This window comes from Tenrec ecaudatus, chromosome 4 (assembly GCF_050624435.1).
Source record: "Tenrec ecaudatus isolate mTenEca1 chromosome 4, mTenEca1.hap1, whole genome shotgun sequence".
NCBI lineage: Eukaryota > Metazoa > Chordata > Mammalia > Afrosoricida > Tenrecidae > Tenrec > Tenrec ecaudatus.
Window position 1 is genome coordinate 174043292 of NC_134533.1, and position 72089 is coordinate 174115380.

At 38.3% G+C, this 72089-nt stretch overlaps 1 pseudogene; it reads left to right on the top strand.

The window, feature by feature from the left end:
• The first annotated feature begins 1788 nt into the window (after positions 1-1788).
• Positions 1789-48647, top strand: LOC142446125 (mitogen-activated protein kinase 6-like; annotated as a pseudogene).
• Positions 48648-72089: the final 23442 nt, after the last annotated feature.

A 72089-nucleotide genomic window follows, 5' to 3' on the forward strand; every position in this document is an offset into this window, starting at 1 on the left:
GAATTAGGTGTGATTTCCAAATTCATTCATGTATCTATGGTTTCTATGTGTCTCTGGTTCACTTTAGAGACATCATTATTTTATGATAGAAAACATTATAAATCACCCCCCTGGGGCTTAAGGTAATTCTACTGATAGTGTCATTAATTTAGCTGATGGTATAGAATTTTAAACACTGTTGAGAAAAGGAAATTTTACAAGTAAAGCCTTGCCTTTCAGACTGAAATACTTGAATTATTGAATTGTACTGATTAAACTCTTAAGTGATTGGATTCTATTAACATGAAAATATGGAGTCTGATGATCAGACAAAATGTTCAATAACACTCATTTACAAAGGCAGAACTATGCCTACCAAACTAATCCGTGCCACAAGAAAGTAAGGAGAGGCTTAAAATAGAAAATGTATGGTCATTACAAGACACCATTCAGCGGCACCCTCAAAGCAAGAGAGCAGAATCAAAGTCCAATGGTGTGCTGTATAGGGTTGCTATGAGTCAGAATTAACTTGAGCTTTTGTTTGCTTCTTAGCTATGTCTTCTGATTAGTTATAAAATTGAGTTCTGATTTATTTGGTAGTTAAGTGTATGGGTGAAAGAAAGGGAAAGAGAGAAGGAGCGAAAAGAAGACAGTGGGAGAGAGACTGCCATTTGGGCCTGTGCACTTTGACCTGATCAGATGAAGATTGCCTCTCAATGCCTAGGTCTACATTCTACTAGGGTTATATTCGTTTTAAGAAGCGCAATCTTGGAAAATTTGGTAGTTCTGGACTAGCACTGTATTTTAAAGAAGCAGAAATGTTGTCTGACATAGATTGTCTCCTATTTGTTTACAAACACATTTTTACCATCTTATCATTATACAATGTCACAGTGCATAATTTTCAGACAACTTCATTCTATTATGTATTTCCAATGCTTAGAGACAAATAAAGGTGGGGTTATAACAATACTGATAATAGAGGCAATAACTATATATGTTATATATATAGATAATAGATATGTAGACAGATATAGAGTGAAGCTACTTTGGTGAGAAGCACCTTACGTCAGAAGAGTCATTGGCATGGAATCCTGCTACAGATGTGTTACTGCCTATACAGCGTTGACTGTTTAAGGTCCTTTCCTTTTTAGGTAAGAACAGTTTCAAATGTTCCATGCATTTAAATATATGACAGGAGAATTTATACCATCAGACATTTCTTAACTATATTCATTTGATTCGTTCTCATGCAATTCTCCCTCAATGAAGAGTGATCTTTGGTTGGTGGCTGGAGGATGGAAGAGGTAGCATCATCAACTAGGAACTATTGACCCCTTGCCTGCTTTCAGAGCTCTGTAGCCTCATTTGAACTATCCCTTTCACAAAATTGGAAGAGGCGGTTGAAACAAGTTCAAAAGTAGAAGCTGAGAGTTTTGTCTTTGACCCCCACACCCACCCCACTAGCAGTGGTATCTTCAACCAAATGCATTTCTTCTTCAAGTCTGGTTCTCCATTTATGAAATAAGGGTACTCAAGCATCTTCCAGTCTCAATGAGTCTCTATGTTGAATAACTGACTGCAATTGAGTTGACTATGACTCATAGCAGCGCTGCAGGACAGAGTAGAACTGCCCGGGAGTTCCTGAGATGATGTCTTTATAGGAAGCGAAGCCTCATCTTTCTCCTTGGAGCAGCTGGTGGTTTTGAACTGCTGTGATCAGTTCAACATGTAACCCACTATGCCACCAATTAAACCCAAACCAAACTCACTGCCTCCAAATAGATAGACCGTTACTTTTATGGGCAAATGAAAACCCCCATCTTTCACCTCGGAGGTGCTGTTGGTTTCAAACTACTGACCTTGCAGCTGATGAATAACTGCAGAGACACCAGTGCTCCTTACATCACCAATAGTAGTGAGCAATTCAAGATTGGGGGTGTGATATCTGGGTAAGTTAAGGTGATTCTGGAAGGTTAGTTAAAAAATTCTATACCTCTAATGGGAGACATTGTCAATGATTAAGGATAATGTACATACATACTATATCAGGGATGAAGAGCAATAGAAGGGATTGCAGATTTATAGCTAATTGGCTACATGAATAATTTAAAGACAGAATAACAGCTAATATTTCTGCTACACTGTCTATAGTATTTAATGCTCATTCCATAATTCTCAAAAGGCACTGTCAGTTATCAGTAGGTTTGCTGTGCACACTGGAAATTAGAGAGGAGGGAGGTATATTGCCTCAGTTCCGACAGGGACCTACGATGACTACGGGGACTCAAAAAGGAGTGTACTTTAGACTAAACTCTGCAGACACGCATTGAAACTATTATGTCAAGTATTTATAGTTTTAAGTATGAATATGTGAATTCATATGATTAGAATTTTTTTCCAATAGCATCATAAGTGCAGTTTGGTTGAGAAGCCTTCTGAAAACTCTAGGAAGAATATTGAAGAACATCTCTTCAGGAAGTTACGCACATCCATGCAAAACACAGACTGAGGAAGATTGACAAGGATGGTTGTGCATCTAATCATCATCAATCTTATTCTGCCTTGGAAAAGATAATACAAACAATCTTTAGTTGACATTCTTGCATGTAACTTCAAGAATTCGGTCTTAATAAACAGCTTTCTTATTTTACTGTTTCCATGACTACACATGACATTTCATATATATTTTTCAAGGAAGGAAAGGTGAAAATTACTCTCAGTGTTAAGTTGAAATTTTCTTCATCTCCTCACCTATCTTATTCACAGGCACTTAGTGCAGCAATTTCACATTTCTTCAAGAATTTCAGGGCCGCTCTCTACGATATGGGATGCAGAGGCTAAATGGATGCAACTTCAATTCTAAATTCAGTGTTTTCATAAAAAAACAAACACCTTTTGAAGTCACCTTATTCAACCAGCACCCTTCATGATAACAAGGCTGATTGTTGCTGTTTGTGTTGGGTGCTCTTGAGTCAAGTGCAGCTCACTCAGCTCCAGGTAACACTGCAACTCCAGGTAACACAGCAGAACGGCCCCACAGGGTTTCCTGGTGGCAGTCCTGAAGGGAGCCCACTGCCCTGACCCTCTCCCAGGAAAACGATATACAATATCGTATACCTTCTCTAACTTTAAAATTTTAATCTGTCAATATTGTCAGACTCATCTCTCATTTGACATTTCAGAACCCCAACAAGTATGACAGAGTCTACAGGCCTCCGCTCCCACACAGCTACTCAGACATGTTTATTATCTGCAAATACCTAGGATGTGTCAGACCTGATTTCTACCTATGAACATTAGATGGATTGTTGTTGGGAAAAGATTATATTCCAGAGAACCACTGAGAATTCTTTGTATATCTTACAGTGCTTGCAACTCTCGTTTTTCATCAAATTGTCTCATTAACAGTGGAAATAACAATGCTTAGAAAGCAATGCATGAATTTAATAGTACCCTGGACACTTTTATAATTATTATTTATTCAAGTATCAAAAAACCCTTTTAATATAAGCAGACATCATTTGTTCTGACGACTCTAAAGACTCCTTCCATGTCATGAAGGTGGAAAAATTCCTAATCTCTCACTTTTAACTCCAGAAGGAAGTTCTTAGAGTAAAAGCTCTATCGACAGAGCCACACAATTATGCGTGGAGAGGCCAAGATTCAGTTTTATATTATACTCTCGAGTTTGTATTCTTTCAGGTTTTAAATTTTCTGTCATTTTACTGTGTGTCTGACTATATTTAGGGGTGTCTGGATGAGGATGGAGGCATGTGAGAAGAGACATTCCCCAATTCTTACTTTCAAAGACAGAACCAGCGATGTTGGCCCTGGCATCCTCTCTAGCTCATTGTCTGCCAGCCGCCCTAATAGCTGCTTCAGCAATGTTATTTCCCCATTGGGAGCTTCCAATGTACATTTACTAAAAACAAAGATTTTCATCTTGCTTCTCAGACTCATAGCAATATTGCAAAGCATGAGAACAAAAGAAACGATTAATAAATTCAAAATAGAAAGAAAAACTGAACTAGTCAATTGAACAGAAATATAATGGATGATTTATTTGTACTTGATTCCTTCCAGTGACCACTTCTGGTGCTTCTCTTGCCAATATGCCCCCTGCCAATACCTTCTCATGAAGTTGCCCTACCTCTAAGTTCCCAAAAAAGAGATGCTACTGAGGCTGACTTAACCCAACTCAAAAATGAGAGGCACTAATTCAATTCACTCTCCATACCCAGCACAACTTTATGCAGAGGCAGGCAAGGGGCGGGGAAGAAAAGGCACTCTTGGGTCACATTACTTTTAGGCGTGATTACTATAATATCACAGGATCCTTTAGTGCTCTGGTTTTTTTATCTGCAATATAAGAGAATAATAATTTCCCCTGTTATTATTTTTTATTTTAAATGTTATTGTTGCTGAGATTATATATGGCAAAACACATGCAAATTCAACCATTTCTTCGTGTCCAATTCATTGACACTGAATGCATTGTTGGAGTTGAGTAACCACATTTCCCTCATTTCCTGAGTTGTTCCTCCAAAATGATGCATACATTTCCTGCCTCCGCAGGCTCCTACCTAACGTTTCCAGTTGTAGTTGTCACTGAGATACATCAGACATTCCTTAAAAGAGCAGAACCCTCAAGGCAAGCAATTTTTACTAATTCAGCTTGGTTTTAAGAAGACTTCAGGGGCCTATTTTGGTTTAAAGATTATGATCTTAGGACAATATGGATACCTACCTTCAGTGGCTCCAGAAACTCGAGTCCATGCGAATTGAAATTCATTACCCTCTTTTAATTTGGCTTCTTCTTTAGCATTTTTTCCAGAGATGAAGAAGTTTATAACTCACAGTAATAGCATCAGTTGGAGTGTCAGCCTCTTACTTTAACATGCAGTGGCTTACAGGAAAAAAATACAACTGTGTTGTTCCCTGTAGGGCTATGGGTCAGTGAGGGATGTCGTGTCTCATAGAAAAAAATACAACAGAGTTTGTGTATGGTTTAATAGGCTTGAATCTTTTATAATGGTCTGTAAGCCTATACCGACCTTTACCCTATAGGGAGCATTGTGTTTATTTCTTTCTTGCTGTTAGGTGCCATCAAATGGGTGCAGAGTACCAGGGACCCCACGCCTAACAGAATGAAACACTGCCTGGTCCTGCGCAGTCCTCACAATTGTCCCTTTGCTTGAACACATTGTTACAGTCACTGTGTCAATCATTTTGTTGAGAACCTTCTTCTTTTTCACTGCTGCTCTATTTCACTAAGTTTTATGTCCTTCTCCAGGGACTGGTTTTTCCTGGAACTACATCCAAATAAGTAAGCCAAAATCTGACCATCCTTGCCTCTAAGCCAGCGGTTCTCAACCTGTGGGTCGAGACCCCTTTTGGGGGTCGAATGGCCCTTGCACAAGGGTCACCTGATTCATAACAGTAGCAAAATGACAGTGATGAGTAAGCAACGAAAATGATTTTGTGTTTGGGGGGTGGGTCACCACACCATGAGGAGCTGTATGAAAGGGTCGCGGCATTCGGAAGGTTGAGGACCCCTGCTTGTAAGCTCTCTGGCTGTACTTCTTTCAAAACAGAGTTGTTTGGTCTTTTGGCAGTCAGTGGTACTTCCATTACTCATCAGCGACATGTCAAACACATCACTCCTTCTTCTGTCTTCTTTCTTCAGTGTCCAACTCGTTTTTCATTGTAAATAAATCGTTTTATTGGGGCTCTAACAGATCTTATAACAATCCATACTTCAATGGTATCAAGCCCCTTTGTACATATGTTGCCTTCAATATTTTCAACATATTTTCTTTCTGTTTGAGCCGTTGGCATCAGCTCCTCCTTGTTCAGTCATTTTATCCAGGTGCCGTTCAGTTGTCTGGTCTTGTGGTGAAGGAGACCTTTGTTCGCTGCCACAACCAGCTACAAATCCCGTCTCTTCCTCCTATTCCTGATTCTCTTCCTTCCTTTGAAGCGTCCTGTACAGAGGTGGATGGTTGGGCTTTGGATCGCCATTTACAAGCATCTAAGAGCCCAAATACTTCAGAAGAAGTGGTAAGCAGAACGGACGCAGCTGACATATGATCAGGCCATTAATCACTATGTCCCGTGCAACCCTGACACTGAGCATCCGAGCCAAGGAAACAAATTGCATGAAGTGTCTGGTTAAACATAAGCAGTCTCAGAAACTACTTTTGCTGTTGTTGTAGTAAATATGTCAGTCATACAACTTCTAATTCAGGTGTACATGATTATTGGTAACAGTGTCTTACTGTACAGCTCTCCCTTTAATCAATGAGATTTTTCCATTACTGTTAACCCATCCCCACTCCCTCCCAACTAAATAACAGCTAATAAACTTGGATTTCTTTATATTTGCCCTTTATGTTTTTAAAGAATTTAGCTTATACAATATTTGTCCTTTTGTGATTGACTTACTGTATAGACTCATGTATAAGCTGAGTTTTTCAGCACATTTTTAATGCAGTTTTTGTGGTACAATTAGGTGCCTCGACTGATGTTTGGGTTGGCTTATACTCAAGTATATACAGTATTTCCCTTAGTATAATATCTCAATGCTCCATTCATATTGTTGCAGGTATCAAGACCTTGTTTATTCTGTTACCCGAATGGTGTTCTCTTATATGCATTACTGCATTTTGTTTATTGAGTCATCTATTGACAGACAGGTATCTAGGTTATTTCCTTCTTTGGTCCATCGTGAAAAGGGCTGCAATGAATACCACTAGATAAGTCTCTGCATTCAACTTTGTGAGAACATAGCTAGGTGTTGATTTTCTAGATCATATACTAGCTTTTTCTTTTGGGGGGATGTCAGTCATTTATCCTTTAATCATTTTATTGGGGGCTCATACAGCTATATAACATTAATTGTCTCAAGTATATTTGAACATATGTTGCCATCACCTCGTGACCCCTTGATAAATTATAAATTATTATTACTTTTATATCTTACACTGTCCAGTCTCTCCCTTCACTCATGTTTTTATTGTTCATCCCCCTGGGGGTATAGATTATGCATCAATCATTGCGATCAGTGCCCCCTTTCTTTTCCTCCTTCCCCCACCTACTTCCTAACCTCCTGGTATCATGAGCTCTTATCTGTCCCAGTATACATGCTCCAGTCTAACCAGAACTGAAAGGCAGGACTGGGATCATGGTAGTGGGGGTGAGGAAGCCTCAAGGAAGTAGAAGGATATTATGTGTTTCATCAGTGCTATATTGTGCCCTGGAGACTCATCCCTTCCATGTGACCCTTCTGTGAGGGGATGTCCTATTGTCTATAGATAGGTTTGGGGGCTCTGCTCTGATCCACCTCATTCTCAACAATATATTTTTGTTTGTTGGTTTGTTTTAGGTCTCCTGGTACCTGTAACCCGATTCCATTGACACCTCATGATCGCACAGGTTGGTGTGCTTCTTCCATGTGGGCTTGTTGCTTCTTTGCTAGATGGGCACTTGTTTAATGTCAATCCTTTAAGACCCCAGACACTATATTTTTTGATAGCTGAGCACCATCAGTTTTTTTCACCACATTTGCTTATGCACCCATGTAAGTCCACACCTTTGTTTATACCTTTATACATAGTTTTCCTTCCTAGATCTTGCCTCTGTTTCCTTTTACCTTCCTCCTGCCTCACCATCTCACTTGCCCTTTTTCTGCTTCTTCCTAATTCCTCTCAGCTAGATTACTATTGCTCCAACACCACCAGGATCTCTATATCCTCCTCATTGCTGCTTTTAATACCTTCCCCTATCTATGGCATTGTTGCTTACTGCTCTTTTCCCCACCTCCTCCTCCCCCCAGGTCCCTCCAGAACCAGTTGCTTTCTCCTTAGCTTGCTTCCTATGCCTATCTCTTAATTTTCTGATCTAACAGCAGGAGCACAGCATGGTGATTCTACTTGGACGCTATCTTTGTAACTGTCACTAGTTATATTTTTAAATTTTTGAGGAACTGCCTCACTGCATTCCATAATAGCTGCACCGTTTTCATTCATAACAACAGCGGATAAGCCCTCCAGTTTCCTACATCCTTATCAACAATTTTTATTTCATGTTTGCTTTTTATATCTTAGCCATTGTAATGGTAACAAGATGGTATGATAGTTAATGGTGTTGAGCATCTTCTCCTGAGCTTGGGCATCATCTGAATTCCTCTTTGGTGAAATCTCTGCTCAAGTCCTACCTATTTTATGATTCTGTTGCTTTTGTTTTTATGGTTAAGTTGTTAAAATTTTAGGTAAACTTTAGTTCATAGGTCCTTAGTGGATATATGGTTTCTGAAGATACTCTCCTAGTGAGTAGCTTGTCTATTTGCGTATTTTAATAAAATATGTAGATAAAAAATAAATTTTACATTTTTACAAGGTCAATTTATCTATTTTGTCTCTGGTTTTTGTGCTTTTATTATTACATTAGTTAATCAATTGCTTAAAGCTAAGCCTAATAGCATAGCCCCTGGGATTTCTTCTAAGAATATTGTCATTTTAATTTTCACATTTAAGTACTTAATCAATTTCGAGTTTTTTTTTATGGTATAAGGCATTAGACCTTTCTTCATTTTTTTAAATATATAAATCTAATTTTCCCAACACCATTTATTAAAGAGAAATTTTCCCCTTCAAGTGGACATCACACCCTTATTTAAAATATAAGTTGATTAGAGTTGTCAGTGTTTACTTATGGATTTTCAGTTTTATTCTGTTAATATGTGTGTTTATTGTTATACCCATCTAGGGTGCTTTTATTTTTAGTGCTGTAGTTGCAATATCTTTAAAAAATCAGGAAGTATGAATAGTCTATCTTTGTTGTTCTCTTTCTTTCACCATTATATTAATATTCAAGGTGTCCTACCATCCCATATATGTCGAGAAGGCTGTTGGGATTTTTATCAGCATTGCATTGAAACTATAGCTCATTTTGGATAGTATTGACATTTTAACACTGTTAAATCTTCCGATCTACGAATATGGAACATCCTTGCATTTAATTGAGTCTTCGTTAATCTATTACTGCAGGCTTTATAATTTTCATTGTTAATTTTTTATGCCTTTTGTTAGAACGACTCCTACATATTGTATATTTTATCATTGCTTCTCTCATTTCCTTTTTAAGTGTTTTCAGTGCTGGTATATAGAAACACAGCTGTTATTTTTTTGTATTTGGGGTTCTGTGAGTATGTGCATATTTTAAGTTGACATAATACCCTGAAAATTTACAAAATTCCTTTATTAGCCCCAAAAGTTTCAGGTTCAAAATTATTTTGAGATTTTGATGAAGCAGTGTGTGTGTGTGTGTGTGTGTGTGTGTGTGTGTGTGTGTTTATTGCTAGGAAGCACTGCTCCCTAAATTTAGTGTTATTTCAGTCTAAAAGAAAAGTGAATTATTATAAAATTGCCAAGGCTTGAAGAAATAAGGAGAAGAACAATAACATCAAAGCATTTATCCTTCCTAGCACATTTATTTGCTAAGAGCTACCACCAGGACTGGTCCTAGACCTCCTGCAAGGTCCAAGTGAATTCACCCATGAACACAGCGGCAGATAAGACTATCCCAAGTAATATTGCTACAAATAATTTTGGCTTTATCTAGTGCTTATCTAAATGTAAGTGCTGAGCAATAGGAATATCCACAAGCCTTAGAATAACTTTTGCTTTGAAAGGACTTCCAAAGTTCCTGTAATGTTACAAAATTTTAGGGTTAAATTTGGAAGTTCAAGATTCCCTTCTTAGCTTCAATAGTGTTTTGAAGATTTTTCTTTTGGTCATAGCAACACTGCAAAAGTTCTGATATATTTGTAATAATTGAATTCTGGTTTTTAATTTGTCTGCTTCTGTGATATCAAATTACTTACATTTTAAAGCTTTCTTTTGTCCTTTTCTCACAGGGAATTTTCTTCCTTCCAGAAATTAAGTGTTTTTACTTTTCTTTTTGTTTATGACTTCCAAGTTTATGTAATTTCAAAGGTATAGAAACATTACAAGAATAGTATAAGGAAATCTTGAACAGGTTGTATGTAGCTTTAGAAATTATTTACATTTATCCCCATCATTTAATCCATTTCATTAGCTGATGATTTATTTTAAAAAGGGTCATATCTCCTACTCTATTTACTTACTTATTTGCTTCCTGATATCAGCATGGATTCGTGAATTCTCATTCTATTTTACGGGTTATAATTGGTTTCTCTTTTTATTTGTTTAGATGCTCAAATTATTTAAGACTTAGCTTATGGAAACTTCTCAAGTTAGCACTTGTGCCTCTTTGGTACTTTCCCAATATCTTCAACAAATCCAATTGTAACACGATGCTCTAGACAGATCTTTTGCTTTCCCTGATCCAGCCCTAGATTCAGCTTTTTACCCAAGCAGAACTAATCATAGGTTTAAAAATACCAAACCCAAACCCATTCCGTTCAAGGCAACATGAATCACAGGCAACCATAGAGGTCAGAGTGGAGCTGCCCCATAGCGCTTTGAGGGCGGTCTCTGTAGGGAAGCTACCACATCTTTTTTGAGCACCAGGTGAGTTCAAACCAACCACCTTCCAGTTAACAGCTAAGTTAACAGACACATGAAGACTCCTCAGTCTATGTTTATTCATTGTTAATAGCGTGTCACTATTTCTAGACAATCTCAGAAATTGATTAAGGAAATACCTATATCAATTACTAACCTTGTGTTCATGCTGATGCGTCCAACATCACAGAGCATTTTCCAGACTTTCTTTGTATTAGTCCGGATTGACTAGAGAAACAAATGACACTCAGACATGTAGACGAGACAGCAAAATACCAACAAGTAATTATATGTTAGGAAAGCATCCCACACAAGTCCAACTGAAGTTCATAAGTCCAAAACTAGTCCATAAATCTCTCTTCAGACTCGCAAAGCCGTTTGCAATGACATGGACTGCAGAAAGATCCCCGACTCTTGGGTGCAGAGTAGCAGGTCCAAGGTCAGTGGAAACATTTCAGGGCTCCAGCAGCTTCAGGGTCATCAAACAAGAAGAGAAAGAGGAGAGAGGGCCCCACTCATGAGAAGGTCTTGCCCCCAAGGGTAGTATCTAGTTGACATAAAATCATCAAACACCACAATCCTCCTCTTGTCAACTTGAGCCCAATATAATTTTTAAACAAATCAATAATAAAACCATGTTTGTACATAACAGGATAAAACTAACACACATGTTTAAACTAACACAAATCAAAATTACCAGCCCCATTGAAACCTTATATTCCTTAAGTTAACAAAACAAAAATGTTCTATACCTAACAATTGCCATTATGTGAACACCCACACCTTAATCCTATCAACATTTTCCCGTATTTATGAAAGATTATAAATCAGCCAACTTCATGCTTTTATCTCCTCCTTTTCTGGGTTTTCAATTTCTGCACTGCCCATTTCTATGAGCCCAGTTCTCTGATGAGACAGGCATGTTCTTTGATACGAAGAAATTACATTCCAGTTGGAACCTTGTAAGTCTGCATCCATGAGCAAAGTTAAACCAAGGAAGGACACCCACAAAGTCAGCAGCAATATGTACCAATTCACAGTCTCAAAAATCTTTTCTTCATTTCGTTGGGTTCTGGTCAACTCTGGATGGGCCACCTTGTTTAGCCTCACCAGGTGGTCATTGGCTGCCCTGCTTCTCAACCACAGGCTCCTTCACAAATTTTCAACAACACCAGGTCAAGGGTGTAGGCTCAGGTCCCTCACAACTCTGTAAATTTCAGATCATCCAGCCAACCCTCATCTCTCCTCCAGTCCTTGTAAACCAGGTCCCTTGGTGGTGGTGGCCCAACTCAACCCATCTCTTTTGCTGCATTTTCCCCACTTTCATTCAACATGTCAATCTAGGTGGTCACCTAGTGAGCATTTCACACTGCCAACAGACTCCATTTAACATTCATTACTAGATAGGAGAATTCCATCACGGCTCCAGATTTTTCCAGATTTTGTCACAAACCACTAGTTCAAAAATTTAAAAACCAGGTAGTCTCTTTTTCTTCAATCTACCAATATGTCTATTGGCAAATCTTTTCAAATTCAAGTGTACTGTGCATTCAAGGCACTGGGTGAGGATTCCCTTTTCTAAGCCTTATTATAGGCAATTCCAATTACACATTTAACAGATTCAATTAACTGACTGAAGGCAGTGGGTTTACAAATTCCATCTATTCATATTTCCTAATGATGATTTCTATCATGCATTATATCAATAACAATAGGTAGAAGAAATCAATATAATCCTAGTGTAGCCAGATCCTAAACACAATTCTTAAAACAAATTCAATCCTTTTTGATCTAAGTTACCCTTTCATATTCAACATGACCTTGGGCCTTTGGCACCATCAAACTGGGGCCAGGCTTGCTATCAGCTATTTTGACCAAGCAGTATGGCTTTGTGCTGCAGAGCAGTTCAAGAGGTGTTTTCACTCCCTGAGCCACAAGTTCACGTCCATCACATTCACTTCTGGTATTTGAGGCAGGAATAACCAACGATAACTTCTAGGAGCCAAAAGTTTCACTCCCCATGCCATTTCCAGATAGCAACCACAGAAACCACTTGGCCATATCTGACCTGGTCCAGCTATCCAAAGAAGAAAAATCAAATTCCATCCAACTGCCATCAGGAAGAGGTCAGGCAAGCCTCCACTCTCCAGCTGCATGACGCTTTTCTAGCACCGCACTCCCCCGATACCATGACATGACAGGCCAGCTTGACTACGTAAACAAATCTAGAGACACTCATCTATGTATGAGAGAGTCAAGTTCATATGGCTGATACTCGTCCACAAGTTCCTCCTCCAACTCGCATAGGCCCACGCCATAACAAAGCCTGTGAGAAAGCCCTGGCTGGTGGATGCAGAGTGGGAACATGGTAGGTCTCCAGCAGCTTTGGGACCAACCAGCAGGAAGATGAAGGGAGAGAGAGGGTCCTTTTCATGAAGAGGTTATGTTCCCAAGGGGGAAGCATCAGGCTGTGACTTGATTGACTGAACCACTTGCCAGGAGTGTCTAGTTGACATAAGTTCATCATTCACCCCTTTTATCTGTAACCTCTAACACTGAGATACTTTATTTTTATTATTGTTAATATGTTTATTTATTTGCTTAAATCTGAAATACACAGAAGGAAGACTGAATGGTGAGAAAATGAGATGTCAGCATTTGCTGGTCACGGTTCCCTAGTAAACTGCTTTGAAGGCTGACAAGAAAATAGAATTTTAATTCTTCCCATAGTCTGTTCCTCTTCTCAAAGGGAGATCAAGTGTCACATAGCATATTGTGACTATCCATTAGATAGTGCATGCTTCAATGTATTTTGGTTGTCACTGATGCTCAATTCCCTTTAGAGCCACAAATAAAGATGGTGCTTATCACATTTCGGGCTAGTGCTGCGTACTTAAATGATCCTTGTTGAGTTTAAGAATAAAAATGAGAAACCCAGTGCTTAGATGTGCTGGTAAGAAATTTCAAGAACATCCTTTGGTTGGTACACAGAAAATAATGCAGTGAAATTCATTGGAAGTTTTTAGGTCCCAGACCATTTCCCAAGAGGAATTGAGTGATATCAGAATCCATCTTCTCCATCCTATTCAAATTCTTTGTAAAGAGCCATCACAGTAAGACACGGCTTTCTTTTCAGCAAGGAGCTAAGCTAAGATTAATGGTCTTAAAACCTTTTTCAGTCACTGGGGTATAGCCCAACATAATGTACTAAAGTCAAAAGGAAAAAATAAGCATTAATTTAAAACATTAAAAATAAAAGGAACATTAGAAAATTATGCTGCGATTCTGGTTTATAACATAAGGCAATTCCAAACCTAGGAGACAAAAAATGAAATCAGCCATATAGATATCAGAGGACAATCGGGATTTGAGGTGAAGTCTGGCATGGGCAAACTGAAAAGTGCAACACACAGGTTTAAAGATGTTTGGTGAATCAAGATATACTACAATCATATGACTTCCCTTGATGTTGTAGACCCTACAGGTCACCCACTTTTACTGCAGTATTAAATAAAATGTATTGCCGTACCTTGCATGGAGAGACACTCAGTAGCTGTGGATCCCTCTGAAGCAGGGCATCTCCCTGGTGCTTACTTTATGTTATGTGAATCATTTATCAGATTTAATACTCTCTCCTAAGCAAACCTATATGTTAAGAAAAATAAAGACAAACGTTGCCAGAAAAAGCATTTTGCTGTGGAGGCTGAGAGCTTTATTCCAAGATGGGATGGCCACCTACAAAGTATGTGTGTGTTTGAATATCTTACATAACCCTTACTCTGCTTCTGGGTCTCATCTGTAAAATGGGATGAGAGGAACTACTCACAGTCTCAGGATTATAAAACATTTATCAGCAATTGGTACATAATAAATGCTTACCAGTAATTATTTTATTTTGGTTGCTACTGCTTTGTATTTTTATAAATATCACATGTTTTCAGTCTCCCAAAGTGTTTGTAAGACAGATAATCATTGTGATTTATAAAGGCAATCTGAGAATCATCGGGAAAAACAACTTTCTCAAGTGACTTCCAAGATGAATTTTGAAAACCACCGGATTTAGAGTCCATGTACATTCGCTGAGACCCTTTGCTTCTTCCCCACTCTAGAAAGCTTATGTAGGTGGCATCCTATTGTGCTGAAATTCTTTTGGTGGGTGAGAATGTTAAGGTTTATTGTGCCAACCTGGCTGATTAACACATGTGGGATGAATTGAAGGACAGAGAGATAAATGGCTCAGTGAGCCTTGCCCTTCTGTTTCTCTGGCTTCTCCCTCACTCTCTGATGGTCCACTGGGGTGCGGCTGCCTTAGCTGGCAAGGCTCACTTCCTGTGAGGCATCCCTGAGGAGAAACCAAATGGACTTATCTGATGCAGCCCTGGGTTCTGGAGAAGCTGCGTGGAGATCCCTGCCAGTGCTGAGATGCTTACACTGTCATTGGATGCAAAGACTTTCTACCCGCTGGCCTGTGATCTTCCTGAATTCAGCATCATTGTGTGTGTTTTGTGAGTTTGATGAGGACTTTGTACCTCAGTGTCGGACATATGGGCGAAGTTGGGCTTATGGGCTTCGACTGGACTTGGTTGGGATGCTTTCTGGAATGTACACTTACCCTATAAATAAAATTTTTACATATATGAGTTCCTGTGGATTTGTTTCTCTAGTTTACCCAGACTAATTCCTGGTTTCCTCTCAGGAATTAGAAAAAGGGATTGGTTTCTTCATTTTGTGAAAGTTCTGGTTAGGAATGCTATGTGTTCAAACATATCTTGTGTTCCTCCTTTTATTCTAGCCATTGCTTGCAGTAACCAGGTCCACTTAGGGTTGTTTGGAGCTGGTGCCTTGATTGATGACATCAGCATTTCTCTCCCACGTTGTGCTGAGTCATTGCAGGAACCTATGGATCCCGGCTGAAAGTTGAGCATACCAGAGAGATCTTTGTGTGTGTCTCATGGACTATGCAAAGGAATTTGACTGTGTGGATCATAACAAACTATGGATGGTCCTGAGAGGAATGGGACGTCCAGAACACTTCATTGTCCTCCTGTGGAGCCAGTACATGGATGAAAAGGCAGTTTTGTGGACAGAATGAGAGCATGCTATATGGTTTAGAATCATCAATGTGTGGTTTGCATTCTCTGACCATACTTCATTAGTCTCCAGGCTGAGCAAAAAATTAGAAAAGCTCAACTATATGATGAAAAAAATTGGTATCAACTTATAATATTCAGATGACACAACCTTGATTGCTGAAAGTGATGAGGAATTGAAACATTTACTAATGAAGATCAAGGATTGCCACCTGCAGCATGTACCGTAACTTAAGGTAAAAAAAAAAATGAAAAATGAGCACAACTGGAGTACTAGGCAACATCATGCACGATAAATGGAGAGAAGATTGAACTTGTCAAGGTTGCCATGTTGCTTGCTCAGATGCATAAAACCCCTTTAAAGTGTTGAAAAGTAAAGGTGTTACTCTGAGGACTAAGGTGTGCCTAACCCAAGCCATGGTATTTTCCATTGCTTTATATGCATGTGAAAGTTGGACATTGAATAAGTAAGACTGAAAAAAAGTTAATGTATTTGACCTATGATGTTGGGGAAGAATGTTGAAGGTCCCATGGACTGCCAAAGAACAACAACAAAAAATCTGCCTTGGAAGAAGTACAATCAGAATGCTCCTTAGAGGCAAGAATGGGGACTTTATCTCAAGTACTTTAGACATGTGTTTTGGAGAGACTACTCCCCAGGGAAGGGCATCATGCTTGGTCAAGTGGAGGGGCAGCAGAAAAGAGGAAGGCCCTCCATGAGATGATTGACCCAGTGGCTGCAAGAACATAAAAACAAACACAAGAACAATATTGAGGGTGGCATTGGATCAGTCAGGGGTTCATTCTGTGTTACACAGCATAGCTCTGAGTCAGAACTGACTGGACTGTCAACAACAATAATTTTTTTTTACAACAACAATTAAACTTCATTACATACAAGTTGGAAGTTTAAGGGTAAGAATGATAAGGAAGCCATTGACCAATAGAATGAGAGAATAAATATGTTCAGTGTTCTATGGCTGACCCATAGGTACTGGCAAAATTGAATTCCATCATCACATTGTGATCAGTTCAAGAATTTATCCTCTTTAACTCTCCTCCCTCTGTCCCAACTCCATGAACCTGAGATAATTTTAAAATACCAGTTACTGAGTTCATATTTAAATAATTCATTTTGTCATGGGATTAACAATGTGATAACTAAATTCATCACAGGGTTGCAGTGTGGTTCCCATGAAATAACTAGATGTCAAATTGCATCTGCATCTGTAAAGTTCTACACAAGTTTAAGGTCCTAGTATTAAAAACACAATTTAAAAATCAGACACAATAATAATAAGTTAAATAGAGATTGGTATATTGATGGGAACTTGTGAATCTGAAAGAATGCAATAAAGCAGTTATAGAAGTTACATTTTATACCCCTGAAAGAGAAAAATAACATAACTGAATTAGATTGACTACTTAAAATTGGCTTAGCAATTTCTGCTTTTATTATGGTTGGCTCTATCTTCTCTTGAAGAAAATTCTATTATTTTGTTATTAGGAGTAAGGTGTCAAAGTGAGAGCAGAATTTATCGGAGTGCCGTTAAATGTTTAGAAATTATTCTACTTTACTTTTCCTTGTAAAGATCACATCTATCCTGAAGACCTGAAATTCAGTGTTTTAAATAATCTGTATATGCTAATAGTTTCCTAGTTAATAATCTAAACTGAATGGCTAAAGAAAGGTAAAATATATTTATCTGTTAATACTCACCATAATACCACATTTCTCCCTCAAATAAACTCTGAAATTTGGTTTTCTGAAGATTGAACTCTAGTGTGATTGACTAAGACTTCAAAAAAGATGATAACAAAGAGAAAAAGACACAAACTTTTAGAAAGTAAAACAGTCAGTAGAATATCAACCAGGAAATATTTTCTATATTTGTTTTTGCTTATTAAGTTACTAAAATCAATGAAACTAGATTTATCAAGAGTTCATATTGATGACATACAGGTAACACAACTAAAGCCTTCTCTTTCTTGCTGAAATTCAATCAAAACATAAAGCAACCTTATTGCCAGAAAATATGCTCAAGGGATGAAAGGAGGAGGGCTGACTTGTAAGTAATAAGACTTTACTGCTGAGAGAGAGAAAGAGAGAGAGAGGGATAGAGAGAGAGAGAGATATTTTATCTGCAGTAAGATAATAATTGGAAAATTTCCATTTAATGTGAATGGAAAAATCAACATAAATTTACATGCTTCATGTAATCAGCAAAAATAGAGAACTGAAAGTGTAAACAGGAATATTAAAAGCCAAGAAACAACTAGCCATGTCTAGATTAGACCTACCCTTATTAAAAATGAATATTATTCTCATCAAGATACGGTTCATTTTTATTCTTTTTGGGGAGGAGGCAAGAATGAAAGTTCAAATTAAGGTTCAAAAATAAACATGTCTATAATTCTAGAACTTTAATTACAGTGGTATGGATAAAACTCTATTTTATTGCAACTTTTTCTTAATGGCACCATGAAGATTAATTTAGGCTGAGTTACTGTTATTACATTTTATAGAATGAGAGATTGAGGCAATAAAAAAGAAATATTTTGCATTTACCAAGCATGCATTTATAAATGCTTAATTAAGATTTTCAAACTGGTGGCAATGTAGGTGAGCCATTGGGCTGCTCATTAAAAGGTTGGAGGTTCAAACCCACCAGCAGTTCCACAGGACAAGGATGAGGCTGTCAGTTTCAAAAAGAATTATATACTTGGAAACCCTACATGAGTTGATTATGAATGCAAATCAACTCTATGATAGTGGGGTTGTAACTTTTACATGATTTATAGATGCCAATACCTGTCTACTCCAAGGTTTGCAGGTATTGCTTGTTGACATAATTAAAAGTGTGTATGATACTAGATAAAATCCAATCACTGAAACATAGGGGGACTTCAAAAAGTACGTTGAAAATAAAATGAAAAGATAATGTATTTTTTTCCAAAAAAAATTGAAGCCCCTCATAATACGAAATACACAGTAAATTTTATTTTTAATGTTCTAAATTATTGTTCCCTGCCTGATTAAAGTTTGCCAAGAATATGAGAAATTTAGATTATTTGCTATCTTATTTTTCTTCTGTTAAATAGAAAACAGCATGCAAAAGCTTTATAAATATGTATTTATTTTTACATTACAGCTCATTTACCTTTTTGGAGTCTATCTTTTATAGTGTAAATACATAAAATAAGCAAGAGGAGATATTACAAAGAGGACATTTTATTGTTATATATGCATTTTAAAAAGGCTCTTTTAAACCCCCATTGAAACGAGCTACAAAACCCTGAAATGAATAAAGAAGCTAACGGTGATCTACAGTGCCCTTCTCAATTTCAGCGTTCTCACTGGATTTTTAGTTATCAAGGGGATTTGCATGGCAATAATTTCTAGCATTCTTAGAATAACTTCTTGCAGTTACAGAAAATAGTTTCTTAGGGATGTAGAGTTTCTGAAAGTGATCATCTTCATTGGACCTCAAAACATGAATGATGCTTTCAGGTCAGTAAGCAGCCTCCAAAGAGTTCCCTCGGGATGGAAAGGAGAAATCAATACACAAAACAACAACAGCAAAACTGTGCTTTCTGATCATATTTGTCATGTATTCATTCAAATATATAAAATGTAAAATGCACTTAGGTGATAGCAGCGACTTTGTTTACCTTTGCTGCTTTTAGGGAAGGGAGAGGACATTGTGTCTTTAGACAATGGCACTTAGTACCATGGGAGAGTCTACAATCTGGGGCCTTGATAGTATATGTTACAAGAGCAGCCTGAAACCATGGCCTTTCCTCCCTTTTAACTCTGGACATGAGTCCGGAATCCACGTTGAATTTTAAAGTTGTTTTCTTTCTTTTAATTCTATGGTAGTTTAGGTGAAGACTCACAGATCAGATCATCAGGTTTATGCTGAACAACCCAGACACACTTGGTTTCCCCGCATCCCCTGCAATCCAGTCAAGGTTCTACCCCCATTCCCTTTGCTCCCCGTGCTCCTGTTTGCATTCCTCCGCCTCTCTCAACTCTCTAATGTTGTCTTTGGGTCGATGCTGCACTTCAGTGATTCGCTGTTCTATTACAGAGGTGCATTCAGTCCTCGATCAGATGGGTGACCAAATCTCAGTCTCATCTGTCTTTCCCATCACTAAACCTGGTCTTTTAGCTCTTGTGTGAGTTTGGGTTTTGTTCCACATTTTTTAGAGTTTTGTTCCACATTTTTTACAGCAGTTTTTCACCCCTGTGCTTCCCCCTATACCCAAATGGAAATATGTTTTCTCTGTAATGCAAGATGTCAGCAGCTCATTCCCGGAATGTCTTTCCTCTGTGGTCATGCAAATGCACGATGTCATAGTTTTTCCAAGAGGGTGTTGAGACACAAATAACTATCTGAAACCCAGTTATGTGGGAGGTTCTCAGAAAATATGTTGCTGTGAGGAAATTATCTTACCATGTTAAATAGGGCAGTTTGATTTGCTTGTAATATTCTACTTTTAAAACGTGTGTGTGTGTGTGTGTGTGTGTGTGTGTGTGTGTGAGAGAGAGAGAGAGAGAGAGAGAGAGAGAGAGAGAGAGAGAGAAAGAGAAATTTGAGGGAAAATTCACAGAACAAGAATGATTTTCCATTCAATACTTCTTACATGTTTTGCTTAGTGATATTGATTAAAGCCCCATAATGAAATAGCACTCTTACTTTCTGTCACTGGCCTTTTTCTTCCCTGTGGTAGATTGATCCAAAGAGTGCATGCCTTCCTGGTATTATTATTAATTTTGTAGAACTGTCATTGTGGGGCTGAAGGTTGAAACACAGAAACGAGTTGAATTCCAGGCTTTGAGTTTGACTAAAGGTCATAGTTTTAGGGGGACCACTGTCCTGGAGCACACCAGGATGCCTGTTTTATTATTTTTAATAAAATTTCTCACATTCTCTCCAGAACTTTCTATTGTGATCCCTTTCATAGCAGTTACCCAGGGCAGCTGGGCACCAACTAGTTAAGTGATTTTCAACTTGTGGGTTGTGACCCCTTTGGGGGTTGAATGACCCTTTCACAGGGGCCACCTAAGACCATCAAAAAATACATCTTTCTAATGGTCTTAGGAACCATCAACCCCATCACATACACACTGTACAAATACAGGTGTATTGGATAGGTTGGCACCACAATGTTCTTAAGTGGACCAGTCACACAGGTGTAGAAAGCAGCTTCTGTGTTGAAAGCAGCTACTTTGATGAATGCAGCAGTATTGGAGGTAAAACAGCACTTCATGAATTATAAATACCGGGTAAATATAAAATTATGTACTGTAAAATCATCAACTACTGAAAAAGAAAAATATATCTGTACCATGGGAACTTAATCTGGGTGCTGATTGGTCTCTTTGTATTTAGCTGTGGTTGATGTAAATACTGCTCCCCTGTGATAGTAACAGGTATGTAAAAAATCAACACAGAGAATGGTAAATCATAAGAAACTTTAATGAACTGTATTGAATGAACTACATCATGTATCATCTTTTGTATTATTAAAGCTATGGTTATATATTATTTTCATTAGCAAACCATCCCATGAGAATGGATCATGTAGAGAAAAACATTAAGAAAATAAAATAAAATGAGGGTCTTTTACAGTATTATTTTACCTCAATAATTACAACAGGAATTGACACCGCAATGTGCTATTTGTTGTGAAGTCTGATACACCAAATCTATGAAGTCGAACAAACTAAAATGCCATTTTGATTGCAAGCATCCAAGATTTGCTGGCAAGGATACCAACTATTTTAGAAGTAAAGCTGATGGATTCAAGAAAGCCAGACTTGACACTGGTGGGAAGTACCACAAACAAAATGTAGCTGATGTTGAAGCTTCATATTTGGTGGCACTCAGAATCTCCAGAGCTATGAAACCTCACACCATCGCTGAGGATTTACTCATGTCAGCGGCCAAAGACATTGTTCGAGTTATGATCAGAGACGAATTTGTTACTAAATTGAGTTTAATTTCCTTATCTAATGACACTGTCCACAGAAGAATAGATGACATATCTGCTGATATTCTTGATCAGGTAATCCAGGAAATTAAATCTGTTCCACTTCCAATGTTTAGCATCTAGCTTGATGAATTTACAGATGTCGCAAACTGTTCACAGTTATTGGTTTATGTGAGGTATATTAACGATGGCGACTTTAAAGGTAAGTTTCTTTTTAAAACACCTCCTGAAACGACAACTACTGCACATAATGTATTTGACACAGTTGGCTCATTTCTGAAAGAGCATAATATCTCTTGGAAAAGGTTTGTGGCGTTTGCAGTGAAGGTTCTCCAGCTATGCTAGGATGTTGATCTGGATTTCAACATTTGGTACTGAAGGAGTCACCAAAAGTCATCGGAACTCACCGTATGATTCATTGGCAAATATTAGCAATGAGGATGTGCCACAAGAGTTACAAGAAGTAATGAAAAGTGTCATAAATTCTGTCAATTTTATAAAGACAAGCACTTTAAACAGTTGACTGTTTTCGCAACTATGCAATGAGTTGAATGCACTGAATAATGCTCTGCTATTTCACACTGAAGTGAGATGGTTGTTGAGAGGAAAAGTTTTAAAATGTGTTTTTGAGCTTCGTGATGAACTCAAAACAGTTTTTTTTTTATCAGAAAGCAAGACTGAAGTTCAAGGCACTTTTCATAAATGTGAACTGCAGAAAATCGCTTACTTGGTTGACATCTTTGCCATTTTGAATGAGTTAAATGTATCACTGCAAGGACCAAATGCAACATGCTTTCATTTGTCTGAAAAGATCTGATAATTCCAAATGAAACTCCAGCTTTGACAAAGGAAATTGGCTGAAAATAAAATTTATATGTTGCTACCTTATCTGCTTTCTTTGAGGAACATGACATTGAACCAGATGAAAGGATTATGATGATAATTTCTGTGAAAGAACATTTACAATGCTTGCAGATGAAATTTCATCATACTTGCCAAATCTACCTGACACCGCATTTGCACTTGTCAGAAGCCCATTCACAGTCAAAGTTGAAAATGTTCCTGAGATAGTACTAGAGGAGTTCATTGAACTTATTAACAGTGATGCAGCGAGAACTGATTTCTCTACAATGCCAGTTACAAAATTCTGGATCAAGTGATTGCAGTCATACCCTGTTCTGTCTGAGACTGTACTGCACCTTCTTTCATTTCCAACAACATATTTTTGTGAAACAGAGTTTTCCAACTTGTTGGTTACGAAGTCTAAATACAGAAGTAGGCTTGTTGTGGAAGATGATCATTGTGCTCTTGCAAAGACTGTCCTGAGAAATTCTGATCTGGTGAGAAAGAAGTTATCTCAACCTTCTTGCTGACAGCTTTTTAAACATACTGTCGCAAAATGTAGCAATGTAGCTTACTATTGTTATATTAAATTAAGTTTGTTACTCATGCTACACCATGCTTCAAGACAAAATTTCATTTATTTGTCATTAGAAATAAATATTTCACAATATATAATTACATATTGCTCTTGTCATTAATCACTATGCTTTCATTATGTTCAATTTGGAACGAGAAAAATATATCCTGAATATCAGATATTTACTTTATGATTCATAACAGTAGCAAAATTACAGTTATGAAATAGCAATGAAAATAATTTTATGGTTGGGGATCACCACAACATGAGGAACGGTATTAAGGGGTTGCAGCCTTAGGAAGGTTAAGAACCACTGAACTAGTTCTTCTGATCTCCAGGTTGTAGAGGCTGAGTTTCTGTGGTCCATTGTTTCTTTTATTTCTATGGTTCACATTTTTTTACACAATTCCTTGTTCTAGACTAAAAGTTACACTTTACCTGGTCGTTCAAGAACTTTCAAGACAACAGGGATTATTCAACAAAGAAGGAGGTAGGACATTTTCTTTGTGTTCTATGTTACATCAATTAGCTTTAATGTCTCCAGTAACTTTGTTTCTGAAAAGCAAGAGGTTTGGTTATGGATAAGAAGTTTTGATACCTTTGCCCCATTTGCTCTGCTATATACATGACTGACTATATTTCCAGAACATACAAATATGTACAAGGAAATATAATTTCCAAAATCAACATATGACCATGTGTATACTCCTACTTGACTACCCTAGCCTGTTCATTATGATTTCTGTTATTATAATCTCAGTAAATAACAGTAGTGACTTTTATTATTGGGATTATATATGTCACTATGTATTTCATGTTATTAAACTGGGATTGAGCCTAGAGCAGTATTTACCTTTGTTGTTTACTTGTTTGCTTTGGTGTTGTGGCCATTAGTGTTGTTTCAACTTTTTATTATGAATTGGGTGAAAGTGTACAGAGCAGATCATTTTCCACTCAATAATTTATATCCATTTTGGTTTGTACCATTGATTACAATCTTCACAAGGTAACAGCAATTATCCTGATTTCTCTTGACGTTTCTTTCTACCATTCCTTCTTGCCTAACCTTGCAGAGCTTTGTCCTTGGGCTAAAACTGCCCTTTGATCGAAAATGACTGCTTAGTCTACGGTGTGCTTTTGTCCTGAGTGTTTATCTCCCCAGATCTGTCTGTTATTTGGCTGAGAAGTGAGCCATGGGGGAGATTTCGTTTCCAGTCCTGAAGGATGCCAAAAGGCCAGAAGTGTCTTTTTATTTTTTTTTAAACCAGTGTCTTTTTTTAAAACAGTCTCTATTCAACCATGAATAGTGATATTTTTAATTTAATATTTTATGATATGAGTTTCATATTTCTCTCCAAGTCAGTTAAGGACTTTCAAATATGATCTCTTTCTCTTGGTATCAGGGTTTTTGTATTGATGTTAGTATAATGCATTAGTCTACCAGAATAATTGCTTCTTTGAATCTGAGATTTTTTTCTCCACTCCTTTTTCCTCGAGATAGAGACAGACTAATTGTTCCACCTTAGATAGCTGTTTGTGAGTTTTTAAGACCTCAGTCACTACTCAGCCATGTATAATGTAGAACATTGTCTTTGGAAACTATGTTAAGTCAATTGACTTTGGTGAACACCAAGACCATGGGCCTGAGACTTAGGCCTAGCAACCCATTTTCTTAAGGTCTTTGGTTATGTCTTAGATGTTTTAGATGTTTTTATAACTGTTTCCCCTGTATGTTCAACCACACTCATGGATATATTTATAGCAAAGGTATATGCATATATAAATTTATTCTGTCACATATATGTGATTTATAAATATAATGTTTGTATATTCTTACTCCCTTTCTCACCCCTTTCACGTTGCATGTCTATCCTGGCATCTCTTCATCAGTTAGCATCATTGTAGTATTGTGTATATAACAACATTTTTCTAGGTTGGATTCATTCTTGCACTACTCCAGGTATCTTCCTCTGCCTCCTTCACTTACTGCTGACTCCTTTTTGTTGTGTATTTCTTCCCCCTCATTCAAGTTAACACAAGCCTATTCCTTAGCCTGGGCCTGTTTTGACAGATAATATTGAGCTTTTCTATCATATCTTTCCATGTTGTTATTGTTATCAGGTGATGTTGAATCAGTTACAACTCATAGTGACCTTATGCACAGCAGAACGAAACTTCCCTGGTTCTGCACGGCCCTCACAATTGTTGCTATGTTTGAAAATGTTTAGGTAGCCATTGTATTGATCTATTACATACTGGATCTTGCTCTTTTTCACAGTACAAGCGTGATTTCATCCTCTAGGGACTGGTCTCTCCCAACAATATGCTTGAAGGAACAGTTTGTGTCAAATGTGGTAAAGGAGGATAGAGGGCCAAGGCATATTTCTTCGTGGTATCTATCTTAAGATCCCTGGTGCCATCGTGGTGGTGAGTTGGGGACTGGGTCAGCATCGACTTGGTGGCGATGAGCTGGTTTGGTTTTTGTCAGCCTTGGGTGGGGCTGGAGTTGGAATCTCCTTTCGCTTGTACAGCCAGAGGAAATCAGCTGTGGCTGCCATGCCACAACCTCAGGCATACAGATCTTTTCCTAAAGCATGTATCCTAGATTGTACTTCCAGAAAAACCTTGAAATGTTTTGCTGATTAATATGTAGTCATTTCTTGGAATTTGTCCTTCTTGCTGTATTAAAACACATGATTGTCTGATTTGAAATAGCCAATACCAGTCCATTTCAGCTCAGGGTATCATATCAATCTTTATGTGTTCCATTGCATTTTTGATAACTTCTACTTCTTCTCTAGTCATGCTTCGTACATTTCACATTCCATTTACTAATGGTTGCTTGCAGCTGTTTCTTCTCATGTTGAGTCATTCCCCATCAACAAATGAAAGGCCCTAGATCTCCAACCATGATCTTAGAGCCTCCTCTATTTTAAGAAGCAGCTCTTCCCCAATCAATTTGTGAGTGCCTTCCACTCTGGGGTTCAATGTCAGGCACTGTATCAGAAAATGTTTCACTGCTATTTATAAAGTTTTCTATCACTAATCCCTTAGCATTGGACCACCTATTTTTTTCCTCCCGTTTGTTCTTAGTCTTGAAGTCTTAAAACCCACTCATCACTGCTGGTGGAAATGCTGCTGGTATATCTTTCAGCATTACAGCATCATGCAAACTCCCACAGTAACACAAATGGACAGATGAGTAGTGAGAATCCTTCAATCAGTTACAGAAGTTCTTGTTGCAACCACTTGTCTGTTTGTCATACTTTGGTGACTTTTCCATTGTTCTGCTGCTGGAAGCTCCATCGCTGGTAGATCACATACCAGCAGGGTCAGTGAATGTAAACAGGCTTCAGCAGAGCTTCCAAACTAAGAACAGACTACAAAGAAGAAAGCTAGGTTGAAGAATTAGCCATGGAAAGCCTTATGGGTCGCAATAAAATATTGCCAGATAAAGAAAATCTCAGGAAGAAGCAGAATACTGTCAGAGAAAGTGCCAGAAGATGAGCCCCTTGGGTTGGAGAATTCTCACAATATGACTGGGCAAGAGCTGGGTTCTCCATGGATGCTGCATGGCCTTTAAAGTAAAACCTTTAAGACTGTCAATTGTTAATGAGGCATGGCTCAAAATAAGATATAGCTGCAAACATCTATTAGTAAATGGAAGTTGGAGTGGACAATGTATGAATCAAGGGAAATTGGAAATCACTAAAAACTAAATTTAACACATAAAGATTGATATTTTAGATATTATTGAGCTGAAGTGGGTGGGTATTAGTCATTTTGGTCAAAAAGACCGGTTCAAGATCTATCTTGAAATAAAATACTATCTGTATCCACTTACAAGGAATCTAGTCAGTACAACGCATGCAAATTTACACCACTATCATGAAATCTAGTGACACAGAAATGGAAATATTTTACCAATATCTTTTATCTGAAATGCTTTGCTTCCCTTGTTTAGGGTTCTCAGTATTTGATAATGCTGTGAGCTATGCATAAAAATTTCAGCAGCTTCCTCATTTGAAATGGGGAGCCAAATCCTTCTTCATTGTCTCTTCTTAGTCTGGAAGTCCTGCTGAAACCTATTCTCTGTGTGCGACCTTACTGGCTTTTGAAATACCAGTGACATAGCTTCTAGAATCACAGCAACACACAAAAAAACATAGTATAACAAACTGAAAGATAAGTGGTGGAATTTACAAAGAAGAATCTGGCATTAGGATTGGCAGAAGGATTATTAACAATATGCAATATGCAAATTGCACAAACTTGGTTGCTGAAAGTGCGGAGGAATTGATGCAATTGCTTCGGGTTGTAGGTGTCAGTGGATTACTGCTCACTATAAGGAAGATCACAATACTCACAGTTGAACCCACAGGTAACATCATGACACATGGAGAAAAAGTTGAAGTCGTCAAGAATTTGGTCTTGCTTGGATCCGCAATCAATGCTCTTGACATCAGAATTCAAGAGATCGAAAGACAAGTTGCATTAAGCGAATCTGCTGCACAAGACCTTTTAGAGTGTTAGACAGAAAGGATGTTACCTTGAGGATAAAGGTTCCCCTTCATGGTGCTCTTTAAGGCCTGGTGTTCTTATTGCCTCCTATGCAAGTGAAAGCTGGCCATTAAATAAGGCAGGGTAAAAAAGAATCAGTGCATTTGGATTGTGGGGCTGGAAAAGAATATTGGAAGTACCCTGGACTACTAAAAGGACAAACAAATCTATGCTGGAGGCACTAAGGACAGAGTGTTCGTTAGAGGCTAGGATGGCAAGCCTTCATCTTATATATGTGGCCATATTGTCAGGAGAGATTAGTCCCTGAAGAAGGGCATCGTGTTCGGTAAAGTGAGGACGTCACTGGACCAGGTAGAGTTTTGTTTTGTTTCGCGTAGGGTCTCCATGAATTGGAGCCAATATGCTGGCACCTAACAACAATCACGACCGTCTGAACATGACTTCACACATGCAGTCAAGATGCACTCATATGGAGGTGAGGTGGGAATACAAAATTTGAGAAACACAAGAAAAAGAACAGTAGCTGGAAAGTATGGCTTTGTTTATAGAAATGAAGCTGAGACCACACGATAGAATTTGGCAAGACCAATTATTTCTTTGTCACAAATGCTTTTCTCACCTTAACAAATAGTGGATATATATATGTGGACTTCTCCAGCTGGAATACACAGAAATCAAACTGACTAAATCTGTGGGAAGAGACAGTGTAGAAGCTCAATGAGGACAAAGGTCAACCGTGGAACAGTTCCGCCTCAATTGCTCCATTTTAAGTTCAGGTTGAGAAAAATTAAAACAAGCCCATGAGACTCAAAATACAACCCTGAGTACACCCACACTCGATCATTTCCAGAACAGATTTTATGTGTTGAACTCCAATGATCGAAGACCCAACGAGTTGTGGGATGACTTTGACAACCTTGTACAAAAAGAAAGGAACGAAAGGATGGATCAAAGTGGTGTCTAAAGAGATCCTGAAACTTTTTTAAGGATCGAGTAGCTCAGAAAAATGGAAGAAATTATGAAATCAAAGAACTTACCAGAAAATTTCAAAGTGCAGCTTGAGCAAAAAAAAGGCCAATAGTCGAATGCAATGTGCATATTATGGGAGTTGCAACACCAAAAAGGAAGACCATGGCCAACATATCGGAAAATGGAAAGAAATCAAGAAAACGTTCAATATTGCAATATTGAAAGATTCTATAGACAAAATATTGAATGATGCAGGAAACATTTAAAAAGAAGATGAGCAAAATGCATAGTTACTGTACCAGAAGAACCTAGTAAATATTCAACTATTTTAAAATTCAGATAATTTTAATACCGGGAATCAAAGTCCCTCATTTCCCACGCACAAAAGCCATTTCTTTTAGAAATACATATATTTTTTAAAAAACAAGATTTTCTTCTATTTCTTAATATATAAATGTTATATGTAAAGTTCTGATTTTCTTCCTGGGAAGACAAACTAGCTTTCTTAAAACTCACCATGTCTATTTTCCCCTGACCTCTTATCTAATATAATTGCAGAACAGTACTAGGTTACATTATTCTGTCCAAGTAAATCCTTTTCATAATCAAATGCAAGGGTAGAGTAAACATTGATAAGGGAAACCAAATTATTATTCTGAAAATTACTGTATCCAGCTTTGTCCCCAAGAAATATTGTCAGGGAAATCAAACGAGAAGAACTCAGACTAGCACTCCATCGCAGACAATGCAAAAAAAAAAAAAGCTGCATATTGGGTGGAGGCTGACTGATGAGTCAAATCACTAGCTCTTTCAGAGTTCCATTAGGCACTTGATATCACATTTAGTATAAAAGCCCCCCTTTGGTAGCTAGGTGGGTTTATTGTTTGCCAAGGCTGGGTGCTGCTGAGTAGATTGATGCACAGCCCTTCAATGCGACAGAATGGAGTCACCTCACTGGGTTTCCGGAGCTGTAGTATTTATGGGAGCAAATCACCCTTGGTCTTTTACCCCACAGGGGGCCACTGGAGAGTTTGAAATGCCTGGTTAGCAGCCAAGGGTGCCGCCAGCGCTCCTCCTTAAGCAGCACAGCACCGCATAGCTGTACATACTATTGGTGGGTCGGCAGATCCACTCCAAGTATTCAGTCACTTTAAAATGATTATTTTATAAATTTAAAAATACTTTGAAATTAGTTAATGGCTAGATCCTTCATATTTCAAAATTGCTATTAAATTAGGGATTACATAAGATAAAATTGATCAGATCGAAGTGTACAATTCAATATTTCTGAGGCTATTAATAGAATTGTGCCACCATCCCCACGATCAATTTTAGGAAAGTGTAATCATGCCGAAAGCAAACCTCAGGCCCATTAGCCATCATTTTCCATTCTCCCCATCTTCTCCTCCTTCCCTCGGCAATCACTAATCTATGTTTTGCCTCTATGGACTTGTGTATTATGGATATTTTAGATTAATGGGATCATATGATATGTGATCTTTTGTGACTTCTTTCTCCCATCATAATGTTTATGAAGTTTATCCATATTGTAATATGGATCAGTATTTCATTTCTATATTTTTAAAAATGTGCTATATATATATAAAACTTTAGTGACTTCCACATTTTTAAATGTGTAATTTAGTGGCACTATATTATGTTTTGCAACTATGACCACTATCAATTTTCTATTTTTAATCACTTAGTTTTCCCAAATTTTTTGCTTCTTCCAGCAATTCCTTAAAATTTTTAATAAATCATTTTATTGGGGGCCCTACAACTCTTATCACAATCCATACATCCATCCATTGTGCCAAGCACATTTGTATATTTGTTGCCATCATCATTCTCATAATATTTTCTTTCTACTTGGGCCCTTGGTATCAGTGCCTCATTTTCCTCCCTCCCTCCCTTGGTCAATGAGATCAAAAATCATATTTTTGTATGTTTTTCTTTAGATGAAACACTCACCCAATGCAATTGAGTTAATGTCAACTCATAGCAGCCCTGCTGTGGTTGTCTAAGATTGTAACTATGTACAAAAGTAGAAATCTCAGTTTTCTCTGTGGAGCAGTTAGTGATTTCAAACTGCTGCCCATGCGGACTTCAGCCCAGTGCATAACCACTGTACCACCAAGACTCCTTCTATGAAACCAGGATGCATAAAACTATCGTGACAGTAATTTGATAGTTTTTTGGGATATGGTCCAGGAGGTCAGAGGGAAAAGGGGAGGTAATAACGATGAGTACAAGAAAGAAGAAAACATTCTACAACTGATTGCGGGGATGCCTGCACAACTCTTTTTAATATGTTGAAAGTGCCGAGTTTGTTGTTAGGTGCCATCAAGCATTTCTGACCCAGAGCTATCCTATGTGCATCAGAACACAGCACTGTGAGCTCTTGTTCCATCTTCACAAGTTTTCTTATATTTCAGTCCATCGATGCAGCCACGGTGTCACCCCAACTTGTCAAGGAGATTCTTCTTTTCCAATGTCCCTCTGCTTTACCGAACATGATGACTTTCCCCAGGGACGGACCTCTCCTGACAACAGGACCAAAGTACATTAGACAAAGTCTCGCGATCTTTGTTTCGAAGGAACATTGCATAGGATTATTCCAAAAAAAAAGTTGTTTGCTTTTTTGGTAGTTCATGGTCCTTTACATTTTTTCTCCAGCCCCATCATGCAAATGCATCAATTTTTCTTTGGTCTTCCATATTTAACGTCCAGCTTTCACATGCATGTGAGGAAATTGAAGATATCCTGGCTAGGTCAGGTGCACCTTAGTCCTTAAAATAACATCCATATTGTTCCACACTTTAAAGAGGCCTTGTGCAGAAGATTTATCAAATGTAATGAGTCATTTTATCTTTTTCTATTTTTTTGGAGTTTTTTCCCAAAGTTATAATGCATGGTTTGAAAGAGGAAAAGAAGAGAGAGAGAGCGCGTGCAAGAGAGAGAGAGAGAGAGAGAGAGAGAGAGAGAGAGAGAGAGAGAGAGAGCGCTGATGAAATCTAGGAATAGAGTGAAAGAGAAAGGAGGGAGAGACTCCTTTAGTCTCTTGACAATCACCTGATTCCATGAGTGTTGATTATGGGTCCAAGCAAGACAAAACCAATGACAACTTCAATCTTCTCTCTGTTTATCATTATGGTATCTATGGGTCAAGTTATGTGGATTTTGATTTTCTTTCCAATGACTTATAATCCACAATGAAGGTTGAAATCCTTGATCTTCATCAGGAGGATTGTGTGATAATTGAATTACATGTCAATAAAACTGGTAAAATAAAAACATATATATCTTTTGTAAATTATTTATTTCTATCAGTACAATGTTTTTAACATTCATCTATGTTGTAGTATGTATTATGACTTCACTTATCTTTATGGATAAGTCATTTTCTACTGAATATGTAGTATATTTAACACATTTTTCTTATCCATTCATTTGTGGATAGAATTTAGGTTGTTCCTCTTTCTCCACTATTGTGAACAATGCTGCAATGAATTTGGTGTACCGGTATCTGATTGTGTTCTTGCTTTCAATTCTTTTAGGTATGTCCCTAGGAGATGGATTTTCTGAGTATTTATTTGAATTATTGTATCACTAGATTCTTTATTAATCTTTGTTTTAATTATTCTTTAATTAGAGAAAGCATAGATGGGTTACACCTCAACTTTAGTAGAGGAAATATCATGCACCTGGTAAGAACTCTGAGTTTTGGGGTCTCAGGTGGGGTGCAGGGATAGAGTGGTTGACTAGTGGAAATCGATAACAATAGCAAATGTCACATTACCCTTTCCAGGAAAACTACTCCACATTACATGAAATTATAGGCTACTTAAAATTTCACTTTTATGACAAGCCTATCCTTCCACAGAAGTTATGAGCATGTACCATTTAGATTTTCCCTAAAGTAGAAAGTTTTGCTCTTAATGTCTAACCTAAATGGAGAGCTCCATTCCCAATATTTTGTGGCAGAAGTGACCACATTTAGGATCGATAAAGGATTTACCATAAATGTACTTCAATCCATTACCAAATATTTTCTTGCTGGGCATATGTGAGTTTTGGGTTCCACACCTGCAGGTTTCGTCTATTAAATTGCAGTGGTGTGCTTCTGAAGACTGCCCATTGTATTAGGTAGACCCAGAGCACCGTTGCTGTAATGGAAACATAAGATTGGCACTCAGATTTCATTAAGTACCCTTTCCCTTAGTACTGTCTGTCATTTAGCAAAAATGCTTGCCCCTGAAGGGAATTCTGTATTTAAAGTAAGTCCTGCAGTAGGATACACCATAGCGATATGTTGGATGGAAGAGATAATGTAGAATCAAATAGCATACACAAAAGTATGTTTAAAATATTGTCTGCTTTCTGTCAAGAACACTAAATTTTAAAGAAAGTCAAATTATCAGCTCATAATAACCTGGATATTTAAATTACTTCTATACATAATTAAACTTTTCTTTATGAAACATTTTGTTAAGCACCTAATTGGAATAAATTGATATTCAAAGAATTTTGCAGTATACCAAGAGAAGCAAATATTCACAGTTTTCCTTCCTTCTGAGAATTTATAGACTGAGACAAGCAATGCAATTAAATGAATGTTAATTAACCACACTATTTATTAAAACCAGACTCTGTAAGAAGAATAAATGATTTAATAAGAAAAAATAAATTCTCTTTTCTAACCTTGATATCCTGTGCTGGTGTTAGGGCCAGCACATTGAATGCAAAGTTAAAGCAGTTGTTTACATGTCTTTCCCTACTAGATAAACAGCCAATTAATAAATTACCTAGGTGACTGGAGCAAAGTAAAATCTACAGTTGTCATGTCTTACACCATCCGATGTCTCCCTTAACCCACTTCTCCGCTGTCCATCCCCCGGGGAGGAAGCTATATGTAGATCCTGATAATCTGTTCCCCGTTTCTACCCACCCTCCCCTCCCCTTCTGGTATCGCCACTCTCACCACTGGTCCCAAGGGTTCATCTGTCCTGGATTCTCTGTGTTTCCAGTTCCTATCTGTACCAGTGTACATCCTCTGGTCTAGCCAGATTTGTAAGTAGAATTGGGATCATTATAGTGGGGAGGAGGAAGCATTTAAGAACTAGAGGAAAATTGTATGTTTCATCATTGCTACACTGCACCCTGACTGGCTCGTCTCTTCCCTGTAACCCTTCTGCAAGGGGATGTCCAATTACCCACAGATGGGCCCTGGGTCCCCACTCTGCACTTCCTTTCATTCACAATAATATGATTTTTTTGGTCCTGGATGCCTGATACTTGATCCCTTCAATACCACGTGATCTCACAGGCTGATGTGACTCTTCCATGTGGGCTTTGTTGTTTCTCAGTATGATATGACATAATAATAATAATTTATAAATTATCAAGGGTTCACGAGGGAGGGGCAAGTGAGGAGGGGGGAAAGTGAGGAGCTGATACCAAGGGCTCAAGTACAAAGCAAATGTTTTGAGAATGATGAGGGAAACAAATGTACAAAAGTGCTTGACACAATGGATCTATGTGTGGATTGTGATAAGAGTTGTAAAAGCCGCCAATAAAATGATTTAATTATTAAAAATAATAAAAATAATTATCTTTCCTATAGATTGGAAAACAATGTTTACATGTAAATTAATAAGAGGGTTGTTTATACATTTGTCTGTAAAATAAAAATAAAATTAAGTGAAAAAAACTACAGTTGATGCATCACAACAATGGGTTAAACCAACAAAGTACAATCCATAATTCAATTAGCCTAATCAACAGAAAATTTATGAAGGATGCAAAGGATAAAGCAAAAAACAGCATCAGCACAAGGTTCCTCTCTGGAGGAGACATGACATACACTATCAGCAACAGCTTCTGTATGCTGTCCTTTTCTCACTTCCACAAATGAGATCTAACTCGGGAGTAATGGGCGTCACTAACAATATCATAGAACCTTGTTCCTAGGGGAACCAGGCTATTGGTAGACTTTTCAGTTATACACAGAGAAAGAATCTACACGATCTTGCTCTATTCTTCAAGTGAGTATGGCCTACAATTCCATCAATCCTAATTTTATTTATAACCTGCAATTTGGATGATTATATGGCTATTGGCATTGTTTGGTTCTTTCTCTAATAGTAAACCCAACTAGCGTCTAGGAGGCGGGGTAACGTCAAACATTATCGTGTCTAAACCATTTCTTCCCAGAATGATTACAAATTTAATCTTTTGATTAAAATGAATTGCTATAAATAAATATTAGTTCTTATTGACTCAACTTTTGTTTATTTTTCTTTCAACTGCTGGTCTGAGTCTTTCTTTGCAAAAGTCTCAGTAGCCCCACTTTGCACATGGATGCTACATCAAAATAGGACATCTGTTAACAGTCATTTTCCTTGCTTCCCTTTAGAAGCCATGTTCAGATTATTTTAAAAATAACCACAAGTTCACTGTTATCAAGTCAGTGCTCACTCATAGTGACCCAGTAGGATCGGGCGTAGATGTCCTTGTAGGTTCAAGGTATTAATTCTTCGTGGGAGTAGAAATCCCAGTCTTATAAATAACCGACATAAGGTCCACCACAGGAGACCTATGTCTACCATATAAGTGACAGAATATCTGCTATGCCACAACATGCTACATTTTCTATTTCAGTGGCAGTGAGTTTGTTTGTTTGATTTGGTATCTCATTAAGGAAGTAATATCAGCATCTTTATGTACTCTGTAGAATTAATTCTCTTGTTTTCTCATAAATCAAGGCAACAGGCCAGATCCAAATATTGCCTTTTTTTCTACTAAGAAATTTAGAAAATATCTAAGAGAATAAATTAATTTACTGTTTTTTAAATCTTTGGTGAGGCTAGAACAATGTAAGCTCCAAAGTATGCTTTAATATCAACACAAGTTCCTGAAGTAAGAAGACCTATAAAGAATGTAATATTAGATGACTTTGAATTAAGAAGAAGAAAATACTGGCTTTTGCACTGCTTTTTAGGATATTTCCTCTAAGGTCCAAAGGCCCACTACATTCAAATATAACAAACCAAATAGAAAAGTGCATTGAGGTTGGCATGAAAAGACAATGCCACTTAATTATTATTTAAAATTTGGAAACAAAAACTCACTAAGTCATGTCTTTCAAATATAATTGTTATATCAATATTAGATTAGTACAGAAAAATAAAGTCTAGTTTTGTAAGGATTAAATGACATATCTATAAACCATGCCATTCTTCTAACATATAAAAGATACTATGAGAATAAACAGAAAAATTAAAATTAACTTAGCAATTGAAGACAATTTACCCAAAAAAACCCCCCAAAAGTCTGTTTATCTTGAATCAAAAAACAAAAACGCAGTGGAATGAGTTCATTGAACTTGGGAGGTAATTGTGGGTATAAGATTTGCTTTGAAACTATAACAATTTGATCTGTAGGAGAGGGAAGGACTGCCTTGCATTTCTGAAATTGTAGTCGTTATGGGAGTAGAAAGCCTCTTCTTCCCCCGTCCCCCGCCCCCCGCCCCCCGCCTCCCCCGAACGTCACATCTTGTTGTCCTTAGGCACCACCGAGTTGCTTCTCACTCAAAGCAGAATGTCAAAGTGCCTGATAAAGCTGTCTTGCTCACATTATCTGCGTGTTGATGGTCTAATGGGACTCTTGTGAACTTGGCAGAGCTCCAGTAAATATTTAAATTCTGCAAAAACAAAAGGGGCTGCTATGCCCTGTCTTAGAGCACTACTGAGTCAGAGTTCACTATTGAGGAGTGAGAATTATGGAGGGAAAGGCAAGTAGGATAACCAGTAATGGAAGGCGTACCTCCTTAACAGAAATGTCACAAACGAGCTGACAGACCTCAGGAAATAATAATTCTTGTCTTTAGTTTTCCTTATACTATGATTCACTCTGCTTAGTTTTAGGCAATAGAACAATCTAAAACAGTGGTTCTCAACCCGTGGGTCACGACATCTTTAGGGGCAGAACCACCCTTTCACAGGGGTCATGTAAGACCATAGGAAAACAGATATTTCCGATGGTCTTAGGAACTGAGACACTACTCCTCTATCCGTCTCCAGGCGGGTACGCCCACATGCAGCTACTCCCACATAAGTGTACCCAGCGTGAAGACTGTTGCCCATGCTACAAGACAAAATTTCATTTATTTGTAATTAGAAATAAATATTTGCAATATATAATTACATAGTGTTTTTATGATTAATCACTATGCTTTCATTATGTTCAATTTGTAGCAATGAAAATACATCCTGCATATCAGATATTTACAGTACAATTCTTAACAGTAGCAAAATTGCAGTTATGAAGTAGCAATGAAAATAATTTTATGGTTGAGGGTCACCACAACATGAGGAACTGTATTAAAAGGTTACGGCATTAGGAAGGTTGAGAACCACTGCTCTAAAAGAATGATGTCTAATAAAACATTCTGTAATGATTTTCTTGTTTAGTGTTCTATGTTTCTACTGTTGAATACAGTAGCCACTAGCCATATGTGTCTATTGGCTAATGTGACTGAATAACTGAATTTTCTACTACAAAATGTATATTAAAATTTTAAAATTAAAATTTTTATTGACCATCATATTGCACACTATAGTTATAATATCCCTCCTTAAACCACATCCCTACCCCTGCCAAATTAATCTAGAATTGAAGTTTAGCTATGAACTAATATTATGCATGTAAAGCTTAGTCCCAAGGCTTTGAAATTATTTGTTGCTTACTTCTCTGTACATACTAAAAAACATTACTCTACCCCCACATGTCCCTCTGGTTAGTTGTACAAGAAGTAAATGACTGAAATAATGAATTATGCATTATTTCATACTTTCAAAATTTTTATTCAAATATTTCTTGATCTCTCTGGCTAATTATGACTACATACCCTTGGTCTTGAATTTCCCTACGACATGCAGTCTCATTGCAGCATTAGCTCTAGCATCTGTGTGTCCATTGGTCTAAAATATGTACTTGGTATACTCTTGCTTTCTGTCTTTACTGTCAATCTCTTGTGTCTTAAATAGATCTTTACTGTCCAGCTCTTCAGTTTCAAATATATTTCTAGTCATAATCTTGACTTCCATATTAGCATAAATGAGTGTGAAGGTGAACAAATGGCAGTTTCTGCTCAGGTGGGGTCAGACATTGTGAAAACCATCATTGTCTTGGGCAGTTCTTCATAACCAGATCTGACAGCATCATGTGGTGTTTTTAGTTTAAAAATATCTAAAATGTTGACATTTAATTACTTGCCTCTAGTGAGTTCTCTATCTGTAAAAGAATGCTTTAAGGCCCAGCACCTCTCTGAAGTCCTTTACTCTTGTTAAAGATAGACTGATGTGATTCTCAGCTCCTGTGGAGATTTACAGCGTAGAAAACCCACTCTGTGGTGGGTCGGAGTCACAAAGGGAGTTCTAGGAGCACAGTGGATTATGCAGTTCTGCTAACCACAAGGTCCGTGGTTTAAATCCACCGGCTGATCCAAGGAAGGACCACGAAGCTTTCTGCTCTGGTAAATATTTATAGCCTCCAGAAACCAGCAGCAGCAGTTCTGTCTGCTGTCCTTAGAGGGTGCAATAGGTCAGCATCCACTAGACGGCAGTGCATGAGTCAGATAAACTTGATGGAATGAATGAGGATGTGCAAAGAGCGTAAAGGTAGTATTATTTTAGGCCAGTTAGTTCAACTTCATAGGCTTTGTTTTCTGAATTAAGAAAACATTATTCTCATTGTTGCCTTAGCTGCCTCACAGAGTATTTGTCAACCACAGAAAAAGAAGGAAGAATCCACAAATTCTTATAAATTACACAATGTATTATTATTTTTACTACATTTTAAATCTATAAACTTCTATTTTATCATGACATCATTTATCCTACTCAAGAAGCTGGCTGACCATCAGTATTGTTCTAGTACTCCTTAACACTCTTATGTAACACTTACTCGTCTACACACTGGCTTCTATAGTATGACCTTAAAACATGAAAATCTAAACTTATAATGAGGTCTTATGGGGCTATGCGTTATTTCACAAGTATTCTGCACACACAAAATAACAGAACTCTAATGGGGATGCCTTCGGACATGTGAACTTTCAGAAAACAGCTTATTTTCCTGTAAGAAAGAGTAGTAGTAAGGATGCCTTAATTAGGTTAAGAGCTGCATTGGGGCTGTAATTAGGGTATTTATAGATTCACACAGATGTTGAAAGTTCATAACTTTTGTCTGACATCAGTGGATGTCTGGGTTTGCATGAATGACAATGTGTGCTAATAAACAACTGCATTAACATAATATATTAACATAGCTGTATGTTAATGAATCACTCCATTACTGTTTCAAAATTCTAAAAAATAAATTTCACTACTCCATTCATGTATTTCAAATTCAGTTGTTATATCAAAATTAGATTGGCACAGAAGAACACATTTGAGTTTTATACTGATTATACAAGATGATTCAAAAAGTCTCGTGACGGGCACTCAGTATGTGTTCAGTAAATGGTATCTATTACTGCTATATAGTTATAAATTCTGGTGACAGCTAAGGTAGCCTTTCTTTTCGAAAATCGGGTTAAATTATTTCTCACCCCATTTTCATTTATGATGAGAGCCAATTAAATGTCTTGAGCGGCAGTGGCCATGTTTCGTGTTGTGGCAATGAGTAAGAGCTCCAGCCTCACAGCGATGTCTTCTTCAGCAGTGTACGCTGTGGCCACGTGGGCCCCTAGCTGGTCTGTGTCTGTACAGGGAAGAGAGATGCCTCTGTGGTGGAGTTGTATGGGTTATGCCTTATGGAATGAATGGTCCTGCTGAACGCTTGAAAGGTAAAAACACTTTTGCCTATTTGTGCAGATCATGCTTTGATGTGGTCATATATTCATCCTATCATGACTTGTACAACATGAAACACATTGCTGCAAAATGCTGGCTGATGTGTGTGTGTGTGCGTGGACACAACGTGGTGTCACATAGTTTGATGATGACAGGGAAGTCTCAACATGAGGTGGCACTCAAATTTTCATGTATTGTAGTTGGTATGTTAAAGAGAATTTATGGTGTCTATACTGATTCAGAACCAAGAACAAAATGTATTTCCTATGATGTCATATGCTTTATTTTGTCTTTCTGACAGGTTGATAACATTTTCAGCACTTGCTGTTTGCAGTGTAGAATCTCAAGCTATCAAATGGGCATATGAAATGGACAATGTCTTTCTACTCTTCTTTGAAGGAATTCATCCTGCTGTCTACCTTCTCACTCCATAGAACATTGAAATCTCTGTGGATTATATGTGGTTCCCAGAGAACAGAAATAATCTAACCAATAGCCTTAGTTCAGATCTACAGAATACTCATAATTCTAGTCTAAGATGAAAAGACAAATGGATTCTGTGCTTGCTTGGATGTGCTGGGAATGAGAGGAGGACACGCGTATTATAAAATAAAATATTTAAGCACAATCCAGCTATCGCCAAATAATGCATGGCTCTTCAATAAGAGTAAAAACAAATCTCATCCCAAGAAAGCCCCTCATTTCCATTGTGTCTATGGTGATTTTATAGGACAAGGTGTCACTGCCTTCCATGACTGCCATTCCTTCTGGTAGTAGAAAGCACCATCTCTCTCCAGTGGATGGGGCTGGTGGTTTCGAACTGCTGGCCCTATACTTAGTAGTCCAATGATTAGCTACTAAACCACCAGAGCTCCATCCCAGTAATACCAGAGAAATAATGATGTAATCTAGGTCTCAGTAGGATCTGCAATCCTCTGTAGATTCTAATATTTGCCATTTCAGATTTTAGTTTTAACTATTGCTTTTGCTCCTCTTTCTTTCATTTTTCATATTCTCCATGAACTTCCATCTCTTTCTATTGTTTAACATCACTGTACCAATGAGGTATCATGGACTCAAACAGAAGAACAATTGTGGGACTGGCGTAGGAACTGGCTTAGTGTCCTTCTGTTGTCCTTACTCACGCGCACCTAACAGCCACCACCACAGCCAACACCAATGTGAGTATCCTTTATATTATTCTGAGGAACAATCAACAAGGAAGAGCTGATAACTTAGAGAAATTCTGAGCTATATTTTAAAATTTAATAAATAAACCTTCGGCACCAACAAACACATCAAAGCCTCCACTACCTAAGCCTATCCTACCCACATCGCATCTGTGAAAAATCTCACTCTTCTCGTCAGATGGTGGGTGTGAGTGAGAGGCAGAAGGGAAGGACGGACAGGGAGATGGCATCTGTGTTTGTATCTCCCTAGGTGTGAGCTGTGCGTCTGTGACTCATTGCTCTGTCCTCTCTCAGCAGGAACCATCGCACACTGTCTGGACAGATTGTAGGTGGGTTGCCTGGCTCGTTGATATTGTCATTTCATACCTGTATCAAGAGTTGCCTTCACCAGCAACCTCACCACAATTGTTTATTATTTGAAATGTATTTATCGAGTGCTATGCAGAGAATCATCAAATCTTTGCTTTGGGGTTTGTTGTTTGGGGAACAAAGACCCTAGAGCAAGAATCAGAGCAGAACAAAAAGTGCCTTCCCCTCTGCCCTCTAATCCAGTGTGAATAGAGGCCTAGTGCCAAGCCCGATTTCTGGATGCATTTTAGATCCTGTTCTGATAAAGCAGTCTCGCATGGTGACAAGATGAACTGCCTCTGCCAAGGCAGGATTGCCCATTTTTTTGGATAGCGTTTAGGATGAGCTTGCCCTCAAATGTGTACTCATAGAAAGCTTTGGAAATCCCTTTCAGCTGTATGGAATTGTGAATTGTCTCTTAGTTGGAAAGCATGAACCCAAGAACTGTACCATGACTGCCTGGGGTCTTAGGACTGTATTGGGAGTTCAATGTACTTGATAAACATTCTCCCAATAAATACCAAGAAAATTTTTTAATAGAATGCTTCTTCGCTACCTGACTGAAAATCATGAACCAAGTAGGAAGATATGGCATGAAGGAAGAAGAACTGGATAAATAACATGTGTTTACCTAAATAATTTTCTATATTTAGCTGTAACAGGATTAGTCTAACATGAGAGGTTGAAACACATCATCTTTCCAGTTACTAATGTAGGGAGAAAACCAGTGTGTCCTCTTAATAGTTGATTGTATGGCTATAAAGGATAGTGGAGAAGAACAGATTTATGTACATATATCTATTTATAAATATTACAGCAGCAGATGGGCATTGCCCTTCAAGTACTCCCTCAATGCAAGAACAATTTGTTCTACAAACACGGCAAGCTATGTGCTATGATGTTCTCCTTCCCTGACATGATCGCTGAAGACAAATGGGTACATAAGCAAATTTGGTGAAGAAAGCTAATAGTGTCCGGCTATCAAAATATATAGCATCTGGAGTCTTAAAGGCTTGAAGATAACCAAGCGGATATCTAGCTGAGAAGCAACAAAGACCACATGGAAGAAGCACATCAGCCTGTATGATCATGAGGTGTTGATGGGATCAGGTATCAGGCATCAAAGACCCTGAGATAGTTAAGGTTTATTGCGCCAACCTGGCCAATAAATGTGTGGGTTTAATCGAAGGGTGGAGAGATAAGTGGCTTGGTGAACCTCACATTTCTAATTCTCTTGTCCCTTGCTCTCTGATGGTCGGACTAGGGTGCAGGTACCTTAGCTAGTTCTCTGCCTCAGCTGGCAAGACTCAGTTTCTGCAAGACATTCCTGAGGAAAAGCCACATTCATCTACCCTGATGCAGCTCTGGGTCCTGGAGAAGCTGCGTGGAGACCCTGCCAGAACTGAGATGCTTACACTGCCACTGGATTCAAAAACTTTCAACCCACTGGCCTGTGATCCTTGTGCATTTGGCTCCGTTGTGTGTGTTTTGTGAGTTTGAGGAGGATTTTGTAGATTGGTGTCAGACATATGGGCTAAGTTGGACTTATGGGTTTGGACTGGACAGGGTAGGGATGCTTTCTGGAATGTACACTTACTCTTTACATAAAACTCTCTCTCATACCTATATGATTTCTGTGGATTTGTTTCCCTAGTTTACCCAGACTAACACAGACCCCAAATGCAACAAACAAGCAAACAAAAAATCATATCAATGAAAATAAGGGGGAGGGCAGAGTAGGGACACAAATCCCATAGTAGTCAATTGGACACCCCTTGTCAGAAGGGCCATAAGGAACAGATGAGGCAGTCAGGGTGCGGTATAGCATTGGGAAAACATACAACCTTCCTCTAGTTTTTTTAATGTTTCCTCCCCACCCAATATCATGACCCCAATTCTATATTACAAATCTTGCTAGATCAGAACTTGTACTGGTACAGATAAGAACTGACAACACAGGGAATCAATAGCAGATAAACCTCTCAGGACCAATAAGGGGAGCAGAGATAATAGGAGGGTAAAGGAAAGGGGCAGAGTAAGGGAGAACCGATCACAGTTATGAACAATATGGGCCCCCTCCCAAAGGGACGGACAGCAGAAAAGTGGATGAAAGGAGATAGAGGTTGATGTAAGACATGAAAAAAAAAAGAATAACTTATAAATTATCATGGGGACATTGAGGAGGGAAGGTGGGGGAGGGAGGGGAAAATGAGGAGCTGATACCAAGGGCCCAAGTAAAAAGAAAATGTTTTTAAAAAGATGATGACAACATATGAACAGATGTGTTTGACACTTGGATGGACATATGGATTGTGATACGAGCTATAAAAGCCCTCAATTAAAAAAAATACCAGTAACATAGGTTCCAGCATCACAGTAACACACACGTCATTGCAGTATGACAAACTGGCAGACAAGTGGTGGTGGGTTGACTGGAGGAGTGAAAAAAAAATCTGAACAAAAGAACTTGAAAGAATGAGGCATACGGGGATTATTCAAAATGTTCATGGACCTCTTGACCCAATGTATAATCAATTACTCTAGTTTTTAATGTGTTCTGTTTTGCTTTCCATTGAAGTTTGTCTTTGTTTTCTTTGTTGAAATTCTGTTACAGGATTGTTGCTGGCCCCTTTGTTTTTATTCTATCTTGATTTTGTATGATTTTCTGTATCAGGTAAACCTATAGAGACAACAGCTAGGTCAATAGATTCAAGAAGACATGACAGGGAAGGCTGGCAGGAGATGAGGACCAAGGAGAAGAAATGTCCTGGAATTGATCATAGTGATGTGTGCACAACTCTTATGAATGTCATTGAACTGTGAAATGCCTGGGATGTCAATTATATCAGTGAAGTTGTTAAAATGAGCAAACTAGTTAAACAAACAAAAATGGGAAAATCAATGAAAACAAAAATTGTTTTCTTTTTTGAAAATAGCCGATAGTTACACTGACTGGAGAGGAGAGAGAGAGAGAGAAGATAGAGATTACCAAATTCAGAAATGAAAGAATGTATACCACAATTAATATTCAGAAATTAAAACATACTTTAAGGGAATGCTCTGAACAAATCTATGGCTGCAAATTAGAAAGTTTCATTTAAATGAACAAATTTGTACAAAGACAGAAATTACCTAAACTGACTAAAGAATAAGGAGGAAATAATTAGAACATCTGAGTGAATCAATACTATGTAAGAAAATTAAATTATCCATTTAAAATATCCCCATAGAGTGGTTAACGTGGCAGTTTAATCACCTCTACCATGCCAGGCCCCTATAGCAAACAACTGAGGAACTGTATTTCTGTCTGTGAAACAGAGACAGACGGCAATCTGGGAACCCAGAACAGCAAATGGGATGATGATGCATTAGATTACACGCATTGTGGAAGGAAAACGGAGTGAAAACATCCATGGAGAAGATTCATGGATCGTAGGTGGCAGGCCCGGACACTGCGTGGACATCGAGAGAGACATCAGTGTTCCAGAACTGTCCATAGGAGACAGAGGTACAATGTAGATAAACCCAGAGGGAAGCAACACGAGCAGGTTATAAACGGAATCTAAGCAGGAAAACTGACCAGGCATTTGGGACCCCCAAGGTTCCAGGTGCCCACAGAGAGGTGAGGGAGCCAGGAAATAGGGACAGAATTACGAAGCAGCAGTTGTTGCTAGATGTTCCCTAGAGAAGCTGCTAGAGGTTCTCCGCATGACTCGCCCCAAGACTTTCCATTGCCTGCATTTGGTCAGACCTAAGTCCTATCTGCCATCGGCGTTCTGCAGGGCATTCCTTGGAGCTCACAATGAACTACGGAACCGTGCTTCCCTCTGCCCCTGGCATCCCAGTGACTGACTGTGCGTTCCCCTTCCACAAACCTACAACCAGAGATGGACCGCCACATCGCCTGCCTCGTGACTGGCAATGCTTTCCAGTGCTAGAGGATCCTTAGATGGCTCGATTATAGCCAGCCTGGTAACCAGAGATGTGTACCCACTCCATCCACCTCGCCTGCTCCCTTGTTGCTCCCATTCCTACTGTCCCACCTTCTCAGTGATAGAAAGAACTGGATCCAACACCCAAGAGAAGGAGAAATGAAATGAAAACAGAAAAGGAGAGGATTTATGCTGCTAGACCAGTGACCAGCATCGTGCCTCTTTCTCATGTTCCCATCACCCTCCTTGCTGCTCAATGAATGGCAGCGAATGCTTCTGCACCATTAGGTCAGCACCAGGTAGTGTGAACGCCTCTCCTTCCCTTGTCTGGAAACTGGCAGGTGAGAACCCGTGCCTCCTTCCTGTGACCTATGACCCATGCACCCTCACCCTAGTGACCCAGCAACTAGTGGTACACCCAGTGTGCAACTCAATGACGCACAGGAGCACGCATTGCACACCTGCCAGGTGATTGGCTAGAGAGCCACATCTCCTCATGAGAAAGGAACACCCATCACAGCCCGACATGAGTCACCCGTAGTTTTCCTTTGCTACTCTTTTTCTATTGGTTCAGGCGGAAACATCCGACACCTCCACCTAGTTGTCTCCCACAGGCTTACTGCTCACAGAATGAAACCCCTTGCTCCCGCACCACCTACGGTAAGGTCAGCTCAAGCGTGCATGAGAAGTCTATCCTGCTCGTGTGGGTAGAAATTTCTCACAACAGGTGTGTAAGCTGCCTGACCTCGACCTCCAGAGAACACACTAGCTGCCAGCACTAAGGAAGAAGGACCCACAGCGGGGAGCATGACAGTCAATCCTCCTAATCTAATATTTGGGGAAAACCTGGTCTCCCACCTCCACTCAATTCTAGTAAAAAGAAGACATTAGAACTATGTGTTAGGCCACAAAGCAAGCCTCAATAAATTTAAAAAATTCAAAATAATGCAAAGCACTTCTTGAACATGAACATAATACTACCAGAAATAACTGAGTTTTAGCTTCTGGTTCTGGACCCTGCATTTGACTCGCCTCTGTCTGACTCCTGGTCCTTGGAATTTAAGTTGTGGCTTATTATTTAACTATATTACTTATTACTTAGCCTTGTGGATGAGAAGGAACCTCTAATTAGACGTCTAACTTTCAAATTTGTGATGTCACAGGACCTACAACCACACTGTAGAAGAATAGGGTAGATGGCAGCTTTGACTGTGATTGTGGTGAGTGGGAGCCACGTGATCACTAGCAAAAGACGTCTCTTACCCAGCAGCAGCCTGGGCTTCCTGTTGAAATACATAGCAACAAAGGGGGGAGAGAAGCAACATGGAAACAGGGCTGAAAAACACCTTAGAAAGACATTGCTCACGACTTATCTAACACAGAATGTTTTTGCACTGTGAGGAGAATGTTCATAGAAACCTGGTCTTTGCATATTTATTCACATTTTTGTTAAATCATATTCACATTTTGTTAAATTTAGCACAGTAAATCTAAGTGCATTGCATATCATTTCAGATTGTTTGAGTTTCTCAAATGTTTCTTTAAAATATTTTCAATATTACTGCCCCTTTCATGATCTATGGAATCTTTTGATTTTTTTGCTGAGTTTTCAAGGTTTAAATCTAAAGGCAAGTCAGTGGGCCTGGTTAACTGTACAATGGGCATTAAGAAGCCTTCATGTGGTAGAAGAAAACTTATTGTTTTCTTCTCCCTTTTTGAAAGATCTTTCCTTGTGATTCAATTTTCTTCCTCATTTACACACGTTCAACACTTGGAATGGAAAAGGCATTTGTAGGGGTGTTGAAATTGCAGAGAAATTTTCAAGTCTTATGTACATTCATAGTTTTGAATGAGTCCTAGGTCCATTGGAAGTAAAACCAGTGGGTTGTGGAGGCAATGGCATGGACTTTTGTGCTGTAGACAATGACTGTGACAAAAGACTGTAGCCATCAAGACAATTGTCCGTACTGACCCCAGCGTGTCAAATGTGCTTTATAGGAGATCGAAATTATTAAAAGACCAGACCATGATAACATTGTGAAAGTGTTTGGAATGCTTGGTCCCAGTGGAAGCCAGCTAACAGAAGGTGTGAGCTCTCTTACTGACCCGAGCAGTGTTTGCCTTGTTTCGCAGCACATGGAGACAGACTCAGCTCACGTGCTGGAGCAGGGTCCCATAACGGGAAGCGCATGACAGGTTTTCATGTGGCAGCTACTACTTCGACTCAAGTCTACTCACTTTGAAAGCTTACTGCCCAGAGGTCTAAAACAAGTGAATCTTTTCATTAATATTGAAAATTTACTAAACACAGGTGACTTTAGTCTTGCACAGATCATGCAATTCCCACAAGAGTCAACTTTTGGAAGGCTAGTTACTAAATGGTATGGATCTCCAAGACTTTTACTTTTGCCTAATCATTATATTACAGCCATTGACATGTAGACTGCAGGCTGCATCTCTGCTGAAATGCTGACTGGGAAAACTCTCTTTGCAGATGCATAGGAACTTGAATCAATGCAACCAATTTCAGAATCCGTTCTCATTCTACGCGAAGAAGATGGTCAGGAACCTCTCAGCATAATTCCAGTTTACATTAGAAACAACATGACTGAGCCACACAAACCTTAAATTCGACTGATTCCAGGGATGATTAAAGAAGCACTAGCATTTTCTGGAACGCATTTTGACCTTCAGTCCCATGGACGGGTTGATAGCAGAAGTGCTCTCTCTTCCTTACATGAGCATCTCTGCTTTTCCAATAGATGAGCTGCATTGGAGTCATTCTTTGTGGGTTGAAGTTAAAGTTGACATTCTCTAATAGACGGAGTCAGAGTCACATTTGTAACTGTGAAAGACATCATGACTGTCCATTTCAAAGAATGGTTGGCCCACACACAAACTTGACATTGAGGAATCCAGTCTGATCCAGGAGTTCTTTCTGATCTCACCAATGAAGAAGCGCAAGACGGCTCTCAAGGAGATATGTCTGGAGATCGTGAGATGTCCTGGAGCATCCAGCTTTTGATATCCCTTGCTCTACTGAAACTTGTTGGCAGTACTCAGATGCTCATGGGAACAAATACTGTCTTCTGGAATGTAGCTATACTTGTGACTACGAATCGAAGTCATCATCACAATTAGAGTATTTAGTTTGGAAAAGGGTCAAGGTAACCATTACTATGAGTCCAAGCTCTTCATAGGTCTTTCCAAATGGAAAGAACTAAGCAAATGCAAATCTGATAAGAAACCAAGTCCAAATGTGAAAGACGTGGGCTGGTTAAAACCCAGATAGCTCTAACAGAAGCATTCCAGGAGCTGGCGGAAGATAAAAAAAAGGGCGGGGGAGAACCAGGAGTTTGATTTTGATTCATTACTGACACCATTCAACTTAGTTCACAACACGAACCTACCGATGTTGTCAATAAATTGAATGACTTGCAGATCTCAGTGTCCCAACCAGTACCGAAGAGCTCGACATCAAAGTCAGTAAGATGAGAAAATCGGAAAAAGAAATGACAACCTTGTGCCAGTTGAAGCCTTATCGCCAATCTTCTTGAGATGACCGGCTTGTGCGGACTGTTTCCCATTAGCCACTTTCATTGTAATTCCTTATTACCACACGATGAACAAATAGAGTCGGAAAACAATTACCCTAGTTACTTGGACAAATTCTTTAGCAGAAAAGATGCAGAGATGTGAGACACCGATGTGGTAGAGGAAAGGAAGCGGGGGAGAGGGAATGAGAAGTGATTTCTGAACAGTAGTGGCGAGTTTCGCTTTAACAATCAGTTTTAATTCATAAGCTTCCCACAGTTTCACAGTCCAATTGGGACACCCTTAAGTCAACATAAATCCACATTTATTTTCTACACATGAGATAGTTTTCGTTCTGTCTGACATGCCATTTGGACACACAAAGAGCAGAGCAAAATCATGAAACTCAGGAGGAGACAAATACACTAAAAACATAAGAATATCCTCTTGTTGATCTATGATATTTTTTATAGGAAACAAAATCTTGTTTTGAAATGTACACAATGTGTGGGATACGTGATGATACATTGAGAGAATGCAATGAACATGAAAACAATATGTATGAAATGCTCAATGTAAAACTAATAATCTATTCTGTCAGCCTTGACTTACTTCACAAGAGTTTAAAAAGGAACATATTTAAGAATATCTTTTGAAATCAATTTTGGTTCTATCTTTCTTGTATTTTTAAAATTTTTAAATCACTTTATTAGTGGCTCATACAGCTCATCACAATCCATACATACATCAACTGTGCAAAGTACATCTGTACATTCATTGCCCATATCATTCTCAAAACATTTGCTCTACCCTGAAGCCCCTGGCATCAGCTCCTCATTTTCCCCACTCTCGCCATCCCCCCTCCCTCATGAACCCTTGATAATTTATCTTATTATTTTGCTATATCTTACACTGTCCAACGTCTCCCTTCACCCACTTTTCTGTTGTACATGCCCCAGGCAGGAGGTCATATGTAGATCCTTGTAATCGGTTACCCCATTCTACTCACCCTTCCTCTACTCTCGCAGTATCGCCACTCTCACCACTGGTCCTAAAGGGAATCATACCTCCTGGATTCCCAGTGTTTCTAGTTCTTTTCTGTACCAGTGTAAGACCTCTGGTCAAGCCAGATTTGTAAGGTAGAATTTAGATCATGATAATAGAGGGAAGGAAGCATTTAGGGACTAGAGGCAAGTTGTATGTTTCATTGTTGCCACACTGCACTTTTACTGGCTCATCTCCTCTCCGTGACCCTTCTGTAAGGGGAAGTCTAATTATCTAATCTACAGGTGGGCCTTGGATCCCCACCCTGCACTCTCTCCTATTCACAATGTGATTTTTGTTCTTTCATGCCTGATACCTGATCCCTTTGACATCTCATGATCGCACAGGCTGGCGTGCTTCTTCCATGTGGGTTTTGTTGCTTCTGAGCTAGATGGCCACTTGTTTACCTTCAAACCTTTAAGATCCCAGATGCTACATCTTTTGATAGCTGGGACCGTCAGCTTTTTTCACCACAATTGTTTATGCACCTACTTGTCTTCAGCAATTGTATTGGGGAGGTGATTACACAATAATATTAATTTTTGTTCTTTGATGCCTGATAACTGATCGTTTCGGCACCTCATGATCACACAGGCTGGTGTGCTTCATCCAATTGGGCTTTTTTGCTTCTGAGCTAGATGGCTGCTTGTTTACCTTAAAGCCTGTAAGTTCCCAGACACTATATCTTTTGATAGCCAGGCGCCATCAGGTTCCTTCACCATATTTGCTTATACACCCGCTTTGTCTTCAGTGATTGTGTCAGGAAGGTGTGAATCATGAAATACCAGTTTAATAGAACAAAGTATTCTCACATTGAGGGAGTAGTTGAGTGGAGACCCAATGTCCATCCACTACCTCAATATTAAATGTATACATATATGCACATAGATCTATTTCTACATCCTCATATATAAATATATTTACATATGTGCATGCCTTTATTATATATTATTATTTATTTTGTGCATGCTATTATCTCCATTGGTCTGTCCAAATAAGATAGGCTGCATGAACAATCTGGAGGAGAAAACAATGGGACCGATAGTTCCGGGGGGGCATGGGAGAGGGGGAAGTGGGGGGAAAGGTAGTGGTGTTAATGAACCTAGGGACAAGGGAACAACAAGTGATCCAAATCTGTGGTGAGGAGTGTGTGGGAGGCATGACCAAGGGTAATGTAACCGAGAGGAATTACTGAAACCCAAATGAAGGCTGAACATGGTAGTGGGACAAAAGGAAAGTAAAAGGAAAGAGAGGAAAGAGCTAGGAGGCAAAGGGTTTTCTTGTATTTTTAAATACTTTTTGCTTTCTTCATGTATGATCTTCTTGATGTCATTCCAAAGCTCTTCTGTGGTCATTAGTGTTCAATGCATCACGTCTATCTGTGAGCTATGCTCAAAGCTGTCTTTTTTGGCCTTATGGAATTGTTTTAATTTTCTTTAGCTTCAAGTGGAATTTGCATAATGAGCTACTGGTAGTCTGCTCTATGGTTATCCTCTGCCTTGCTTTGGTTGATAATATTGAGCTTCATTATCATCTCATCCTACAGATACAGTCTGTTGGATTTCTGGTGTTCTGTATGGCAAACTCTACAAGTGTAATTGTGATTTTACATTGCTGGGAAAATAGAAACCATTGGTCTTGCAAAAGTGGACCATGTGATCCCCGTATTTGGTTCTATCCACTACATCCTATTTTACAACTACTGATCTTTCCTCCATTTTTCCAACCTTCCCATTCCATTTACCAATAATCATCAATGCACAGTTATTGCATTTTAATCAATTTCACACTGAAGAAATTGGTAGAATTCTTCAAACTCCATCATTGACTTTAGTGATATATATATATATATATATATATATATATATATATATATATATATATATAAATATATATATAACTATGAATAAAGGCTTTCATATATTCCCTATGGGCCGCTAATTGCAAGATCCACTGTTCAAAACTACCAGCAGCTACTTAGAGAAAGTCAGGGCTTTGGAAATTCACAGAAGTAGTTCTACTTTTTCTGATAGGGTTACTCTGAGTCCTCAGTGAATCCAAGGCAGTCAGGGTTTTGTTTTGTTTTTGGTTTGGATTATCCTTCGTGTCAGAGTATAACTGTTATTCTATTATAAACAGCCTTGCATTTCTAGACACAGCTCGAATATTTTTGCAATAGGTCTAAATTTCTCTTGTCTTTGCAATTGCCACCCTTGTAAACTATATGATTGTCCAATTCAAAATGGCCAATACCAGCCCATTAAATCTTGGACAACCCTATTAAATAATCCTATAGAATTAAAATACACATAGATATACTAGCACTGATAAAGGATTTCAGGATAAAATCTTAATGTAAAATACACATTTACATATACTAACACAATGAGCTATTTAAAAATAACTGAAGAAAGACATTCAGTTCATAGTAGTACCACATTTTATTTTGTTAAAGTTTAAGCAAGGTTGTGTAATATCTGTACACTGATAACTGAAAAATATCAGCGAAAGAAATGAAAGTTTCAAATTAAAACTCATATTCAGAGATTCAATATGATTAATATGGAAAATGTGTCCTAAATTGATTTATAGATCTAGTGTGATCAAAACAAAATCTCTATGTATGTTCTCCCTCCACACACACAGAAATTTGCAATCTATTCCTAGGTAAATTTCACACGACCCAGAACAGCTAAAATAATTATATAAAATAAAAATTATTTTAGAAGGAGTCATACTTTTTTATTTCAAATTTTACTATTAAGTTACAAAATACAGTACTCAAAACCATCGTACAGTTATGAGAATAGACATCTAATCCAATGGAACACAACAGCAAGTTTATAAATAAACCTTTAATTTTATGGTTGATCTATTTTCAACAGAGATGTTAAGAAAGTTAAATAGGAAAATCATTGTTTTTTCACTGGTGTTTAAACAACAATCACATGCAAAAATATGTTTTTACTCTTATTATCACCATTCAAAAATGTACTTTAAAAATGGGTCATACAACTAAATATACCAGGCAAAGCGGTACAAATTATAAGGTGAAACATATGGGAAAAATATATCATAGTTGCTTAGGGAAATGTTTTAAAAAATTTTTATTTGAGGATCATATAACTCTTATCACAATCCATACATACATCTATTGTGCCAAACACATTTGTACATTTGTTGCCCTCATCATTCTCAAAACATTTGCTTTCTACTTGGGCCCTTGGTCTCAGCTCATTTTCCCCCTCCCTCCCCACCACCCTCCCTCATGAACCCTTGATAATTTATAAATTATTAATATTTTGTCACATCTTACACTGTCTGGAACATCACCCACTTTTCTGTTGTCCATTCCCCAGGGAGGAGGTTATATGTAGATCTTTGTAATTGGTTCCCCCTTTCCAACCCACCCTCCCTCTTCCCTCCCGGTATCGCGACTCTCACCACTGGTCCTGAAGGGATCATCTATCCTGGATTCCCTGTGTTTCCAGTTCCTATCTGTACCAGTTTACATCCTCTGGTCTAGCTGGATTTGTAAGATAGAATTGGGATCATGATAATGGGGCACGAGGTAGGGAGGAAACATTTAAAAACTAGAGGAAAGTTGTGTGTGTCATCATTGCTACACTGCACTCTGGCTCATCTCCTCTCTGCGACCCTCCTGTAAGGGGATGTCCAGTTGTCTAGTTGTCAACTGGGATTTGGGTCCCCAATCTGCACTACCCCTCAATCACAATGATATGATTTTTTGTTCTTTGATGCCTGATAAGCAAAATTTTTAAATTGTGAAAATAAATGTGTTGATCATTAAAAAATCATGAAAATGGATTTCACCAACGTTAAAAGTATTTAGACTTCAATAGACATTATTAAGTAAATAAAATAGCAAGAGACAAAGAGAAAGTATTTGAAAGCTATATTGCTAATAGAATAAATAATATCCAGCATATTACCCAGAATAATATCCTTAAATAACACTATCTTTATAGAAATGATATCCCGAATAAAGTTACTAAAGAATAATATCCTTATATGAACAATATCCAGAATAATATCCTTAAGCAAGATCCAGAATAACTCTAACAACTTCTTAAGACAGGAATCCAATTTTCACTTAAATGGATAAAAGATTGGAAGTGATAATTTTCAAAGACAATATCTAATGGCTAATAAGCACTTGAAAATATGTTTAATATCATTAGCAGTGAAATAGTAAACATAGATGGAAACCACCGTTATAGATTCTCACACACTTCAACAGCTATAATCAAAAAGAGAAGAGAGCAAGCGTTGACAAGGATGTGGCAAAGCTGAAGTCTTCCCACATCACTGCCCCCATGTAAAATGACACAGGAACGCTGGTGAATAGGTAATCCGATGCTTTAAAGAGAAAATATTTTAAATAATGGCTATCTATTATAATGCCCAATTATCTCACTCCTCAGAGGTAGGTATCTATTCAGCAGATATGAAAACATGAACCTCCTGATGAAATTGTCACTGAGAAACTATTTTGCATGGCCTCTTGTTTTATAATTGATACCCCCTCTTTGGCATTTAATAATTAGCTTTCAATAATTGTGGAAGGTCAACATTTATTAAGCTCTTTGCTGCATAGGAAAGCATGTGTAGAACTTCCTCTTCTAGTAGGAGAAGCCAACATTGAAAATAAGTTTGCACTGAATTTGAGAAATTCAAATGCTATGATTCAAACTTTATTGTAACACAATAGAGTTATACCCATGCACATTGTGAGTGAATGAGCAGAAATGATTCTAAATAAGCATAGTTTTATTATGTAGGGATGTTTTCCAAGAGAAGAGAGTAGAGCACCTTTAATTTTTCCTTTTAATAGAGTTTCTCTGCATGATTTTTTCACTGCAGGTTCACTAGTCTGCTACTGGGGTGGATAAGGAAGGGGAAACATTTTATCTCAAACAATTTCCTTGGATAAGCTAATTGTGCACTTGATACACTCACTGATCCAAGCCCTTATTTCTCCCAGGTAGCTAAAACATCGCTGGACCCCTGACCAGTGCTACAGATGAGTGATTTCCTTCTAGCCTAAAGCCAGTTTCAGAAGTTTCTCATAAGTGTTTTGGAAAGCTTTTAAAATCTGAGCTAGGCACTACTCATGAGATTTCACAAAAGAGAAACCCAGAAAATCATTTGATCGCCACATGTAACGCTTTAGACACTCAGGCTATGAACTAAATTTTATTGCTCTTCTCTTCTCTGCATTGAGATTGCCCGGTGGAACTTCTGGGGGGAGGGAATATTTCTGACTCAGTTTAGCTAAGAATCCTAACTTCCTTGCACGATATTAATTTCTCCACCTTTACATTAAATCAGCTGTTTTCTGGTATAAGAGACACAGGATGGATTATGCTGAAAACGAAACTATCCTGTGTTACTGGTAGTTCTTGTTCTTTGAGGTATTCTGGTTCAGAAATCATGACCCAGGTCTTGTTCATGCAATTCTGACACTTTAATTCCATGACACAGTTTTGAACTGATCCCTGCAGAGACGTGGACTCTAAAATACCACATTGTCCCTCTATTAATTTTCCAACGTGTTGAACTTAAAAAACAACCAACCCTAATCTCTTATCTGCCCTTCCAATAGAAACAATGCATCTCATTGGAAAAGAATGATGGCATACTACTTCTACAAGCTGACATACTGAAATGGCTTTGCTATGTGATTGGTAGTTTTAAGAACTGTGATGGACAAGCGCCCAGCATTAAACTTGCACATCTGGTGACTGGTGTAACAATCAACCCTGCTCTGTCCCACTTGGTCTCGTTGCTCCTTCTGAAATGTAACTGGCTTGAGTGGTGATTCCAAATTGCCGCATTGGTATACTTCTATTGTCATCACAGGTGCATGAAACGTATCTGTTCTGTGCGCCATTCAAAAAGAAACTTGAAGTTGTGCTTTTCTTTTCCTTTGAATTCTCTGCTTCAGTGAGTCCTCTCCTCCCTGGGATGCTAATGTCTATTATTGCCACCACCCTTCCCGTGCTTGAGCAAATATTTTGAAACATGTATATTGCGTGATCTTACATGATATTAAGCTTGAAGAGATTAAAGGACTCTTAATTCCATGTTGTCAGCTAAAGGTTCAGCCAACAGGGAGAGTTGTAGAATGCCAGTATCTATACCAGCAAATCTTCCTTCTGAAAATGGTTGAATCTGAATAAAGTTGTTTTAGAAAGAGGGAACTTGAAGATGTTTCATCATAATCCTAAATAAGTTAATATTTTTTCATTGTGATCCAGAATACGTATTTATGTAAGGCAGTTTCTGAAGGTTTCTTGGAGCAATATTTGTATGCATTTGATAGCTGCTTATTTTATTATGAGCCCTGGTGGTGTGGCGCAGTGGTTATGCGCTGAGCAGCTAACTGCAAGGTCAGCAGTTTAAAAGCACCAGCTATTCTGTGGGAGAACAACAGCACTTTCTACTCCTATTAAGAGTTACAGTCCTGGAAACTCACAGGGGCAAGTCTACCTTGTCCTATTGGGGCACTATGAGTTGGCACTGTCTTGATGGTGGTGAGTTTTATTTTATGTATTTTGCTTTAGAATGTTCTCTTCTACTGCATTTCAATTCATTCTGCTCTACTGTAATCCCCTCAACTTCATGCCAGCCCACTCCAGCCAATCCTATATTTTCATTAAAATTAAGAAAAAGAAAAGAAAAAGGTAAATTAGGCGCTGACTTTTCATCACTTACCTTTTGATACTTCTAGTAGGGTTCTCTGACCATACGCCCCAAACTCCAAACTCTGCCATTGAGTCAATTCTGACTCATGGTGACCCTGTAGGACAGTGTAGACATGCCCCTTTGGGTGTCCAAGATTATAGCTCTGTAGGGTGAAGAAGTCTCATTGTTCCCTGGATGAGTGGCTGGTGGTTTCAAAGTGATAACCTAGTGGTTAGCAGCCCATGTGTAACCACTACACCACCAGGGCTCCAGTCTGTATAAAGGGGTCTGAAAAAGGTTTTGGATAACATTCTATTATCACTCAATTCTGTTTTTTCCATAAACATTTTGAAGCCTCTTTAGAGTAAACTATTCTAAGTGGATGAATGAGGAGACACAAAATGAAAGCGACTCTTGTATACAATATTTCCCCTAATCTTATAAATATTTCAGCTTCCTTTTCACATCGTAATAACTTTTACATTTCCCTTTGGGCTATGATGGCTGAACACTAAGACACTGTCCTCTGCACTCATTTATTATCTGTCCATCTGGGTAGGAGAAAATACTTGTTACTCTTCAAGGACTTGACATTTAATCTTAAGAATTAGCAGTTGAGCAAGATGTAGTGTGAGAGCCTGACTAACCACTGAGATGGTGAATGGTCCCATTTGCTCAGGAGGATGGTTAAAATTGTTCTATTAATGATTAGATTCAGCCTGTTAAAGAGCTCTCTCATATCTCTTTGCATTGAATCTGATCTCTAATCGCTTTATTTAATGGTAGGTCTAAGAGCATTACTATCAGGGTTGTAGTTCATACATGCACTCATTTATTCCAAACAAAACATGTTTCAGCATGTCTTTGTGAGTAGTGGATGGCTAGGGACAAGGTCTCATAGTAATATTTGCGATGGGTTTTGTTCAGGTATTTTGAGTGCCTTGAAATAGCTGTTACATCACCCTAGGGTAGAATCAAGCACAAATGGCAATGCGGAAACCCATTCAAAGGGGTGGGTGCGTCAGAGGAAGCCCTGTGAAGATCAGGGAGATCTGAGAAACTTGGAGAAAAGTGCATCCAGAAGGCCACCAAGAAAGAAGGAAAGATCCGAGTCCCATGGAGGTTGTTGCTCGTCCTCTAAAGAAACGTCAGGTACTTCAGAGAGCCAACAGCTTTTGGCCTGGAATCCTTGCAGTGTATGTGGAACAAGTACCCTCACTATGCCGGCCGCACGCAGGGCATTTTGTAAAAAAAAAAAAAAAGTTTTATAGAGGTATAGTTTATTTTATCTCTGTTATCCTTTTAAAAATGTTTCCATCATGGGGATTTATTTTCAGGCTTCCAATGAAAACTTGAGAAATTCCACAATATTTCAGCATTATGGAATGCTGAATCATATATATAAACTTACTACCCAAAGGTTAGTTTTTTATTTTTTAATTAAATATTTTTACTTGGGACTCTTCCATCTCTTATCACAATCCATACAATCATCTATTGTGTCAAGCACATTTATACATATGCTGTCATCATCATTCTCAAAGCATTTTCTTTCTACTTGAGCCCTTGCTATCAGTTCTCATTTCCTCCCTCATGAACCCTTGATAAATTATAGATTATTATTTTCATATCTTGAATTGTCCTCTGTCTCCCTTAACCCACTTTTCTGTTGTTCATCCCCCTGGGAGGGGGTTATATGCTGATCCTTATGGTTAATTCTCCTTTTCTCCCCCCTCACCTTCCCCTTATTCTCCTGGTATCTCTATTCTCATTTTTGGTCCTAAGGGGTTTATCTATCCTGGATTCCCTGTGTTGAGGGGTCTTATCTGTAGCAGTGTGCATGTTCTGGTTATTTTAATTCATCAAACAGAACTTCAATACATCAACTGGACTGCCCAGTCATCTGAAATAGTCGGAGCTGCCAGTTTCATTAAATTTACAACTACTCTTTCTCACCAGCCTGAGCATGCTGCATGAAGGGAAACATGAGGCTGAGTTGTCTCTTCTTAACCATTTCCCACATTCCTGCTGTTTCCTTCCTTCCTCTATTTTAGTCATTGCTGGGGTGTGTTTCACTCTATTATGGGACTCTATTTAGTTTGTAAGTTTGAAAAGTGTTTCCTTCTTTTATTTTTCCTAAAAGATTTATTTAATAATGGCATTATTTATTTATTAATTGATAGAATTTGTAACAGACAGCATCAAGACCTAAAGTTTTGTGTTGCTTTGGTTTTGTTCTGTTTTGTTTTTACTTTCATCTCTCAATAATTTTTAGAAGCCACCAGCCATTCCACAGGAGAAAGATGAGGCTTTCTATTCTCATGAAGAGTTATAGCCTCAGAAACTGACGGGAAGCGTCTGCCCTGTCATAGGGTCATGAGGGGTCAGCATCTATTCAATGGCAGAAAGTCTGGTTTTGTTTGTATTGGACCCATAGATGTCTAATCTATACATTGGACTATAATTCAAGACTACTTTATGTGTTTTGTTTCTCAAATGGTTCTGATTTGGGGCATTGAAAGGCTTTATATTTGGTTACAATGTCCTTTTGACAGATTCCATAAAAGTTTGTCTCTGTGTGGTTTCCCATGAAGTGCTAGTCATTATTATGGAGAATATTCTGGGCATCTTTTTCTTTTAAACCATTTTATTGGGAGCTCGTACAACTCTTATCACACTCCATCCATCCATCCATTGTGTCAAGCACATTTGTACATTTGTTGCCATCATCATTCTCAAAACATTTGCTTTTTACTTCAGCCCTTGGTATCAGCTTCTCATTTTTCCCTCCTGCCCCCACCCTCCCTCCCTCATGAACCCTTGACAATTTATAAATTATTATTATTGTTTCATGTCTTACACTGACTGATGTCTCCCTTCACCCACTTTTCTGTACCTCTAGGAGGGGGTTATTTGTAGATAATTGTGATTGGTTCCCCCTTCCTCCCCGCACCTTTCCATTCCCCTCCTGGTATCGCTACTCTCAATATTGGTCCAGAGGGGTTTATCTGTCCTAGATTCCCTGTGTGTCCGGTTCTTATGGGTACCTGTATACATGCTCTGGTCTAGCTGGATTTGTAAGGTAGAACTGGGGTTATGATAGTAGGGTGGGGGGAGCATTAAAGAACTAGAGGAAAGTTGTATGTTTCATTGTTGCTATACTGCACCCTGTCTGGCCTCCTTCTGTAAGGAGATGGACATCTTTTTTAAAAAGCTTACAATTTATCTGTCTTTCGAAATCCTCAACTGGTGATATGGTCTGTGACTTCAATTCTGAATGGTTTAAAAAAATTCACAGATTTTCTGATGGTTCAGCTTTTTATTTGCTGTTATAATGCAAAAATGACAATACCCAGGATCTTTACAGGTGAAAGCTAAAACCAGAAGAGAGTCTTTATTTTTAAGAAGTTGTTTAATGTCAAACTTCAATTGTTTAATATAGATATTACTAGGCAGATTTTCTGAATCATGTTCTATAAATTGGGATAATACTTGCCAAGGAATATGTTTGCAGTTTATCTAAGTTGTGAAACCTGTTTTCACAGGTTTTTCATAAAACCCTCATTACTTTTATACTACATACAGTGTCTAATGATATCCCCCTTTGAGGTCATATGCAGGAAATTCCTCCTTTTCTCTCCATAAACACTTGTGTTAAATTTTATTCAAATTCTTAAGTCAGTTGGATTTTCTTTATAGTTCAGTTAAATCAATTCCTCCATGTTTTTAATGTTGTCATTAATCATAAATAGTAACTTGAAAATTATACCTTCTCTCAGCTCTTTATATTCTGCAATTTATGTATTTCATCTTAGTTATGGGTCACATTAATCAGTTTTTCATATGAATACAAAAACCCAAAACGAACTCACTGCCATCAAGTCATTTCTGATTCATGGTGACCCTACAGGACAGGGTACAACTACCTCTGTGAGTGTCAGAGACTATAACTCTTTACATGAGTAGAAAGCCTCATCTTTCTCACAAGGGGCAGCTGGTGGTTCAGGACTACCGACCTTATAGTTAGCAGCCCAACACCTAATCACTACACCACTAGGGCTCCTCTTTTATATTTACAGTATTTATAATGGTATTGTGAACACTGTCAATACTACCGAGTTGGAAGTCTGCTGTTATATATTTTTTCTTTAAAGTGTTGAGCTTTGCTCTGGAAGACTGTTAGCATTAGTGGAAGCCTCGCTAGTTGTTTGTGACATCTGGTTGTAAGCTTTGTTATAGTAGGTTTTATGGAAAAGTGCAGACTTTCTGGACTTTAAATGCTCAGGTGTCCAGTGCAATCTCGCCATTCTTCCTGGCTGAGACTCCAACCCTGTGTATTCTCTTTAATCTATGTCTACTCAGGAGCTTTCCCTCTCACCATCCTCCATAGCTCTTCTTTGTTATGCCTCATGAACGCCAGCTTTGCACCTGCATAATTTGGGTCAGACCCCCAAAGGGTCTTCTATCAGATTCAAAGACTTTCTCTGTGAATTTTGTCCATCTCTGGTCCAAAAATTCTGGCCATCACTGCAGTCTCTGAGTCTGCAGTGTTTCCCCCAGACAGATCAGTGATACTTGGAACCCATTTCTTTGTTTTGAGATTTGAAGTTTCTACAGAGAGAATGCTGCTGTGACTGTGGAGCTCACCTCTTGGGTTTCCATTCTCGATTGGATGACAAGCTAGTGCATTTTTCTCTCCAATGCCTTCCAAAATGTCATCTTTATAACTATATTATAAAGATAAATTATATTAGTACATTATGCGGCAGTTTCTAGTACAAAGCGGATAGGTAAATTTGATAATTTATCATGGCTGGAGCCAGATCCAGAAGTTGAGATATACTTTTAAAATAAACTTCTATAATTACTTTAATTCTTATCAAATGGCTTAAATATTTTTCATTAAAATATCACAGATTTTACTATTATAATTTGGATCTTAATTTTTATGGTGTGACTAGGATCTAATTTTATATTTTACCATATGGATAATTAATTATCTCTACATCATGAATTCAATTTTAATCTTTTACCCATCATTAAGGCTTTCCAAATATAGATGTGAAGGAAGGAATAATGCTATCTCCAAATACCAGTAACCATTAATTAGTACATTTTCATTCAGCTTTTAAAAAAGCAAACTAAAATTGAATGGAAAGTGAAAATGTTTATTTCGTGCAAATTAATAAACTTGAGGCATGATCCAAAGAATGTCACACTTAGCGTCTCATTTCCTCTGGGCTCTTAAGTTGATGTTTAATTGCAGATGGTGACCTTCTAGATAAGATAGTGTTTACAAGTGTTAACTTTTAAGCAGGAGGCTTCAATCATTTTCCATAATATGTCTCCAGAGAATAGTATGTGAAATTCAGGCAAAGATTTACAAATGAAGAAAAGAGATAGTCCTGCATTGTCTGATTGCTCACCCATCCAATCTCCATGTTGCAACAGGAATTGAAATTAAAATTTACTTCAGATGTCAATTCTGATTTTAATTTTTGTAGTGATATTAGTACATTTCTTTCACATGCTCATGGACATTAAGAGTTTTGGCTGGTCTTGATAAAAAAAATACTGATCAAAGTACTATATACCTTTAACAGAAGTTAGTCATTTAACTTAAAATAATTCTTTGAGATTCATACTTTGTCTTGTTCGCATACATGCCCACAATTTGTTTCATAAAGAGTTGGGAGATGTTCAGAACATGTTGAGTCTCATATAACAAAATTATACTTTTCTATATTGGAAATCAAACAATTTTACTAGTAGTAATTATGATGATGGTGTGGAGAGGTGGGAAAGGCAGGGTCATCTCCTTCATTCTCCTGGTACTTGCTGTAGACTATAAATAATCCTTTGATAACTATCTATTTCTGATCACAGTCATTTTGAGCATATCAATAGATTGACAATATAGGCAATGGAAAGAAGGAAGGACAGTGGAGACCTACAGAATAGCTGGTTTGATGTTAGTATAGTAGTTTGGGGGTATATGGCAGATGTCTTCCAACAAGGGCAGAGAGGAAATTGGGTACAAAGGTACGATGTGCACAAGTGAGTTAGGAGCTGGCAGTGATAGGATTTCTAGCTATATAACTTCTCTCAGTTTCTAGTGAAGGCTACAATACCATGGCTGGGTTCTCAGAGTACTGCTAGAAGGGATCGTACAGAGATTGTGACCCCTGTCTCACCCCTGTTGATAGTATGAAAGTACGTGGAAGTGTATCAGTACTAGATCCAGTTCATACATATACTGTTTCTCAAAAACTCACTGCCTACCATTGAGTGGATTCCATCTTATAGCAACCTTGTGTATAGGACAGGGTGAACTTCCTCTGTGAGTATCTGAGACTGGAATTCTTAATGGATGTAAAAGGTCATGCCTTTCTCCCAATGAGTAGGTTTGAACTGCTGACCTTGTAGTTAGCAGCCCATTTTGTAACCACTACTACACCAGGGCTCTTATGTATACTGTGTGAACTCTTCATTGGTTTATCCCAAACAAAAGATACTTAAACATGCCTCTGTATCCAATGGATCAATGCAGACAGATTCTATCAATATTACCCTTGTTTTAGTCTTATATGGATCCCCCCAAAAAAGTTCTATTCCTAACAGAAACTTTTCAGGGGATCTGCTGGTCCAGTTAATTTCACAGTGGACAGGTAACTTGAGAAGGTCATTATGACTCCCTTGAGGGGTTTCTAAAGGAGTAATAGATTATCTCTAGGTACATAGGACTATGAGGAAGGCTTACTATAAAGACTTTTAAAGAGCATGTAAAAATGTGTTTGTAGGAAAAGTCTAGAAATGCTATGCTGAGATATTTTTTCTCCATCACACCAATGCACCTTCTCATTCTTCAAGCGTGGATAGTGTCCTATAAGAACTTCAATAGGAACTTTACCACGTCTACCCTACAGCGTAGTTACAACTCACCCTCCTGTGTGGTGTGGGTATCACTCAAAACGTATTGCCATTAAGTTGACTGTGATTCATAGTAACCCTGTAGGACAATATAGAACTGCCCCTGTGGGCTTCCAAGGCTGTAATTTATTTGTTTTTCATTCCAACAGTCACTTTATTGTGCTGGCCTGAAAGCAAACCCACAATGTCCCCTAGGTCTGCCTGTGGGAGATTTCCTCTTTTATTTTTAAAAATAATTTTGTTGGGGCCTCCTATAACTCTTATCACAATCCATACATGCATCCATTGTGCCAAGCACATTTGTACATTCGTTACCCTCATCATTCTCAAAACATTTGCTCTACACGTAAGCCCCTGGCATCAGCTCCTCTTTTTCCCCCTCCCTCCCTGCTCCTCCCTCCCTCTTGAACCCTTGATAATTTATAAGTTATTATTTTGTCATATCTTATACTGTGCAATGTCTTCCTTAACCCACTTTTCTGTTGTCCGTCTCCTAGAGAGGAGGTTATATGTAGATCCTTAAAATTGGTTCCACCTCTCTACTCCACCCTCCAGGTATCACCACTCTCACCATTGGTCCTGAGGGATCATCTGTCCTGGATTCCCTGTATTTCCAGTTCCTATCTGTACCAGTATACATCATATCATTGTGTGCTCACCTCAATGATACTGTCACTGAAGACAAATGGGTGCATGATCAAATGTGGTGAAGACAGCTGATGGTACCCAGCAATCAAAAGATACAGCATCTGGGGTCTTAAAGGCTTGAAGGTAAACAAGCTGCCATCTAGCTCAGAAGCAACAAAGCCCACATGGAAGAAGTACACCAGCCTGTGTGATCACGAGTTGTCAAAGGGATGAGGTATCAGGCATCAAAGAACTAAAAATAGTATCATTGTGTGTTCACCTCCCCGACAATCGCTGAAGACAAATGGGTGCATAGGCAAATATGATGAAGAAAGCTGATGGTTTCCGGCTATCAAAAGATAGAGCATCTGGGGTTTTAAAGGCTTGAAGATAAACAAGTGGTCACCTAGCTGAGAAGCAGCAAAGCCCATGTGGAGGAAGCACACCAGCCTGTGATCTATAGGAGAGCAGAGGCATCATCTTTTCGCCACTGCCTGCTGGTGGGTTTGAACCACCCATCTTGTGGTTTGTAACCCACGTGTAACTCAATACACCATCAGAGCTACTTCTGGTTTGTGTATGGGTGAGTTAAACAGTATCTCTATAAAATCAGAAAAGATTTCATTAACAAAAATATAAAAATATAAAGCTCTTGTTTCTTGACCTATCCTTCACTTAGGTCTATACCCATCTGAAGGAAGTGTTTCCTTTTCCATCCTTCCCAAAATCATTTTGCACTCTTTAATTTAAACCAAATCAAGCTGTTGAGCATTCTGAAGGGACTCTCTTAAATGTCTTTGGGTTTAGAATATAAAAAGAAGGGGCAAATTAGGGCTCTAATTTGGATGTGGTGAGGGTTCTCAATAAAATTCTCATAAGAAAGCTATTGCTACCTGGGAAGAATGAGCAGATGCATTGGCATAATATGAAAAATAAATTCTTGGCACAACTTTCATAGCTGTTTTTCCCACCAATGCCACTTTCACTTTCCCTAAAACTTCTTCATAATAAGCCCCCCTGATCATCTTGCATCCTTTAAGAGAATCTATCAAGATTACCTCTTGGGAATCCCTCACCCCAAAACAGTCAGTTCAACTTTCTGTGCTGACTTGTCTGACTTGAATTTAATGAACCCAACAGATATCCTGAGAAGTCATTGATTTAATTGGACTCCCCCACCATGGGAATCCTAATGACAGTAAGACAAGTATGCTACTGAGAGATTCATCTGCAGCTATCCATTGATCTCAGAGACATTACATAGCATTTGTTCGAAAGCCTTAGTCTGTGGTCGAAGGAACTAGGACTTGAGTAACAATACCTTTTGACTTCCCCTCATTGAGGAGAATCTCCAGAATTCTGTGTGTATAGATGCACATGAACATTGATAGATCTTCTGCTATTGACCTTCCTGAGTTCACAGTGGAACAGTTAAGACTAAATTCACAATGCATACTAAGACCACATACTTTTGTTGTTTCGATCCCATGCTTACCTAAGTGAATTTTGTTATTTGTTTTACTATGGCGACAGAGAACTTTTGTTGAAACAGAGGGATGTGCAGAAGGTATTATACCATCTACATCCACAAAGCTTCAATGAACTAATCCTTAAGAGAATGTTTGTTTTTAATTGGGCTACAGTTATGGGTCTCTCATGGTTGTTTTGATTTGCATTTTCCAGGAGCATTTCCTCATGTGTTTATTAGCCTTCCAAGTGTCATCCTTTGTGAATCATTTGTTTAGGTTTTTTGCCCACATTTCATGGGGCTATTAGTTTTTAACTTGTTAAACTTGTAAAATTCTGCGGATCTTAGTAATTAGTCCTTTATCTGTTATGTTATTACTAAATATTTTTGCACAGTGTGGGGGCTCTCTTTTTACCCTTTTAGTAAAGTCTTTGACATTTATTTATTTTTAAGCGGTCCCATTCATCTATTTTATCTTCCACGGAGTGTGTTTCCTTTATTATTTCTGATACTCTGTGTATTTCCTGCACGAGGCTCCTAGCTTTGTCAGTTTTTCATTGACGATACTGATAGCTTTGGGTTCTACCTTTAGGTCTTTGCTCCACCTTGAGTTTACTTTTGTGTATGGAGTAAGATATGGGTCATGTTTCATTCTTCGGCAAGGGGATATCCAGCTTTTCCAACGCCATTTATTGAATAGTGCATTGGCCTACCATTTAATATTTTTAAGTCTTTCTCAAAAATCAGTTGTCTGTATGTGGATTTTTTATTTCTGGGCTTTCTGTCCTGATCTATTAGCCATAACAGTATCAGACTGTTTTGACAACAGTGGCCATATAGTAGATTTTGAGATCAGGTATTGCAAGACCACTTACTTTGTTCTTCTTCTTGAGGAGGTCTTTGACTATCTTGGGCTTCTTTCCTACCAAATGCACTCGGTAATCAGTTTTTTTAGTTCTTTGAAGAATGATGCTGCGATGTGGATTGGGATTGCCTTGAATTTGTTGATTGCTTTGGGTCATATTGACATTTTCCCATATGGATTTAGTCCTCAAATCTATGGGACTGGAATATTCTTCCATTTGTGTTGCTCCCTTTTTCTGTAGTTTTCTTTTAGAAGTGTTTTGTAGTTTTGTGTGTGTGTGTGTGTTGGGTTTATTCCTACATATTTCAGTTTTTGCATGGCTCTTGTGAATGGAACTGATTCCTGGATATCTTTTTTGGCATTCCCATTACAGGTATATAGGAATCCAATTGATTTTGGATTGTTAAAATTGGATCCTGATACTCTACTAAACTCCTCTATTGTTTCCAGCAATTTCATTGTGGACCCATTAGGATTCTAAATCTATAAAATAATATTGTCTGCAAATAGCGAAAGTTTTACTTCCTCTTACCCAGTTGCTCACGCTTGACGTATTTCTGTTGCCTTATGGTATTGGCTAGAACTTCCAGCACAATGTTGAATAGAAGTGGGGATAAGGGACATTTTTGTCAGATTCCCTTATTAAATGGAAATGTTTTCAGCTTTTCTCCATTGAATGTAATATTAGCTATTGGTTTTTCATATGTGGTTTTATTGTAATGGAGATTTTCTCTTCTAATTCTATCTTATTGAGAGTCTTTATTAGGAATAGGTGTTAGATGTTATTATATGCTCTTTCTGCATCAGTTGATATGATCATATGGTTCTTGTGCTTTTTCTTGATATGGTGGATAATGTTAATTGTTTTTTGAATGTTGAACCATCCATGCATCTTTGGTATGAATCCCTCTTTGCCATGAAGTATAATTTTTTTACCTGTTTTGGATTCTATTAGCAAAGATTTTGTTAAGAATTTTTGCATTGTTGTTCATGAGAGATATCTGTCTATATTTCTCTGTCTTTCTGGGGTCCTTACCTAATTTTGGTATCAGAGTTACGCTGTCTTCATAGAATGAGTTTGGGAGCTTGCTGTCCCTTTCCATGTTCTGGAATAGTTTGTGTAAGATTGGTGGTCAGCTCTTCTCTGAATGCTTAGTAGAATTCTCTTTGAAGCCATCTGGACTGGGGCTTTTTTTAGTTGGTGAATTCTTTATGACCTTATGTATTTCTTCTTTTGCTATGGGTCTGTTCATCTTTTTAATGTTCATATGTGATCATTTGGAGGGAGAGTGATTATCCAGAAATTTGTCCATGTTTCCAAATTATTGAATTTGTTGGAATAGTCTTTTGTAGTACAGTGTAATCTAGATATTAATGACTGTTTCTTCTTTTCCTTTGTTAATTTTGCTAGCAGTGTGTCAATTTTGTTAATCTTTTCAAATAATCACATTTTGACTTTGTTGATTTTCTATTGTTCTGTTTTCTAGTTCTTTTGCTTGACTCTAATATTTATGATTTCTTTTCTTTTGCCATTGGAAGGATTGTGCTGTTGACTGTGTTTTAACTGCTGGAGGTGCTTTGTTAAGGTGATGATCATAATTGTTTTATCTTTTTTCTGGTGTGCATTCCTTGTAATAAGGTGACCTCTGACAACTGCCTTTGGTGAGTCCCGTAGGTTTAGGAATGTTTGTCATTCTCATTGATTTTGTGTTTGTCTTTGTTTTTTTTTCTATTGTTGATTTCCAGTTTTATGGCACTGTGGTCAAAGAAAGTAGCTTGAATGGTCTCTGTATTTAAATTTTCTCAATTTTGCCTTGGGTCCCAGCATGTGGCCTCTTTTTGAATATGAGTAGTGTACTTTGGAGAAGAATGTGCAATTTTTTGCTGCTGGTTGGAGAATGCTAAAAATATCCAGTAGATTGAGTGTTTGATTGTGCTGTTCACATCTTTGGTTTCTTTATTGAGTTTCTTACCTGTTGATCTATCTTTCTTTTAGAGCACTGTATTGAAATCACCTATTATAATTATTGATCCTATGATTTCTCTTTTCATCTCTTGAGAATTTGGCTGACATATCTATAGGGTATTTCGTTGGCTGCATATATGTTTATTATGTTGATAGGCTTTTGGTCTCCTGATCCCTTGAGCCTTATGAAATACCCCTTCTTATCTCTTGTTATATCATGTACCTTGTGATCTATTTGGTCACAGATTAGTATTGCCACCCCTTCTTTTATTAATCGCTATTAGTTTGGTAAATGCTTCACCATCCTTTGACTTTCAGATTTTTTTGTTTGTGAGTTTTAGATGTGTCTTCTAAAGGTAGTAAATTGATGGAATTTGTTGCCTAAATCAGTCTGCAACTCTTTGTCATTTAATAGGTGCATCTAAATCATTAACATTCAGTGTAATTAAATCTAAATGTAGATTAGTTGCTGTCATCTTGTATTGCTAGTGTTTGTTATTTTCCTTTCTTCTCTGTTATAGGGTGGTGTGTGGTTGTGTAGTTCATTCTTGTCATTGTATCTCCACTAGATCTGTAATTTTTGGTTACTGTGAAAATTGGGTACCAGTTTTCAGTGCATTGGTTTCTGGGTGGTGCTACACGCTGTGGCAGTCTCATGTTTGTGTGCTGCAGTTGTTGGTTTACTGCCCATATAGAACTGGAAATATTTTTTCTAATGTTGGTTTTGTTTTTACAAATTCTCTAAGTGTTCCTTCTTTTAGAACATTTTTATTTCTCCGTCATATTTGATGGAGAACTTTGCTGGATAAAGGAATCTGAATTGCCATTGTTGTGTTTCAACTTTCCAAATATGGTGCTCTAGTTTCTTCTTTCCTGCATGGTCTCTGGATAGTGGTCGGAGCTTATTTTCATCTGTTTACTTTTATTAGTGACTGATATTTTTCTCTCTATCTACTCTGATTATTCTCTCTTTTTCCTTGAAATTGTATAAATTGACTTCTACTTGTCTTCATGTATTTTCTATGGAGTTTAATCTTCTTGGTTTTCTGTCTGCTTCCTGAATGGCTATTGTGATATTGGGGGAAATTTCTTCCTAGTATTCTCTTACTATTTTAACTGTAGTCTTATGTATTTCCTCCTGTTCAGCCACCCCACTAATTCAAATACTGTTTCTTCCTTTCTTTTTTAATTCATTTTATTGGGGGCTCATCCTTCCATCCATGTGTCAAACACATTTGTACGTTTGTTGCTATCATTATTTTAAATACATTTTCTTTATACTTGAGCCCTTGGGATCAGCTTCTCATTCTTCCCCCTCCCTCTCCCATATCATCCTCAGGCTTTCTTCAGACTCTTTTGCTTTTATGTTTGTTTCTCTCATGATCTGAATTCTGCTTCATTATCATTGAGATCACTGATTCAGTTTTCCATTTCTTCAATTTTAATTTTGATGCTTTCACCCTTTCTCTCTATTTCTGCTATGTAATTCCTTAACTCTTTAATTCCTTACCTGGATTTCCCTTCTGTGTGAAGATTCTATTTTTTTATTAGTTATCAAGATTGAGCCCCTGATTTCTTATACTGCCCTAAACAATATTCTCATGCAGTCTTTCTCTGGAGGTTCAAGGTTGGCTTCTTCTATGTAAACCATTTGGTTTGAGCCATTTCAGTAATTTTTCTTTGTTTCACTAGATTTTTTTAACAGTAGCTGATGGTGTTGGCTGTTGTTGTACCATATTGCATTGAGCTGAAGGTGCTGTGTGGTCTTCAAGGATGTGGGGGTGGTTAAGGGCTGGCTCTTTGGGTTAGGGGAGGATCAGATTGGTATTGGAAAAGGTATTTTTTGTAGATTAAGAAGGAGTGTTGGATGAGTAGGAGGATTGGGGTGTAAGTGCTTGGGAGTAGTTTTAAGTGGTGGTATTGATTATAGGAATCATTCCTGTTAAGTATAGTAATTTTTTATGAGTTGGAGAAGAGGGTTTGGGGGGGTGTGAATTTACTTGGTAAGTTAAAGGAAAATGTGTGTTACTGAGATGGAGGGAACAGGTTCCAGAGATTATGCTGGCAAAAGGAGGGACATTATTGAATCTACCAGAGGCCCTTATTGAGCCTGTAATTATGTACAGAGTGCAGTCCTTCTGTATTTGTGCTTATAACAGTGGATTTCTACAAACCTCAGAGCTATCCAGCTCTGAAGTGTGGTTCTAGAACAGAAATAGGCTATTATAGTGGATGACCTATGGGAAAGGGTTTTCAGTCAGAGTGCAATCTGGCTAAGGACAGGGCCCTGGTTCCATTGGCTAAGTATCCTGCAGGCAAGAGCACTACAGAGAAATCCAGAAATGCTGGGTTCTATTTTCTCTGGTGGGTTCAGGAGTTTTGTGTTTCCTTTCTCAAAAGAAAATGCATAAGCGAATGTGGCGAAGAAAGCTGATGGTGCCCAGCTATCAAAAGAGATAGTGTCTGGGGTCTTAAAAGCTTGAAGGTGAACAAGTGGCCATCTAGCTCAGAAGCAACAAAGCCCACATGGAAGAAGCACACCAGCCTGTGCAATCACGAGGTGCCAAAGGGACCAGGTATAAGGCATCATGCAAATATATATATATGTATGCTGGAGACACAGGGAATCCAGGGTGGATGATACCTTCAGGACCAGGGGTGTGAGGGGCGATACTGGGAGAGTAGAGGGTGAGTGGGTTGGAAAGGGGGAACCGATTACAAGGATCCACATGTGACCTCCTCCCTGGGAGACGGATGGCAGAGAAGGGGGGAAGGGAGACTCTGGATAGAGAAAGATATGACAAAATAACAATCTATAAATTATCAAGGACTCATGAGGGAGGGTGGAATGTGGAGGGAGGGAAAAAAAACAGACCTGATGCAAAGGGCTTAAGTGGAGAGCAAATGCTTTGAGAATGATTGGGGCAGGGAATGTGCGGATGTGCTTTATATAATTGATGTACGTATATGTATGGATGGTGATAAGAGTTGTATGAGCCCCTAATAAAATGTAAAAAAAAATCTAAAAGAAAATAGGAAGGAATCTAAAACCTCCTTCAAACCATGGTGCTGCAGGTTCTAGCTGTGTCTCTGGTTCCCTATTGCCACACGCTTCTCCAACTACTGGGGCTGTTTGCAGAGCCCAGTCATGCCCCTGCCACCAGGGGAGGGAGCTGTGCTCCACAGCTAGGGATTATCCTCAATGAGAACTCCACTCCATGGTTTGCTGTAGGTTCCAGCATTCAGGATCTCCAGGAATCTGAACAGGTGTCTGTGGGGTGCCCCAGAAGAGTGTACTGTCCTGGGCCACCACCCCATGCTGGTGAACCAACAAACTGGTGGTGGGTACTGTAGATGAGGGGGAGGGAGGCACCAGGTGATGCTGCCCACAGATAAGGGAGAGAAATAACAGGCAAGACTCTGAAAAGGGATCAGGAACATTTGATGAGCAGAGCTGCACTCTGAGGGAAAACTGACAAAAGAACCCTGGGGAGTTGAGAGACCCATTCTCACCTCCAAGTCCCCCACCTTGACCTCCTCCCCCATAAATCTGGCGAACTCTAAATGCAGATGATCCTACATCGACGCCATCTTCCCAGAAATCCTGGTGATATCTCTTTCAGTGACTCCCTTGCATTGTTCTCTGTAGACTGTGGCTACTTGGTTGGCCCTGCTCCTCCCTTGGTGCTCTCCTCCCCTGGTGCTCTATCTTCTCCCAGCAGGCGCTCTCGATCTCTTTGATTTAAAATAAACATCTATTTATTCTTATTTAGATGAACTGCCCAATGATATAAAATGGACCATCCCGAAGTGAACAATTCAAGCACATTTTGCACATTTACAATGTGTGCAGTCATCATCGCCATCTAAGGCCAAAGTATTTTCATCACTCCTTCCTTCCTTCCTTTCTTTAAAAAAAAAAGATTTCATTTCTTGTCATGGGTGGTCATTGAACTCTCAGGTACTGTAGTTATACTTAGTTAGAATTTTGACAGAAGTTTCTGTAAATACCAGGGCTAACCAAACAAGCAAACCCCCTCCCAGTTTTTATTGATTATCCCCTTTTTTATCTCGGCCAATTTGTGAAGGACTTTG